Raw genomic sequence first — 71,609 nt, forward strand, 5'->3', positions numbered from 1 at the left:
GATTACAGGCTTGAGCCACCACGCCCGGCTCAGCCTAGACCACCTCTTACGGAATGGAGGAAAAAGGTGACCCCACCTGGAGAAGGGCACACTTGTGAATAACTACATCACTGGCTTTACAAACTCAGCCCGCTCTGACCATCACTGCCCAAAGTCGCCCAGCTGTCCATGTGGCCTCAACAAACATTTACTGAGGCCCTGCCATGGATCAGGCACTTTGGGGACTCAAAGATGAAGTGACATGGGCAACTCCTAAGCTGGCAGGAGATAAGGCAAGTGTAGAAGCAATCAGCAAACAGGACTGTGTGTGGGCGTGCAGGTGGAAGTGCGCTGGTCCCCAGGAGGGGAGGTGTCTCTGGCCAGGGAACTGCCTGCGGGGAGATCGTGGAATGTCTTTGACCTTTGGAGGAATCTGATAGGCAGGGGTCCCTGGGTGGGGAAGGAGGCTGGGGAGAGCTGGGGGGAGGAGGACAGAGAGAAGGGAAAAGAGGCCAAGACTCGCAGGGAGAGAGGCTGGAAGTGAGGCCAGATGCACTAACGTCTATAGAAACCGTAACGGTCTGTTCTGTGGGCACTTTTTAATTACTGAAAAATACTGCTGAGAATCCCATTACTAGATATATACCCAAAGGATTATCAATCATTCTACCATAAAGACACATGCACATGTATGTTTATTGCGGCACTGTTCACAATAGCAAAGACTTGAAACCAACCCAAATGCCCATCAGCGATAGACTGAAGAAAATGTGGCACATATACACTGTGGAATACTATGCAGCCATAAAAAAGGATGAGTTCATGTCCTTTGCAGGGACATGGATGAAGCTGGAAACCATCATTCTCTGCAAACTAACAAGGGAACAGAAAATCAAACACCGCATGTTCTCACTCGTAAGTGGGAGTTGAACAATGAGAACACATGGACACAGGGAGGGGAACATCACACACCCGGGTCTGTTGTTGGGTGGAGGGCTTCAAGAGGAATATCATTAGGAGAAATACCTAATGTAGATGATGGGTTGATGGGTGCAGCAAACCACCATGGCTCATGTATACCTATGTAACAAACCCGCATGTTCTGCACATGTATCCCAGAACTTAAAGTATAATAATAACAAATAAAAATACTGCTGAGGACATATGAATATCCTCCTCTTGAATTTACATTCTTCTCTTTACCTCTGAGCAGGGAGGAGTTGGGTGCTTCATTCTCTAGCACTCAAGGTGAGCCCAGCATATGACAGGACCCCATCAATGAATGGGGGCAGCCTCAGAATGAACACAGGCAGATCAGATGTTGAAGAGAGGCTTCAGGAGGCAGGTGCTCACCAATGGTGGTTGCCCACATCCTCAGAGCTTCAGGAGTGAGATTTGCCCTGTACCTTCCCTTGTATCTGCACCTCCAGAGTGAAGTGGGCACAAGGTCGTGCCTACCAGCTCTCCCTTCTTCTGAGCCACGGCTCTCACGCCTTCTCAGGGAGTCCATTTCCCCTCTTCTCTGGAAGCCTCCACTTCATCTCCAGGCGGTAGGGAACTGCCACTCTCTTGGGCAAGGATATGGAGCTGGTGTTTGGCCCAGATGCCCTTGCATGTTTGGAGGTAATGAAGCCTAGGGCTAGCTTTCAATGTTGATGGAAGCTTGAGGGCAGGGGATGTGCTAAGGACCGGGAGAATGAACTGCTGCTTTCAGTGGCTGAGTACCGAGCCTGCTGCCACTCTATACTGCATATGAGAGAGTGCAATGGTGTTTTGTTTTGTTGAATCTTGCTCTGTCGCACAGGCTGGAGTGCAGTGGCACGATCTCGGCTCATTACAACTTCCCCCTCGCAGGTTCAAGCGATTCTCATGCCTTGCCCTCTAAGTAGCTGGAACTACATGTGTGCGCCACCACACCTGGCTAATTTCTGTATTTTTAGTAGAGACGGGGTTTCGGCATGTTGGCCAGGCAGGTCTTGAACTCCTGATCTCAGGTGATCCACCCACCTTGGCCTCCCAAAGTGCCGGGATAACAGGAGTGAGCCACTGCACCTGGCCCTAAGAGAAGGCAACTGGGAGTCCATTTTGCTCTTGGAGAATTCAGGGTCTGGTAAAGGGACCTTATGGCAAACGTTAAGACTCCAGATGCCATGACAGGAGTGATGGGGCAACAGAATGGGCACTGGGAAGGGTGCTGAGGGGCAGCCCAGCCCTGGCACGGGCAGGGCAGGGGTCTGAGAGGCCTGCAGGGCACTGCAGAGTAACTGGCAGACAGGGTAAGAAAGGGCATTTTAGGGATGGGCAGGCAGACAATGCCTGATGCTGGCAATACCTGTGACCTGCCAGGTCCATCCGTGGATCCTCTCACTGTATCAGAGCACGGGGCTTCTGGGGACCAAAGTCTGGAAAATGGGCTGGGAAGTTGGACAGGAAAAGCCCTTGGAGGTGGTCTGGTCACCTGGGTGAGCGAGGAGCCAGTCATCACACCACGGGCATCAGAGCAAGCATGGGCGCCTAGAGGTCTGCAAACAGTGCCAGCCTCCAGGCCCTGTGCACCAAGGCGGCCTTTAATCTTGCACTCGCTCTCTAGGAAATGATGGGGCAGTATTCTGTGTTGAGAGAGGAAGAACACCCCCTCCCAGAAGCATGACATGCAGAAAGCAGAGAAGGGCCAGGACTGGCTGAGGGCAGGGAGCTGGGCCTCTGGGGTGGACACACCCTTGGGTCACACTGTGAGGGTGGCTTGGTCAGCCAGTCCCACCACTGCAATGACCACAGCTGTGTTGGGCTCACACCAGTGAACCGAAGCTCTGGATTCTGAGAGTCTGAGGATTCTGTGAAGATCTGACTTGGGCTCAAAGCAAGGATGCGTGAAATTGTCCACATTCAGATTGGCCAGTGTGGCAACCAGATCGGAGCCAAGGTGAGTAACGTCTGGTTATAATCCTAGCTTTGCCACGGTCCATAGAGGCAGACAACCAAGAGAACACCCTAAGTGAGCAGGGAGCACAATCAGTCTAGAAGATTTCATGCACTTGCTACAATGCCTTCAGGCTTTACAATAATTCTCAATTTTTTTTTTTTTTTTTTACACAGGAAAATAAGGAAATAATCTCTAATTAAAGAGATACAAGACACATTAAGGGCTTAGAATGTTAATTTTGTCCATAGATACATAAGTACAATAAATGCCAACCATTATATAGTATGTTTATCATCTTTTTTTTTTTGAGACAGGGTCTCTCTCTGTTGCCCAGGCTAGAGGGCAGTGGCACAATCACAGCTCACCATAGCCTCAACCTCCTGGGCTCAAGCTATTCTCCTGCCTCAGCCTCCTGAGTAGCTGGGATTATAGGCATGCACCACTATGCCTGGCTAATTTTTTTATTTTTTTGAGAGATGGGGAATCTCACTTTGTTGCCCAGGCTGGTCTTGAACTCATGGGCTCAAGTGATCCTCCACCTCAGCCTTTCAAAGTACTGGGTGGGATCATCTTTTTTTCCCTTTTCTGTTTTTTTCGTTTGTTTGTTTGTTTTTTGGAGACAGAGTTTTGCTCTTGTTGCCCAGGCTGGAGTGCAATAGCATGATCTTGGTTCGCCACAACCTCCGCCTCCTGGGTTCAAGTGATTCTCCTGCCTTAGTCTCCTGAGTAGCTGGGATTACAGGCATGCATCACCTGGCTACTTTTGTATTTTTAGTAGAGACAGGATTTCACCATGTTGTTCAGGCTGGTCTAGAACTCCTGACCTCAGGTGATATGCCCAGCTTGGACTCCCAAAGTGCTGGGATTATAGGTGTGAGCCACAGCACCCAGCCCACTTTTATCATCTTAATAATGAACTTTACATATCTAAAAATAGTAATTTGTCTCAAAACAGCTTTTTGAAGTTTGTTGAGGAACTTTCTATACCCTGTCACTAAGGTGTCTTTTCCCTCCCTTCTCATGTTTATTATAAAGCTTAAAAAAATCAATTACTGGCCGTGCATGATGGCTCACGCCTGTAATCCTAGCACTTTGGGAGGCTGAGGCAGGCGGGTCATGAGGTCAGGAGTTCAAACCCAGCTTGGCCAACATGGTGAAATCCTGTCTCTACTGAAAATATAAAAATCAGCCTAGTGTGGTGGCGGGTGCCTATAATCCCAGCTACTTGGGAAGCTGAGGCAGAATTGCTTGAATCTGGGAGGAGGAGGCTGCAGTGAGCTGAGGTTTTGCCACTGCACTTCAGCCTAGGTGATAAGAGCAAGACTCCATCTCAAAAACAAAACAAAACAAAACAACAAAGAAAAAATCCACCAATTACTGTTTTATTAGTATGCAATTGAAAATTTAAGAGTAGACCTAAAAAAAAGTTTTGTGTACAGTAGCAGAATTCATCAAAATATACCCTCTGGACGATAAATTATTTTTTTCTCTCTTACCTCCCCTGCTTGAGATTTTCTATGAAGTACCTAATAGGCCAACCCCAAGAACACAGGTGCCCGAACCCATGATCTCCAGTCTTGATTTTAAGATGACCAATTGCACTGTGCAAAATTTATCGTGTTCTCTTTGCTATTGTGAATTTCCTTTTACTAGTATGAGTTGCATTAAAAGTCAGGTTTTAAAACACCTACATTCATCATCCATCAATGACACCTGGGTTGTTTCTGCCTTTTGGCTACTGTGAGTAATGCTGCCAGGAAGCAACTACGGCTTTTAAACGCAGGTATTTTAAACCCGGGGCAAAGAACATTACTGCTTGAAAAGAAGTCACCATTCCTCCATGCCTCAGGGTAAGACATTCATAACTAACACACAGAGAAGTGGCAGGCATGAGCCCTGCTGCACTGAAGCTGGCAGATAATACAGAGAGGGGCCCTCGGGAGAAGGTGGCTGGCTTTAGATAGAGTCTCAGCTCTCACTCCAGAATCGCATTGTCTAGTGTTGAGAGTCCTGGCCGACTCATAAATTTGGAGCCATAAGAACTTTAAGACACATTTAGTTTGGGGTATCTTAGAACTTGAATTTGATTATTCTTCCACTCCCTGAACAGTGCCGGCAGATTACCATGAATGCCTTGTTCCTAAGACCTTGGCCTATGATTGGGGATTTTAACATACCCTCAGGGATTTTAATATATGTGAATACATTTTCATTGCATTTTAATATGTGCTTTTCAGGGTGATCAAAAGGACTCATCCCAGTAACTGTTTGCATATTAAGAGCTTGGCACATATTTATGTTAATAAGTACTATGTATGTGACTGGAAGGGCCATGTGTTTCAAATAGTTACTAGAGGACAACTATGTATAATTTTGAATTGTGTGTATACCTGGTCATAAAAAATGCATATTACTGGCCAGGTGTGGTGGCTCACACCTGTAATCCCAGCACTTTGGGAGGCTGAGACAGGTGGATCACCTGAGGTCAGGAGTTCAAGACCAGCCTGGCCAACATGGCAAAACCCCATCTCTGCTAAAAATGCAAAAAGTAGCTGGGCATGGTGGCGGATGACTACTTGGGAGGTAATCCCAGCTACTTGGGAGGCTGAGGCAGGAAACTGTTTGAACTCAGGAGGTGGAGGTTGCAGTGAGCCAAGATCATGCCATTGCACTCCAGCCTGGGCTACAAGAGTAAAACTCTGTCTCAAAAACAACAACAACAACAACAACAACAAAACAACAACATGGTGGCTTATGCCTGTAATCCCAGCACTTTGAAAGGCTGAGGTGGGCAGATCATGTGGTCAAGAGACTTTGAAAGGCTGAGGTGGGCAGGTCACGTGGTCAAGAGATGGAGACCATCCTGGCCAACATGGTAAAACCCCATCTCTACTAAAAATATAAAAATTAGCTGGGCATGGTAGCACACACCTGTAGTTCCAGCTACTCGGGAGGCCAAGGTTACAATGAGCTGAGATTGCATCACTGCACTCCAGCCTGGTGACAGAGTGAGACTCGGTCTCAAAAAAAAAAAAAAAAAGCATATTACTTAAAATCATGCATAGAGGTCCAAGTTATGGGTTGTTTGGAAAAGTTCATGAAAAGAAATCCCCAAAGTGAAGTATTGTTGTGAAATCAGATAAAAATTCAGTTTATTTTCCTTTAATGGAATCTACACTTTACTAGCTTGGAGCATTATAAAGAGAAATTAGAGACACATTGATGTTAAATTCTAAAAACAGTTTTAATGTATATAATGGCCTCAAGTTAATAGGAGCACAATCCAATTTAGTATTTTGTGACATTTTATTTAAGTTCAGGTGGGGAGAAAATGCAGCCTTCATATTACTTCAATATTGCTTAGTAGAGGCAAAAAGTAAATGATGCCATGGTTATTTATGAAAAGGCCCCAAAAGAATGGCTTGGGAAGGGTCAGGCAACCCCAGGGAAACAGGCCTGGGAGTGCTAACTTTCTCTTTGACTAACACAGCCTTTTTGGGGGGTCCCTTTACTCTGACCTTCCTCCTGCTTTCAGTTCTGGGAGATGATTGGTGAGGAGCATGGGATCGACTCAGCTGGGAGTGACCGCGGGGCCTCGGCCTTGCAGCTGGAGAGAATCAGCGTGTACTACAACGAAGCCTACGGTAGGCCCGGGGGGCTCTGGGAGCAGTGATCTGGCAACTGGAAACACAGACAAAGGAAGGGTAGAGGCCAAGGAGACAGAAATGTCAATGCAGTGATGACCAGGCTCAGGGAGGCGGCAGGCAGGGCAGCAGGATCCCCAGAGTGGTGGGTCCCCAGCCCCTGGTCAAGAGGCAGGACTGGGGAAGAAGCTGCTGGATGGGGCACACACCTTAACACAAGCAGGTGAAGTACTCACTTTCCTCTGTGGTTTCACAAATGAAACCAGAATCATTTCCAATATGAAAGAAGAGAATCTCTGTCACTGGCACTATCGCAGAGCCACGATGGAAAGTGTTTCTTGGGCATTCTACAGATTTCTGAGATTGCTGTTGGGGTCAAAAATGCGATGTTAGATACTCAAATCTCAACCTACCAAGGGCCCCTTTCTAGAATATCCATGATTTTTTTGGACCAGTATGGCAAGGTCTATTCTGATAAAACATTAACTTTTAGAAAAACAAGCATGCGGACTTTTTCCTATTTTTCTACACAGGTAGGAAATATGTGCCCCGAGCAGTCTTGGTGGACCTAGAACCTGGGATGATGGACAGCATTCGATCTAGCAAATTAGGAGCCCTCTTTCAACCCAACAGTTTTGTCCATGGTAGGTTTTTCCAGAAGCTTCCACCAGGAGGAGTGGCGGATGCCTTAATGGTGCCCTTCTCTTTTCACCTTGCTGGTTACTCTTTTTTTGCCACAGGTAACTTTGGGGCTGGCAACAACTGGGCCAAAGGCCATTACACGGAGGGAGCTGAGCTGATCGAGAATGTCCTGGAGGTGGTGAGGCACGAGAGCGAGAGCTGTGACTGCCTGCAGGGCTTCCAGATTGTCCACTCCCTGGGCGGGGGCACAGGCTCCGGGATGGGCACTCTGCTCATGAACAAGATCAGGGAGGACTACCCGGACCGGATCATGAATTCCTTCAGTGTCATGCCTTCCCCCAAGGTGTCGGACACAGTGGTGGAGCCCTACAACGCGGTCTTGTCTATCCACCAGCTGATTGAGAATGCAGATGCCTGTTTCTGCATTGACAATGAGGCCCTCTACGACATCTGCTTCCGTACCCTCAAGCTGACGACACCCACCTACAGGGATCTCAACCACCTGGTGTCCTTGACCATGAGTGGCATAACCACCTCCCTCCGGTTCCCGGGTCAGCTCAACGCAGACCTGCGCAAGCTGGCAGTGAACATGGTCCCCTTCCCCCGCCTGCACTTCTTCATGCCTGGCTTTGCCCCGCTCATGGCCCAGGGCAGCCAGCAGTACCGGGCCCTCTCCGTGGCCGAGCTCACCCAGCAGATGTTCGACGCTCGCAACACCATGGCTGCTTGTGACCCCCGCCGTGGCCGCTACCTAACAGTGGCCTGCATCTTCCGGGGCAAGATGTCCACCAAGGAAGTGGACCAGCAGCTGCTCTCCGTGCAGACCAGGAACAGCGGCTGTTTTGTGGAGTGGATTCCGAACAATGTCAAGGTGGCTGTTTGCGACATCCCGCCCCAGGGGCTGAGCATGGCCGCCACCTTCATTGGCAACAACACAGCCATCCAAGAGATCTTTAATAGGGTCTCTGAGCATTTCTCAGCCATGTTCAAAAGGAAAGCTTTTGTGCACTGGTACACCAGCGAAGGGATGGACATAAACGAGTTTGGGGAAGCTGAAAGTAACATCCATGATTTGGTATCTGAGTACCAACAATTTCAAGATGCCAAAGCAGTTCTAGAGGAAAATGAAGAGGTCACGGAGGAGGCAGAAATGGAGCCAGAAGATAAGGGACATTAACTGTGAGAGAAGCTGTGCCACGGAGCCGCTTACAGAACAGTTTCTCATTAGATTAGTGTTTCTCCTGCAGCACTCCAAAACCCATTCTGCACTGCAGCACAGTGAATGATATGCACTCATCATTAGCTTCAACACAGGGACTGCGGGAGACGGGGTGGGGAGCAGCTGATAGGCATTAGGGTCTTTGCTGACATTTACTAACTTTGACGAGTTTGACATTAAATGCGTACTTATTAACTTAAAAATACTGCAAAGTGTAAAGTGCTCCCTTTGTTTCAAAGTGTTCACTGGCTATTTATTATATGCCCCATGCCAGGCATCCAGACTACACGTGTGGATCTGCAGGAGCCACCGCAGCTGGTGTTAACTTTCTAAATTCGAGCAGCATTGATAAGCACCCTGGAATCCTCACTTGGTATCCGAGGACTACTAAGACTCTTCCCTTAGGTTCTCTCCTCTGAGCAAATGCTGCCTGGCATCCTGCCTCCCTGTGCCTGCCAGCGTTCACAAGAGCCAGGTGCCTGACTAGTACATGGAGAGCTACAGAGCCAAGGTCAGTGTAAGTCAACATCCTCTAGAAATAATCCATGTTGTGTGGACCTGTGCACACAACCTGCTAACTCGAAGAGAGGAAAAAGAAAAGCCACAGTCCTCCCTAGAAAAACACCTGGTCCCAACACGAAAAACAGAAAGACAAGCAAAACTCATCTGCAGCCCTCTGATCTTTATTTCTGAAGAGCTAGCTTTGAACATGTACGGTTATATATTTTAAATTTCTTTTTAGCGTTAGATCCCAGGAACTCATTAATAATCATCCCTGGTTTTCCTTTTAAAGGCTCTTTTGAAGTGCTCTTTTCACTTTCATTCAGCAATCACCCCCCAAAAAGCTCGGCAGCCTCTTCGAGAAAGGGCACATCATCTGATCAGCAACCATTCAAATGCAGGAATGAAGCAGCAGCGGCTGCAGCGTCCTTCTCAGTTACGGAGGAGGACGTCGTCTCATTAAGGAACTTTTACAGTTCAAATTAATTTGCAGAAGTTGCCATAAATGTTTGCATGACACAGCTTTAACCACGACATCATTTTAATCTGCTCACATTACAACAGGACCAAATACACAAGAGCGCAATCAAATCAACCATAACTTCTTAATTACAGTTTACCTATTTCTGACAGGCAGCACTGCCATCTCTTCCAGCACCATCAGGGTTTTAATGGCCCTCTAGAATTACCACTGAGATACACTATTTGATACACGGATAACTGGTAATGGGAAAATGCTCCGACCCTCACTGCAGTAAATATTTACTTGCAGGCAACTGGGTTTTCATCTCTTGATTTGCTTTTGTAATCAGCAATAAAAAAATAGCAGGTGAATGGATGACAGTTGCTCATTCTGAGAAACTTCACTCTTCTCACGTATGCATCATGAGGAAATAACTAAAGTACACATCAAGAGAAAAATAACCTTGCAATTGGGATCACCAACAAGTCTTCTATTTACAAACTTCAAAAAACACAAAACCACCATCATGTTTTCAACACTTTCTACTTGTGGTTCAAGAAGCACTAGATTTAGTAAGAAACTGCACCACTGCACCTATATACTTAGTTTGAAATTAGTAACTTCCTGAATGCTGAAGACCTACACCCTGCGATTATACAAGGATTCACACATGCTTCCTCTGGCGCTTTACTTCCCAAACCTAAAGAGGCAATGAAATAGATGTAAGGAGAGAGGGATTTAAACCTTTAGAAAACTTGTGATTTACAGTACTGTAAGGATTTGTTTGCTCAATAGTAATCATTAAAGTATAAAATAATTTGGCAAAATTGCTTTATTTCAGACTAAATCAATTCCTTTTCCTGAAGCCTAACCACCCAGACTGAGTAGTTAAAAATATTTAGAAATGCGTCTCACCATCCTACTCTTTTGTATGGTAGAAATAGATTTAAAAACAAAACACAAACTAGAAACCCAGAGAAATCTGTCCCTTCTGATTCTGAAGAGCTTATTCCTTTAGCAGTATGGTTGCTACGGTGACATTGGTCTCTCAGAGACCGAGACAGCAGAATCAGAATCTTAGAGCTTATCCGATTCCTTCACTTCACACACAAGGACTACGTGAACTAAGAGACTGACTCCCTCAAACATCACCCGATCAGTTAGTGGGATACCCACAAGTTGGTCTGAGCGAGGTCACCTCATCACTGGGCACAGCTGTCCTGCCAGCTACCCAGCAGCACTGGAAGCAGGAAGTTTATTTCATTATACTACTGGTTCAGGATTTTTTTTTTTAATCACAGAGAAAGAGCCTCTCACAATCTCTGCTGGATGGTAAACTTGTCTTTTACTCAGTTACTTCACTCCTTTCCATATCACAAGCCCTGTCCCTAAGTCTCACCTCTCAAGCATCCCATCTGCCTCCTTAATAAATAACATATCTCTAATTACTTGACTGGAAATAATTTAGCCCCTTTATTAGTTACCTTATTCAACCCGTATCAAAAAGGCCCTTCAGACCTGTGATTTATTTATTCCTATTCCCTGTAATGGAGGATGCTTCCTAGTACCTTAGTCTCGGAGACCACAGCACTGAACGGAGGTGTCCTAACTTGCAAACAGCAGGCTGACAGGTCCGAGGCAAAGGACTCCAGAGGCTCCTAACGTGCTGTTGTCCAAAGGCACTCTTTCCCACTCAAACGGCTGGGCCTCCCTGCTCACTCTGTGCTGAAAATTCAATAAAACCTACAGGTCAAGTATTGGGACAATAAGTCATTCCCAGAAGCTGGGACAAAGACTTTCTTTTCGGCTTGGCCTCAGCATGGCTGCCAGTGGCCCTGACGAATTCTTGTGAGCTTAAGTACCATAGCGAGAACGGGTCCTAGAAAGGTGTTTCAAAATTTCCAGTTCAAATTGATTTCTCCATTCTCCAAATACAGTTAAAATCAGGCAATTAACTTTGCAATGATACTTTACCTGGCCAAGTGCTTCCAAGTTTCAAAGAAACATAAAAACAGTAACTTGCAACAATTCTTCATCCCTAAATAATCAATGAATGAAATCACTATGAAAATCACCACGAAACTGCGTTGAGATCATCATGCCCCAGACCCGCAGTCAAAAACTTTAGATTGTAATTTTAGTTTGGCCATCAACTCAGCAAACAAGTTACTAAATAGCTTTGCCTCATTTCCCATGAGAAATGTTACCAGAATATAAAGATTCTTATTTACAAAACAATGTGAAAAGCACTTTGTGCTTAAAGTAATTGTTCTTATCTATAGGTTTTAAGTGCATAATACAAAAAACGTTGAGTACAATTTAGTATTTCTTCTAATAAGCACTTTTAGTATGGAATAATTATTTTCATTTAGGTTACTGATGACCAATTCATTATTCTGACAACAATTCAAAAATAAGGGACTACAAAGCCTCAATGACAGCAAATAATTCTGATCACCAATTAATGTCACGAAACAGCTATTTTGAGAGATTTTCAAAATGTTTCCTGCATCCCTTTGGTCACTAAATATTAAATCTGGCTTCCCGTGCTTTTAAGAAACTCTGGTTCATATGGCCATAATCATGCAGCTGTGCAGACAGTTCCTCTAAAGAAAATAGAAGTCTGACAGAAACTAAAAATCCAGAGTAACAGTGAACCATACTTCAATTTATTGACACTGTCAATTTATGAACAAGACACGATTTTTTTTTTTTCCATGAAATAAGATCCTTTTCAATCTGCCGTAACATGTGGCCACACATCTTCACCTTGGAAATACGGCACATCAAGTTTTAGTCAGGGTCTAGGAAGAAAAAGAAAACGCAACAGTTGCCGGCTAGTTCTAGGATGTTTTCTTAAAAATTCAACATGAATATCAGAAATAACTTCCTTATAGTGAACTGTATAACTGTGGCTATAATTCACATTGCCTTGGCTTGGATGTAAAAAGTGCCGGTTCAAGTACACAGGCTTAGTCCAGCAGGCGTTTCTCGGCTGAGTAAAAGTAAACACTCTCCGAGTAATAAAGAAACTACTTTGCTTTTAAAAGACACTCACATCTCCTGTGCTAATGAGGTGAGGTTCCTAATCCCGAAGGACATAACAGAGAGGGGCTAATGCTTTGTTTAAGGGGGTCGGACACTAATTCCCCACCCCCAGGACACCGCAAAATCTCCGCGTTTGATGCAGAGTCTGGTGGCTCTGCTGCAGAGCGGTTTAAGGCTAAACGATTTTCTGTTAGCTTATTGTTAAAACAAAACAACCCAACATAAAACCGGGTCTCATTACTCAGAATTATGAGATTAGACAGCCCCTAGAAAAAGGGCTAAATTCGAAACACTGCATCTCCAGACTTGTAATAAAATATTTACTAACTCAAAATGAAAACAAAAACTGCTTAGGGGAGACAGTTCCAATAAGTAAAATTGCTCCTAACCACCAGCTGCCAAAGGATTAATGTTTCTCACATTTCCATGCTATTGCGGGTCTGAAGCTTTTTAAAAGCAGAACAAGAAAATTAAATCTGGAAAACATCTCTGACAATTTGCTTTGCCTACCTTTGAAATAACAGTGTCAAGAAAGTAGAGATAAAACCACTTTTATAATCTGGAACACAAAAGTCTATACTTAGCAACTGTACAGAACTTTTAATTTCATGAGAATGTAACTTTACATCACCAACATCTTTGAAAAAGTAAAATGAACCAAACCCTCTGAAAGCATAATAAATTTAGCAAAACAATATTCACTGCAGGGTGTTGCAGATTTTATTGCTTGATACAACAGCAGGACCCTTCCCTGTACTTGCAGTTATTATGTTCAGGAAGTTGTGATTTGTGAAAACATTAGTTAGATGTGGGGGAAATAAAAATATAAAGAACTGCAATTTATCATGCTCTTGAACTGTTATGTTAACTCCAATAGCAATTATAAAAGTGGGGAGTTCATCCTCCAAATTATTTGATTTGTGCAGACAAATGAAACAGGTTTAATTAAAGTAAGACGGCTCTCTACCTAAGCATTGCTAAATGAACTGAAAATCAATGTGCCAATTACTTCTGCTTGTCAGGGCCTGAAAAGACTTTCTTTTTATTAGGCCACAGGACTTCTATAACCTGTATGCTTTAAATTATATTATCCCAATAACTAACTTCCAAATACACTGACTAAAAAATGATCAGAACCCAAAACTAAAATTATTTTGATCTTTATGGTGTTCCAAAAACTTCAGATGCAACTGTTCTAAATAAATCAGTAACTTACACAGATTGTTCCTTCTTTACTTTCACAATTTTTACATTGCTGCCAGCAGTCTTCTCGGCATTTGCTTTGAATTCTGTCTTCAGTGCATCTCTCACTGCTTTTGCACAGATCTGGGAATATCGGATGTAGCTGGGAGAAAACGAAGGTATATGGTTAATTATCAATATTCCAGCCAGACAGCTGTTACTGTGCTTTCGCTTTTCTTCCTGTACTTTTTATTTTGGTTTGGTTGTACCTTAGTGTACAACTGTATTTAAAAATATGACTAACGCCAAAAAGAATCTATACAAAGAAAAATAACACTAGAAAAAAATGTACCGAAGTATTAACTGGTGTTTGGATGCATGACCTCTGATTTTTCTTTTTTGTACTGTTTTCTCTTTAGAGTACATTAATTCAAAATAAAAGCTGCATAGATGTTTTAAAAAATCCCACAGCACAGAAAAAAAATAAACCAAAATGTTAACAGAGATTATAACATGATTAATCAATTCTCTCTCCTTAAAGCTTTAATTATTCTTGCAAGGTGAGGTATACCTAATTAAGAGAAAAAACTATTTTGAATTAAAACAGTTCTTCCTGTACTAAATTATTTAAAGGCTTTCCTGAGAATACTGAATTCTGCGTTACAAATCTGCCACTGAAAATACTTCCTCATCAAGATTTCTAAATTAAACTGAAAAGTGCTTAGAGAACATCATCAATGCTAGCAAAATCATAAAACCTGCTTCCTGTTTGGTAGATGGGCTCCCATCAACAACGTAGTTTCCAAAAGATGTCAGATCACCTTTCACACTTTTGAAAAACAGGAAGCGAGGAGGGGTGCTGCCTATTTTCTCACGTTTTAGAATTTATTTTGGGGACTCAGGTATGAGTTCCAATGCCTGCGTCCATTCTTACTAACTGGGTGACCTTCAGGCTGGTCAACCTTTTCACCACCTTTATTCGCCTGAAAAAACAATGGAATAAAAGGAGAATACCTGTCCTGCTGACAGCTGGGAGGAGGAAAAACAAAGTGTGAAAAGGTACGGATCACAGGAGGGTTGGCTAAATGGCATCTACTACTGGGCCTAACATCCAGTAGTCGATCATCCATCCTCCAGTTCTACAAGACTGCTTGCTTGACCTCAGCACACCGGGAAGCTTAGTTGTAGAGCGGCCACATATACCCACAAGATGGAAAGTGCAACATCATCTAGTCAACGAAAAAGGTGTGTCACCTGGAGCATGGTACTTCTGCTCATTCAGGTGCATGGGTCCGATGTGACACCTACAACCAATGGTTTGCGGTTCCACTGTGAGACACCATGTTCTCAAGCGGGTTCCATATTTGATCCTTCCAGGTACCAACTCTCACCTTTGTGAGGGGCTCTCTACAGTTTACCAATGACTTTCACCGCTTTTACACATAAGTAAACCTGAGATTGACAGGGCTTAAAAGTTTAAAAATATGTGTAACGTTGTAAAAGACTCTACCGCGATGCTGGATTAAAGACCAAAGCTGCCAACAGCGGTCACGTGGAAAGCCATCTGTTTCCCGAGGTGGCTGTGACTGTACCACCTTCACCACCTGGCTCAGCACCATTCTGGAAGAAAAGGCTTGCTGAATAAGAGCTGACCTCTCTGTCGAGAAAGCTCCCATTCGCAAAGGTGCCCACGGGCACTCTGTGGGTGCTGGGCCGCCCCGACGGGAGGCGAGGCAGGACACAGGCGCACTCCCACGCGAGGCCGAGGCCGCGCCCTCCAGAGCGCTTTGCCCATAGCGACGCCATCTTGGCGGCGGAACCCGAGGCTCGATCCAGTCCCGGTCACGCGTGGGGCAGCTGCTCCCGGCCGTCCTGCATGACCTCTGGGCACCTGGATGCGTGCGGGCCGGGCTCGCGGCGCCCTTCCCTCTGGAGGCGTGGACCTACCTTAGTCCAGCCTGTCGCCAGTAGGCCACCATGCTGTCGAGAAAACGGAGCGCGTCGGGTCGAATCGCAAAGACGCCGGCAATGTCGGCTCAGCCGGGCGGTTCAGCCGCAGGAAGTTCAGACCATAGAAGCGGAAGGGGCGGGGCATGCGGACCTGCCAATCACTGCCTCCTGTCCCGCCCCTCCCTTGCGCACGGCCCCTGTTGCCCCGCCGCGGAAGCCCCCTGGCCCGGGGAGCCAATTGGACCGCGGGTGTCAATCCCCGGGCGGGCCGGCCGGTTGCGTCCACCTATTGGCTCCGCGAGCTCCCGAGGCGTGTGTCTCCCGGGCTTCCGTATTACCCCGACGGGGGTAGGCAGGGCGGGGGCGGCCGGGGCAAGAGGGCCGGGGGGGGCCAGCCCGCTCGCGGGGGCCGAGGAACCGCGTGCTTTCGGGAGGCGAGGACGCGAGGCGGTGCGGGGACGGTCGCCCCGAGGGCCTGGCTTTGCGCCCGCTTTAGGGAAACGGCGTCGGCTTTTTAAAAATCTGTGGACAGATAAGCGTGTCCTGAGAGCTGAGATTCAGAAAAACGCTTAGGCACCCTTTTTCCCAGAGTGACAGTAAACCCTGGAAACCCGGGGGACGACCCCCTTTGGCGTTTTCTGTTCTAGGACCTGCTTCCAATGTGTGACAAGACGGAGGGTAAGGCAACAGTTGCCACTGTTGCCCGGGATGGATGGGAAGAAAAATGTGAGGAAAACCCGCTGGACGCACAGGGGAGCTGCCACGCGGCAGGGAAAATGCTCATCTCAGTGCCTGTGATTTAGAGAACCAAACTCTTAATCCAACGCGGTCAAGTCTCAGTCTAGGAATTAAAGCGTTTTCTCTCACAAAGAGGGGGAAAAAAAACCACAAACGTTTGCTCTTCACCTTAATTATTAAAAAGAATTATAATCAGGAAAAACAATACTTAAAAGAAAGTTTTTATTAACAAAAGTTTTTCTTAATCCACATTTCAAGTTTAGTATTAAATAGTCCAAGGGTTTCATTTCTGAACACTTATTCCAGTTTAGTCCTCTTAAATTCATTTGCTTGCTGTGCATTTATGATTAACAGGTAAAAGCTATCAATTACCAGCTATTTCAAAAAACGTAACCAACTGCACTGGAAAATGAAATTTTTATAGTTTTATAATTAGATCAGCGTTTAAAAAAATCAAAGGATAAGGATTTAAAAATCTCTTATTAGGGCATGAAACCTTTTTCAGAACAAGTATAATTTGCAGAAATTATACAAGGCAGATTTTCATCAAATATCAATTTAGTGGTATTTAGCTGAAATGTTATTTCACTTGTAAAACTATCTCCGGTTACAAAAAAATCAGAAACCTTATTAAATTTAATCTGCTTTTACAAATGTCCTAAAAAGTATTAAGCTATACAATTTTTATGTAGGAAAACGAGAATTTAAAAATAGTTTGATTATACTATTTCTGTGGTTATGTACATAACTGGTCTCTCTGATAGGAAACATGACTAGAAGTTTATCATGCTAAGCACTGTAAAATAAAGGCAAGAGCTAATCATCTTGTAGCAAAAATACTCTATGCAACAACTGCAAATGTCAAAGCTATTATTTAGTGGTTACTAATTGGCTGCTACAAAATATAAAACAAAGTACATTTATTGGACTTTCAGTTTGCAAGCTGCCCTCTGACAATTCCCATCAGTAAAAGCTGCAGTGCAATTCACTCATTGGTTACTTTCAGGCCAAGCCTCCCCGCCACCATTATCCTTGTTCCTTCCCACCACCCCAAATCCTGCAGTGGCACCGTATTATTAAAAACATTCAGTACCTGGGGTTTATGCTTCAGAGGAAGACATCACTTGAGTAATTTCAAATGATGTACAGCTCCTTAATGTAAAAAAAATGTTTTGTGGTCACAATTACTTCAAAAAGTAATTATATTCAAATAACCTGACATATCTTGCCTTAGCAATTACAAAACCATTATTTTGACACATGGCAATTTTTAAGTTAGGCAAATGTGAAATGCTAAAAGATGTGAACAGCCGTTCTTCTGTTTAAGTTAGAGTGCTGCAAAACTCAGGTAATGACTTTATTTTTTTCAGTTAACATAACCAGCCCACGGTACAGCATACTAAATCATAAAGTACAAATCCAAGGAAGTTAATACCTTTACTAAGTTACAAAACTTTGGCAAATCAATACAGTACTCTTTAATATAATGAAACCATACTTCTGTTGGAGTCATGTTACTTTAGTGATAATTTTCACTCCAAAAATATTAAGTACCAAATCAAAACATTGGTTTTTAATGGTGGTTTATAGCAGAGCAAGTTATTTTACACAAAATATATTTTAAAACTACACAATTTCTCCTTTTAGGTGAGTTCCCTTGTGCAAGCTGTTCAAGGCAGGGCACTGGGCTCTGCTTTGTTCTGGGGTTGGTCCAAAGTCACGTGGAGTTCCAGTGTATGAAAAACTTGAAAATCCTACCTTAAGAAGATTCAATATCAATACTCATTTCCAAGGAATTCTTGTTGAATTTTCACAGAAATACTGGAACCCTCAAAATGAGACAGTTAATTTCAAACAACATTAATTTCAGATGATTCCTTTTATTTACAGGCCCTGCATCTGTTTTGATCAAGTCATAGCCTTATACCAACTTAAAAAAAAATTACCTAAAATATAGTTGAATTTTTTAAATAACAAATAAATATATAGTCAGCTTGGAGAGAACTGGAGTACCCGACGTTGCCTACCAACTTTCACTATCACTTCTCTGCAAATGCTGCTGCAGCCATTGGAGTCCGTATGCTTCCTCTTGCTGAGGCTGTAAGTTCTTCAATCTCAGCATTTAATTTGTGTATTACCCATTCCATTGCTTCTCGGCCCTTAAAAAAATCCAATACATTTATTGTTAGTGAGAGCAAAGGCATATATCGAATTAATGACACACCAGGAAGTAACAAGGAGTGTGACAAGTTTAACTAAATCTGAGATGACATATCGTTTTTGTCCTGGCTTTTTCTTTTCTAATGTTATTTAGCAAACATCAACTGAGCAACTGGCTTGATCCATAAACTGACTTTTATTTTGTATGCAAAAGTTGTTCTCAAAATAATCTACAATTAAATAAAAGGATGTCTTATTTATTTCATGATTACAGTGGTCCCCTTTTTAGGGGCAAGAAGGTAAAATCCCTTTGCTTTATATTTTAAACCAAAAGCCTATACAAGCTCCTACAGGATCTGGTCCCCAACTCCCTCCTCACCCCTTCTCTCCTGGTCTTCTGTGCAGTTCCTTGAAAAACAAATAGCAATTGCCACTTCCTGTCTCAGGGCCTTCATACATGCAGCTTCTCCACCTAGAACACTCTTCTTGGCATATCCCTTGCAATCAACCTGTCCCCATTACGTGCTCAGCAGAAACATCAGTTCCTCAGCACTCATTAAACATTCTCATACCTTTCTGCACCTTTTCTTTCCTAATGACATGCTGTGTGATTAACGTCACCTGCCTTTTCATTCCACGAGGGCAGAGACCACACTTGTTTTGCTCCCTGCTGGATTCCCTGTCTAGCCTAGCACTCTGCCTGACACAGAGGAGGCATCCGTGAGTATCTCTTGAGTACTGAATGACCGAATTAACCATGTGCCATGAAACAGTGCATTAGGCATCTTTCTCTAAACTTAATGTTCTCAATAAACAAAAATTGGTTCTTGGAGGGATGGAAAAATCTTTCTCTTTTATGTATAAAGTCCATACTTATGTATACATGATATGATATAACTTAATGGAGGTGGCAATAAGGCAAAAAATGTCTAAAACAGGTTGAGGGGAGACAATAGTGAAAACAGGTTGAGAAACAGTGCTTTAAATGACACACAGCTACACATCACTGAGCACTTCCTAAGTGCTGGGCCCCAGGCTACGTACTTGCAGTGTTATCTCATTTACTCCATGCCAACCCTGCAAAATGGGTAATCTCCACTTCAAAAATGGGAAACTGAGGCACAGAAAGGTTAACTTAATTGCTCAAGGTTGAAAGGCTAAAAGCTAGAGATTGGATGCGAACCCAGAGCCTGTGTAAGTGACTGCTCAAGGTGCTGCAGTTTCCTAGGGTAGAGTGGGTAAGGGTCAGCTTACAGGAACACACACCCAGTCAGCACCCCATTTGTCTAGGAAATGAACCAGGGAATAATAACCAAGCAGCAGCCTCACTTACTTTACTAGCATTGGAGGATATCGTACTTGCCATCAATCCTTCAAGGTAACTGCTGAGGCTAACTCCTTTCACAGTGATTATAGCTTCTTGAGTCAAAACAGTTCTGGAACAAAACATACTCATGCTGGTTCAGATGACCCAACTTTCATTTTCAAAAAATTTGACAAAAAAAAAAAAAAAAAAAAAAAAAATTTCAACACCCTTTACAATACATTTGTTAAAATACTTTTTACTCACTTTTCTGGGTCCTGAGGATGTGGTTTGTATATAAGTCTCTCATCTACTGAAACCATATTTGTAAATGAAATCTACAGAATGAAAAAAAAAAGCAAATAATTTTGGAACTGAAGATTCAAAATGTTTCCAAAATCAACACACAAGCCAAAATCTTAGTAGCTAAACATAACAAAACAACAAATAAACCACTGCTATTATTGCATAAACTATTCACTGCCTACTTTTTATTTAAAAAACAAAGTTGAGGAAAGAAAGTATAATGATAATACACATAATCCCAAAGTCATTTTATTGAGTGCTATCCCCTTAGAGACAGGCAGGATCATCAGAGCAGGAAGGGTAAGGAAGCGACACACAGGGCCGAGTCTGGCCTGCGCATGCGCAGGGAGTCTCTAAACCACCCCGTGAACATGCACTCACTTGTATGTCAACTAGAAGAGACACAAAGAACTCAGTCAGACAGTTCAAAATGAAACAAAAGGGGGCCAAGACTTACATTAGTAGATTTAAGTTCCATTGTTTTCTGTACAGGATCAACTACAGAATGTTCTTGCACATACGTTTTTGTTCTTGCTGCACCAATAAGCTAAGTAAAACATTCAGAATTAGTAATCAGAAGAGGGAGAATTTCTTACCAAGTGCATCAATATTTCATTTGCAGAAAAAAATGTCAATATCTTGAACGAAAAACCTGTTTCTTAAAAACCAGAAGAAACAAGCAAAGGTCAGAAAAAAGGCCTACTGACAAAACATGGATGAGATGAGACTGTCAAAAGACACAAAACCTTTTCCCACAGGCAATTTGAAACCAGCCCACTGAGATGTCTGCAACATGAGGCACCACGATGAATCTGCTGAGACACAACGGTGGAGCACTGAGGCTGAACTATGGAAATCAGGCTTGGGGCAACATTGCTGCTAGAAAAAAGGAGAACTCGAAAGCATCTGTATTTTCCCAGAACAGTCCGAGGGAGGTGGCACCTCAGCTTCATTCTCCAGACAGAAAAACAGCTTTCTCATGATGGAGGATCACACATCAGTGTCCACAGTCACTCCCTGTGCTAAGACCCCAAGCCCATCCCCTGACCTTGCTCATTTCTAAGTCCATACTAGCTAATGCCATGGTTTGCATAAAGGAGGCAGTAAGTACATTCCTAATGAAATGTAAACTTTTGTTTTCCTAGTGAACCTACTTTCCTTAAAGAGACCCTCTACAGAAACCTGAATCTACTATTACACCAGTTTTCTCACATTATGGTAAACTGGCATTCAGTGTCTTCCTGGTTAACTCTGCTCACTAAAGCCAGCTTATTCTTAAGGGAATAGAATTATTTCTAAAGGTACAGGAAGGAGGTTCCAGACCTTGGAACAAATGTGGCAAGAACAAGTCCGAGAACATACTCCTTACTTAATGTACCCAACACACCACTGATCACAGAACTGTCACCTAACAATCATGACCAGACCATTACTTCCAAACCTTAAGATTGGTCTCAAGTTGTTGGCAAAAGCAGAAAAAGCAGAATGTAAGTCTATTCAGCTTACACAGAATTAGCTGACTTCCTTCAGAAGATTCTATCGGGTGCCTTCATGAAGACTGTAATAATATTTCCAATTCATTATACACTCATAACTCAAGTTTATTATAATACAACTTGAACTGATGCAAAAATGACATTCAGAATTGGCTCCCACAACCTATTTGAAATTGTAATGCAGTTTAGAAAACTTCTCTACAGCAGTCACATTTCTCCGGGAATAAAGACACACTTACAGACTTCACGATGGAAGGCAGTCCCCACTCTGTGCTGAGAAGTCTGTGGCTGTGCAACTTTCCAGAGGGATCTATATGTCTGTCCAACACATCAACTCCAACCACACTTGGGTTCATAGGGTTTGGGTATTTCTGCATTGCAGCTGTTGTAACAGTTTCCCATGGGTGGCTGCCGATGTGAACCAAAACAAAACAAATCAAAACACCCAAACATTTAAAAATATGCATATGAGTTAAACAGTTTTTATAATCCATCAAATCATTCTTTATAATGTAAGTTTAATGAGTTTTCCAAGGAAAAATTATCTTCTGAAACAATGATGATTATGGGAAATCGATCTACATTTTTAACAGGCTTCAGTATTTTTCCACAATACAGGCTATGTAAATAAAACTCATATCTATAAAGATCAAAGTAGCCTGCAAAGCATTACAGTATAGTTTCTTAAACCATCTTTCCTACTTACCATTATCCTCGTTCACATGCAAATTATTTCTAGGAAGAACCAGTGATTCAAGAAAATGTATTTAAAATTGTGTTCTACTGAAACAAAGAGCCAAAAGTACCATTATGCTATTTGTTATTTTGTCTGACCCCAATTCTATCAGGTTATAAGGAAGTAACAAAAGTAAAAGAATTTATGGGCACTATAAACTCTTACGGGGATCACAAAAAAGATCCAAAGCTTTGATTTAATTATTGAACTTTTCCTTCATATTAATGTAATAAATAACATTCCCTCCAGTCAATCTTTATTCATTGTTTTTCTCAAAGGAGTGATTCTGATTTCTGTTTTGAAAAGGTCACTCAATACAATAAAATGTCCTTAAGGCACTCCTAATATGCTACTTTCTAATATTCTCTTTGAATATTGTAAGCACTTGCTTATCACCTCGTATTGAAGTGGTGAGAATATTACATCACTTGAGAACTTGCAGTATCTTCTTTTCTTGAAAAAGCACAGTGCTTGGGTGATTCAAAATGTGATGCACCTTTGTTCACTTCACAACTTCTGTGAATAAGACACTTGAACAAAAGACATCATTTTCAAAAGGACCCCTTATTAAGTACAATCAGTATTAAGGGTGATTTAGTCCACCTGCAGTCTGATTCTAGCCCCTTCTACACCACTTATCTGTGCTCTCATCTTCATTTGAAGGAAAAAGACAAGACCTGGGGATGATGTTTCAAGCTACAATGACTGATAAGTCACACAGCATTACTTTTTATTTGTCTAAAAATGAAATTATTCCAACTTTTTAGAGACCTCAGATTGACAACTACATCTTGTCAACAAAAGGAAAATCTCTACTACATTAATTTCCCAGAACCCTGGATAACCAGTGACATTATTTTTAATGTTTTCATTATAATATTGTTTTCTCTATAATATTATACAGATGAACCTCATTATGTCTTTGTCTCCAGCCTTATCCAGCAATCAATGCAGATACACAAGCAGAGTTGCTTCATCAATCCCAACAGTCCCCACAAATAGAAGCACACAGGCCAAGCACTCTGATTCTTACCAAGGCAACTATCTAAAATGAAAATCAGATAAACCCTCCACAGGTCTCCATCCAGTCTTATACCATGGTTAGCTGGCTTCCATGCCCTTATCTCTTCCCCCAACCCTCTCTAAAAAATTAATAATCGCATGGCCTCAGGGTGGTCATGCATTATTTGTAATGGAGTCCATCTCCTCTTTTTGAACCAACTTAAAACCACTGATGTTGACTTAGCGTGGCTCAAGATTATTTTATGAACCATAACGAGCTCAAACATTACAAACAATCCTTATTACGATTAATAATCTTCCAGCAATTAATATGCACTATATTAACATAATTATGTGAAAAGGATCTCATAATGGAAGACATTGAAAGACCGTACCAAAGTAGAATCAGGAGGACCGGGCTATGGCTCACTGACCTGTCCCACTTCTTCACCCTTGAAATCAGGTGAGGACATTGTTAACTTCACTGGGGCAGCAACAATGTCTTCATTTACTTAATAAAATGTAATCAATCCAAAGAACAGTGCCTGACACATACTGGGCATCTCTGTATGTTGAAGGAGTCAATGAATGATTTCACCTGGTTGCCAACTGCAGGCCTCAGAAGAGGCCTTGGAAGCAAGTGCTGGAAAATCAGTAGATAAGATGTAGAATGATGACTTAGATATTGTTGTTAGACAGTAACATCCTAAAGATGAGAAACAACATTCAGATTTGTGAGGGGAGATTATGACTTCAACTTCAGGTAGGCTGAGTTTGAAGGGCCTGTGGGACAGGAGGGTAGCAATACCTAACAGGCACCTGAAAATAGAGAGTGAAGCTGGAGAGGCTGGAGCTCAAGGTACAGATCTGGGTGCCATAAATGTGTACTTATCATTTGGGACTTTGACCAAACAGCCCGGTTTATATGGGGAGAAAGCACGGATCAGGGCTTCTTCTCCCAGGATAAAAAAAGTCTGTGACAAAAAGAGAAAAAAAAAAAAAAAGAAATTAAGATCATAGATGAAATCCATCATAGGAAGGCCAACAACAGAATCCCACTGAACATTTACACTGAATGGGAAAAAGACAAGGAAGCGCTGAAGACTAAGGCAGAAAGAATACAGAGGGAAGCAGGGGACTGGTCAGGACGGAGCAGTAGGAAAGGTAAGGGAGAAGAAAATGCTTTATTTTTTGAGACAGAGTTTCGCTTTTGTCCAGGCTGGAGTGCACTGGCATGATCCCAGCTCACTGCAACCTTCACCTCCTGGGTTCAAGTGATTCTCCTGCCTCAGCCTCCCGAGTAGCTGTGATTACAGGCATGTGCCACCATGCCCGGCTAATTTTGTATTTTTAGTAGAGATGGGGTTTCTCCATGTTGGTCAGGCTGGTCTCAAACTCCCCACCTCGGCCTCCCAAAGTGCTGGGATTACAGGCGTGAGCCACCCAGCCTGGCAAGGGAGGACAAAGTTCTAAAGAGACTCAGTGCCAAGAATTTCTGAAGCATGCAAACCTGGAAGAGGAATGAAATTAAGCCTCCCCACAGCTGAACTGGACTAGTGATGAATGTGACTAGGTTAATGAACATTAGAATGACTACAACTTTCAGGCCTTCTTCCTCCCACAAAGACTGTAAACAGTAGGAAGGAAAAAAAAAGCTCCCTTCTGATTCTAATATTCTACACTTTGCAGGATACAGCAGGTCTTAGGATGTGTCCTGCTAAGTACAAATGCTGACAATGTTTTAAAAGTTGCCTTCAGAGGCTGGGCGCGGTGGCTCACACCTGTAATCCCAGCACTTTGGGAGGCCGAGGTGGGTGGATCACTTGAGGTCAGGAGTTGGAGACCAGCATGGCCAACATGGTGAAACAGCATCTCTACTAAAAACACAAAAATTAGCAGGGCGTGGTGGTGGGCGCCTGTAACCCCATATACTTGGAAGGCTGAGGCAGGAGAATCACTGGAACATGGGAGGCAGAGGTTGCAGTGAGCCTAGACGGTGCCACTGCACTCCAGCCTGGACGACAGAGCGAGACTCTGCCTCAAAAATAAAAAAAATAAAAGTTACCTTCAGAGACACATTTTAAAACAGAAATGGCTTTGTAGTATATTTATTTATAAGGCTATACTGATTAAAACTGTGGCAAGGACATTAAGATCAGCGGATGAGAGCAGGTAACTCAGGGAAAAAAAAAATTTGCTGCTTTAAGTTTGTGGCCTTTTTTGTTCACGGAATTATGGACCTGGAAGAGAATTTAATTCTCCACATCCAACTGGTTCAAGGCCTATTTTCATTCATAAACATTTCACCCTATCCAGAAAGACGTTCCTGAACATGACCTCAAAGAGTTTCAGCACGGGTAGGCCGGGACGACCGTCCTCTTCCGTGTCTCAGACGAAAATGGGAAACCCAAGGTCACATGCTCGTTGCCGCCAGAGCTAGACCGTGAATTCCAAATCCAGCGCTCTGCGGCCTGGCTGGGCAGGTTGGGAAAAGGTCGCACATCCTGGTGGCCCGAGTTCACCCACAACTCACGATCGGAGGTAGGAACTCCACCCCGACGGCGGCCAACACCTGCCTCTGAAGATTCTCGGGTCCACGTCCCAGAGGGGTTCGGCGGGGCAGGACGTGGCAACCCGAAGTGCAGTCACGGACCTCGTGCTCCGCGACGCCCCCAGGACCTCGGGAGGCCGCTGGCCCGAGGCCGCCTCCTGGCGGGGGACAGGCCGGAAGTGGCTTCGGCGGCCCTCCCAGTCGCAAGGCCGCCTGGGCCCGGAGGTCGGAGCCGTCCCCTCGGCTCGGGCGCCTCGGGGTCGTGACCTTGGCCAGCCCTCAGTGTCCCCGGGGCCCGCAGGCTTCAGGGTTCGCTCCTCTCGCTAGGCCCGACGCCTGGCAGCCTCCTGAGGGCCGCCTCCGCCTCGCCTGGACTCCAGAGCCGGCGTGCCCACCCTCCCCGGAGCCGTCCCCGCGCCCCAAACTTACTCAAAGACGTGCTCCGATGTCCAGATCTTCATGGCGCCGGCGACCTGCGCGATGACCCGGCGGCGCCAGGGGCACAACTAGGTACAGAGGCTACACCGGCCCCCGCCCCGCCCCCAGCACACCAGCCGGCCGCGCAGCGCGCAGGCGCCGACAGGCCCGACGCGAGGGACGTCCCCACGCGCGGCCCCACGCCCTATCCCGGTCCGGGTTTTGCCCCAGCCTTGCGCGCGGCGCAAGGAAACCACGCCCCTTAGCGCTCGGCGCAACGCGCCGGCGCAGTGCCGTAGACGGCACCTGGAGGCGCCGGCGCGGGAGCTGTGCTGCGCAGGCGCGGCGGGCGGGGGCGGGAGCCCTGACCTCTGGGCAGCGTTGGGTCGGGTCCAGGAGGTGCCTGAGCTCCCGCCCGGCCCTCCTTGTCGTTCTGGCCCAGCACGGCCTCGCCTGGCGTTTCGGGGCGTGTGGACGCATCCGGTCAGCCTGCTGACATGGATGTTCCTTGTGGTGCTCACTTGTGCAAAATTTCCTGGTACCCTATAGAGTTCCTGCCACCTCCTGGGGTCAGCCCGATCTATTGTCCCAAATCCACCAGCCAGCCAGCCGGTCGGCTGTGCCCCTCCCACCTGCCCTCCAGGAGCTTGCAGCCCTCAGAAGGGATAAGTAAGGCGTGATGCGGAGAAGCTAACATCAGACATGCCATGAATACCCCAACCAGGGGTGCAGTCCGGAAGCACAGCGAAGGGGCGGGTGGAAAGCTTCCTGGCCTGGCAGACCTTGCCCTAGGTGCGTAGGATGATTGAGCTGAGATGTCTCTCCCAGAGAGGGTTCCCTCGTCACCCTTTCTTAGCAGATCCTCCGACCTTTGTTGTTCTGCTCCAACACAACATCCTGTTGCATTTTTCTTAGCGCTTACCCCTCTGACATCACCTTGTTCATTTATTTGTTGTAACTCCTACTCGAACTGAGCCCTTGAAGTCAAGGACCCTGCCTGTCTTGTTCCAAAATAAATCTCAGTGTCTCCTATATAGTCAAGGCTCAATGATTATTGAAAAATGAAAAAAATTAATAGCTATTTGTGGGATGAATGAATTAATGGAATCATCTAGTTTATTTGTTGTAACTTCCACTAGATTTTTTTTTTTTTTAGAGACAGGGTCTCGCTATGTTGCCCAGGCTGGAGTGCAGTGGCTATTCACAGGCGCGATCCCACTACTGATCAGCACGGGCCCACGTCGGAAACGGAGCAGGTCAAAACTTTCACTAGATTGTAAGCCCCTGAGGACGAGGCTCTTGCCAGACTTGTTCAGCGATTTCCCCATTCCTACATGACAATTATTTGTTTCATCAATGGACGAAAGAATGACTAAGAAGTGCAGGGGCAGGAGGGTGACATGTGGTTTCATTCAGAGATGAGCCTTGTCCAGGGGACAAACTGCCTGGCTTAGCTTTCAGAACAGGGCTTCCCACCCTGCTCTCCCACACTCTCCACAGACGTCTACCTTCTAACAGAACAATTTGCCATTTTAAATGATGGTTATGGAGGAAAATCTTTACATCTAGTTACTTAGAAGCTAGTTAGAAGGACCTCTTCATTCTTGTTCGTAGCTTGTTTGATTGTTAAAAACAAATAAAAAGCCAGGCTACTTTAGGAGGGAGGATCATTGTTCAAAATAGCATAGGTCTTTTATATAAGAAAACAGAAAAATTAGACAGGAAGGAAATAATATGGTTGGGCAGTTGCTAAGTGCAATTTGTGGTACCTGAGATTTTCTTTTTTTAAACCTATGGTACTTAGAGTGATTTCTTAGGGAGGTAATGCTTTAAGGACTGCTGAGAGTGCCTCAGCCTTGACTAAGATGCGAAGTTAATGTCGCTGGGTGTTAAAAACACTAGTTCAGGAACTGTAAGCACAGAACAGCCTGTCCCTGCTATTCCTGGAGTTCAATTAGGCTGTTCACCATCCAGCATTCCTGTTCTGTTTATTTTAGAGAACATTATTCTACCCTCGAGTTCAAAATTTCTGTGTTTTAGTCATGAAAATTAAATAACACCTATCTCCTCTGTCCCCAACACACACACACTCTATCAGTCTAAATTTACTTACTAGATCTACAGTGATGGGATGGGCCATGGAAAGATGGAGATCCAGGACCCTGCTGTCTTTTCTGTGTGTCTCCCCATGGTGGAAATAATACCATCTCTTACTTGGATTTGGAGGGCAAGACTTTCACTACGAATGTTTCCTGGAGACTCTCTTAGGAGACACAGAGGAAGCAAATTAATGGTTTTTAGATACTTAAGCATTGTATAACTTGACAATGCCTTTCACAGAAACAGGTAAGTCATTAACAGATCATTAATTTGATTTGAAATTAACTAGGTGACTGGCAGTTGTGGCCCTTGCCCCAGGAATGACACACATCTCCACACCCTTCCTGTTGGGATCTTCTGTTGGGCTCTTGTCGAGCTCCATGCCTGGGTCAAGAATGAAGATGTGACTCATACCTACAAGGAACTTTAAAACTGGCCAGGAACCAAAACACAAGTCGAGAATCAACTAGAGGAAATTTATTTATTTAGAGACAGAGTCTCACTCTGTCACCCAGGCCTAGGCTGGAGTGCAATGACACGATCTTGGCTCACTGCAACCTTCGCCACCCAGGTTCAAGCAATTCTCCTGCCTCAGCCTCCCAGGTAGCTGGGATTACAGGCATACACCACCATGCCCAGCTTAATTTTGTATTTTTAGTAGAGATGGGGTTTCACCATATTGACCAGGCTGGTCTAGAATACCTGACCTCAAGTGATCTGCTTGCCTCTGCTTCCCAAAGTGTTGAGATTATAGGCATGAGCCACTGCACCTGGCAAGAATCAACTAGAGGATATTTAAAGGGAGGGTTGGGCGTTCACTGCCAAGAGACCCAGAACTGTGAAGTGCAGCCTTTGGGTCCTTACGGAAGGTGGTGGGCAGAAAAGGGTTTGGCTGAGAGGCTGGGATCAGGGGCTGGTATGGGAAGAGGCAGATGGCGGCACCGACATGCATGGCCCCATGTTAACCGGCTCCAGAGACAGGCCTGGCAGGAGAAGCACTTCATCTTCAGCTGGGCCTCCGCTACTGTTATTTCCAAACTGCCCTCACCTGCATACCATCCCAACAATTGTTGCCCTATCTTCATTCCACCTGTCCCATTGTTCGCGGAACAAACCGAGGGTCCAGCTGCTTATTCTCAAGGCCCAATAACCAGATGCAGATGACCTGGGAGAGAAGGGAGTTAACCGGTTACAGGAAGAAGGCCTGGAAATTGTCACTAGACTAACTCAAAATTATAAAGTTTTCCAGAGCTTGTATACCTTCTAAGCTATATGTCTATGTAAAGTGTGCATTAATCTAAAAACATAAGTGATTAACTTCTTCTAATCTATACCTAAGATCTGAGTCCTGAAGACCTTCCTCTGGAGCCTCAGTAAATTTACTTAATCTAAATGGGTCCAGGTGCTGGGGGTGATGACCCTAATCTTGTCTCCCGCTAAATCATGGATGTTTAGACCCCCCAATAAACTTGTTGGTGGAAGCCTAGGGAGTTTCTTCAGACCCCCAATAAAAATCCTAAACAGGTTCTGAATTCCTTCGCCATCTTGTCATGCTTCAAGGCCCAGGAAAGGCCTTGGCAAAGCTCTTGGTGGGCTTTTGTTACAGTCTTTGTATAAGGACACTGGCTCTTTCGGGTTTTCCTATTTACCCATTCAGTCAGTACTGAAACAGCGGTTATGGAGGCCTGCATTCGCACCGTTGCTACTTGATTTGTTTATATCAATGTGGTCTAAGAGGAAACGTACTTGGTCTTTGTCCCCAGTTCCGTCAGAGAGCTCCTCAAACCCTTGGGATTTCCTGAATGATAGGGCTGTCTTTGATTATTCATACCAAGCTGCTTTAGATACTATCTCCAGGTAGATGGTGTTGAAATTGTAATGGCTGCTGGAGAATTGTGTGGGTGGGGGAGGGAACTCCCACACATCTGGAGTCAGAGCGTGTCTGTGTCGACAGTCTAGTACTGGGAGAAACAGTGTGTTTTTGTCAGAATCAACTTCCTTGCAAATACACTTGAAAGGAAACTTTATATAGCTATTTTCAATAGAAAACCATTATTTTTCTCCTTCCTTCCTTCCTTCCCTCCTTCCTTCCTTCTTTTCCTTCCTTCTCTCCCTCCTTCCCTCCCTCCTTCTTTCCTTCCTTCTTTCTCCCATCCGCTTTCTCTCTTTCTTCCTTTCTTTCAACAGTCTTGCTCTGTCTCCCAGGCTGGAGTGCAGTGGCCTGATCTCGGCTCACTGCGGCCATGCCGAGCCAAGAGAATGTGTCCTTTCTCCTGCCCAGTCTTTTTGTCTGTGCTCCCCTCATTTCGTCATTGCACAAATAACCACTGATCATCTATTCTAGATCATCTCTATCATGCTACAACAGCAGGCGACAATTTCCCCAGGGACAGTTTTCCCCAGGAGGCATTGGCAATGTCTGGAGACATGCTCAGTTGTCCCAGCTGGTGGTGAGGGTGCCACTGGCATCCGTGGGTAAAGGCCAGAGATGCTGCTGAACATCCTGCCGTGCACAAGATGGCAACTGTTTCCCCGCCCCCTCCCCCCAACAAAGAGGGATCTGGCTCCAGATGTTGACAATGTCAGTGTTGAAACCATGGGGTTCATCTAACAGGCTCTTATCTCTGTTCCAGTCTACCTGTCTGGCTTTGATATTTTGTCCTTCCACTCTCCAACTCAGCTGAACCCACAGCCACCTCCATCCTTCACTGTCCCTACAGGCCATGCACTTCCACACCCTTGAACTCGGTACTCAGTGTTCTCTCCACCTAGAATGCACTTTCTTCTGATTTGTCCTGGAGAGTCTTACTCACGTCTTGAGATTCTGGGCAGATACTCTACTCTTCAAGTGCCTCACTGATATGCCTCTCCCCACTAGCTGAGCACAGCACCTTGTTCCAGCTTCGGTGCTCCTGCTGGCATTTGATATAGGCCTTATTATGAAACATCACTGTGTAAGTACTGTGTGTGTATGTCCACACTACAATTTAAAGTACAAAGCGATGGCTTCTGTGTTAGAAGGATGGGGGTAGGAGCATGGCTCCTCAACCTCTTCATCATTTGATTTATAGTCGTTATTATAAATGTGGCCACACAGTAAAACAAGATTCATCATAACAAGAAAGGATTTGCCACTGAACCAAATCTGTACATATGAATTTGGTGCCTTCTGAAAGCATGAGCATAGCTCCTCATCTCTTGAGACTATGCGTTTGCTGGTTAGTATCCTACTGGTTGTCCAAGGCTAAAAATGTACCACGAGTGGTTGGAAAGTGAAACCAAAACTCTTGGAAAAGCTGCAGAATTTCATCAAGATGAGAATGATGTTCAAGAACGCCTTCATGATACACTAACCCACCAGTAGATGACTTCGTGTAGAATTAAAACAGGTGCCATTTGAGCAGAGAAAATTGGAAACGGATGGTTCACCAAGAAAAAGATATGAACGGCTAAAAGCTGGGAAAGACCCTTGAGAAAAATATTCGAGTCCTTGAATATTTCTGCAAAGATGTCCATCTCTGCAATTGAACTGTGAAATTCAAACATATTTTGTAGTGCTATTTTCCAGTTTGGTGAGGAAAATCATTGCAAAAACCAGCACCTGGTTCATTCTATGTGACGAAAATTTGATAGCGTTACAATTTTAATCTAACATATGTGTATATATCTATCTCATATAAATATTATTATATATATCACTACATATATGCATATGTATATATGTGTACATATATAAAATTGCTGTCTTTATTTTGTTTATTTATTTTTGAGATGGAGCCTCACTCTGTTGCCCCAGCTGGAGTGCAGTGGCACGATCTTAGCTCACTGTAACCTCTGCCTCCTGGGTTCAAGTCATTCTCATGTCTCAGCCTCCCGAGTAGCTGGGATGGCAGATGCCTACCACCACACCCAGCTAATTTTTGTATTTTTAGTAGACATAGGGTTTCACCATGTTGGCCAGACTGGTCTCAAACTCCTGACCTCAAGTGATCCGTCACCTTGGCCTCCCAAAATGCTGGGATTATAGGTGTGAGCCACCTCGCCCAGTCACTATCATCATTTTATATTTCATTTTTCAGGCTAAAGTATCGGTTGCACTTTTTGTTTTTCACCATTTATTATAAAATGCTGGTGTTGGTTTTAAGTGGATTCACTTTCAATGAGTTTGTTGGGGGCCAACTGCATACCAAAAATGACAGCTTTCTTCAAACTCCAACAGCTAGGACTACACAGGGCGGTCGGTGAGGAGAGAGAGACAATCAGTACTTAGAGTTAGAAACGGTAAGGGCAGCGGTGAAAGGAGAAGAGGAGGAAATTGGAGCCATGTTCAGGAAGCTACTGGCATAGCCCTGGACGCACTCTCACCTTTTCACTTGCGGCCCAGGTGGCCCTGATGGAATGGAGAGCCAGAGTCTGCGTGGCCATAGAGGAAGCCAGAGAGAAGTGACCAGCACAGCTCAAGCCTGAGATTTCAACATCCCTATCATCCAAACTGGGGAGTGTAACTGGCTTAGAAGGAGAGACCAGAACACAGGAGGGGCTCAGGGGCCTGCCGAGCCCTCAGACGTGGCATCTACCCTTTGTCTCTGCAAAGGCTAACTCCCCATCTTAGGAATCACATTTCTCCTACTTCAATAAGAATCTTTTTTTTTTTTTTTTTTTTTAAGAGATGGGGTCTCACTATATTGCCCAGGCTGGTCAAACTCCTGGCCTCAAGTGATCTTCCTGCCTCAGCTTCCCAAAGTGCTGGGATTATAGGCACAAGCCACCCCATGTGGCCTAGAATCTAGAGTCAAATTCAATTTTGTTTCCATTAATGACTGAAGATTTCAGGTAGCCTTACAGAACTTCCTGTCTATATGATTTCCCCCATCTTTTATTTGCTTAAATGTAGAAATAACTTATTCTTGAATCCCTGTCCTAAGAAATGAATCTCTTCTGGAGAGCTCTGACTATCACAGGAATTCCTCATCCTGAGAAATTGAAGGCCATTTCTTAATGCTAAATCAGTCTGTCTAATTAGCAGTTTTCCCATAACCAGGTCCATGCCCAAACTAGCTTTCCTCTCTTTCTATGCTAAAAGCTTTTATACTGAAAAGATGCTTATATACTCACAGACATGATGGCATAAAACCAGGCCATGGGATGATGCACATGTCATCATTGCCTGCGTGCCCTGCGATGAACAGTTCTTGCAGTGTTTTCTTTACATTCGTTTGATCGATATTGCTTGTTTCCTATTACAACATCAGGAGCTGTAAGCCACTGCCCAGCTGCCAACCTGTGAAGACCACAGGCTCATAGTTTCTCTTTTTTCTTTTCTCTTATGTGAGCTTTAAAAAAATTCTTTTTAAGTTTGTTTTTTTTTTTTTTTTTTTTTCGAGATGGAGTCTTGCTCTGTCACCCAGGCTAGAGTGCAATGAATGGTGTGATCTTGGCTCACTGCAATCTCCTCCTCTTGGGTTCAAGCGATTCTTCTGCCTCAGCCTCCCAAGTAACTGGGATTACAGGTATGTGCCACCATGCTCAGTTAATTTTTGTATTTTTAGTGGAGATAGGGTTTCACCATGTTGGCCAGGTGAAACCTGGCCAATTTCTAGACTTATTCCTAGCCAATTCCCGTCCCATTCCTAGCCTCATTCTCTCATCACTAGTTGATGGTGTGGGGTGTTAGAGGTGACACCATGTCAACACACAGGTGAAACAGGCCAACCTCCTGACTTCAGGTGATCCACCCACCTCAGCCTCCCAAAGTGCTGTGATTACAGGCATGAGCCACCATACCTGGTCATTATGTGAGACAGCTTTTATTTGCAGTCACCAGACAGACACCTGCTGCCTGGTGACTGTGGCCAACACCATGAGTCCACGCACGTCTTTCACATTATCAAGGGGGAAGGGGGACAAGCAATCCCCTCTCATATGTCAAGATTCATCCTCTTCATGAGCCGCATAATTAGGTTTACAGAAGGGAACAGAACCTGGCTCTTGTCATGGAGCTTGGTGGTTTTCGTCACCTTGCTGAAGGAAATTAGTTATCTGTCTTTGCTAGAAGGAAATGGATCAATCCTGAAACAGACCTAGGCCTTGAAGGGGCCCCATTCCAAGTTCTCTCATCCACAAGGGGCCTTGGAGACAGGAAAAGACATATGCATCTGCATACTGGCCTGGGTTGGATCCAGACAGCTGCTTTTGTGTGGCCCAGTCTTGCTTGGCTTTATCTTGGTGACCTTTTGGAGATAACATTTCAGTGGCCAGCAGCATAAACACCAAGGGAGGGAACAATGACAGCCACAATCTCCTTCCTGAAAGCAGTTCAGCTGCCTATGGTTGCATAGGATCAATCTATCACCTCCTTCAAGCCCCCAGGGCCCAAGCCATTCAATAATGAGGGCCTGGGCAGTATTTTGGGATTAGTAAATACTTTTCTTTCTGGGATCCCAGAGCATGCCACATCTATTCTGTCATTTGCCAGTGTGACATCTTGTAAATAAAGGGAAGCAGGGCTGGGCATGGTGGCTCATGCCTGTAATCCCAGCACTTTGGGAGGCCCAGGTGGGAGGATTGCTTGAGGCCAGTAGTTTGAGACCAGCCTGTGCAACATAGTGAGCCCCAGTCCCCCCATCTCTATAAACAAACAAACAAACAGACAAACACCAGCCAGGCATAGTGGTGTGTGCCTGTATTCCCAGCCACTTGGGAGGCTGAGGCAGAAGGATTGCTTGAGCCCAGGAGGTTGAGGCTGCAGTGAGCTATGATTGCCTCACTGCAGCCTTGGCAAGAGAGTGAGACCTTGTTTCAAAAAAGAAAGAAAAGGAAGGGAGAGCAGGACGATTATTTCAGTTTTACAGATGGAAAATGGAGGCGAAGAGATGTTGGTGCCTCTCCCATCCAATTCCTAGCCTCATCCTCTCATCACTAGTTCATGGTGTGGGGTGTTAGAGGTGACACCATGTCAACACACAGCTTAGGCAATGGGCTTCCCTTGGCTCCCAGCTTCAGACTGCAACCAACAGAGCACAGCTGTTCATCCGAGTGGGAACTGCCGGGTCACCCCTGTTCATTCTGTAAGAAAGTGAGTGTATTACAATGTTCCAAACATAAGTGGATGTGCAGTAGATACCTGCTGGATTCTATTCCCAGAATTTGGGATAGAGTCAGTGTTTTGCTTTTTCATGGTCTTTCTGAGAAGTCAGTTCTGCAGAAGTGTGACATCTTATGTATGTTTTAAAAATTGCATTAAAATCAAGCAGGAAAGGGTGGAAGAGTAGAAGGAAAGTCAGTTGTTTGTCACGCATCATCTTGTAAGGACCGAGCTGGTCCTTTTAAAAAATATTGATTGTTTCGACATCAAGACTCTGAACCTCCAGTGCCGAAGGGCAGCATGAAGCCCTGGAGTAGAGGGAGGAGCCTAACATTGTAGGTGGGGGGTTTGGAGTATGGCCCCAAGAGTAATATACTCAGTGGGTCTCTTCTGAAGCTCCAGGGGTCAACAAGTACCAGACCACAGGTACCTGCAGGCCTGGAAGCAATCCCCCTCCTACTCACCTGAGTCATTGCTTGTTCTGTTGTCATACACTCAAACTCGTTGACTCAGTCATTTCCGTGAACAAAAGACTAAGCCAGATTATTGGCATCCAAGATGGAAACCTGGATATGGGATGACTAGCCTCTCTAGCCATGTGCAGGTACAGTCTTTGCACATCTGAGTCATGTCAGATAACTATTTTTTTCTTGAGATGGAGTCTTGCTCTAGTCACCCAGGCTGGAGTGTAGTGGGGTGATCTGGGCTCACTGCAACCTCCACCTCCTGGGTTCAAGCAATTCTCCTGCCTCAGCCTCCCGAGTAGCTGGGATTACAGGCATGCGCCACTATGCCTGGCTAACTTTTGTAGTTTTTTAAATAGAGACAAGGTTTCACTATGCTGGCCAGGCTGGTCTCAAATTCCTGATCTCAAGTGATCCATCCGCCTCGGCCTCCCAAAGTGCTCATGGAGGATATCTTTTAGGAAGAGATGATAGGGATTTCAGCTTCTGTTCTCATTGTATTCTCATTCCATTCTCATTCTTGTACCTTCCATCAAAACAAAACAAAACAAAACAAAGGAATGTGTCCTTTCTAGCTTTATGCGTGCTTGTCCTCCGAGGAAAGGCAGTCCTCTTCATATTTAGATGTTCCAAAATGATGTCAAAAATTTTCCAATAGGCTTTCCCCAGTTTATAAAGTAAAATGAAGCCTTCTAGACTATGAGGCAAACCAAGCAGGATCAAAAGGCCTGCAAGAATCCAGGGTTGTGATGTTCTCAGTTCTGGTGAGAAGCAGCAGTTGGAGAGAAAGAGGTGGCGAGACGGTCTGTCTCATTCACAGGTATATCCATGATGCCAGGTACATAGTAACTGCTCAGTAAGCATCTGTTGGGTGACTAAAGGCATCAACAGAAAGCAAGTGAAGTCATGGTGTTAGGTCATGCCATGCCTTATTTATCAATGGGATCAGCAATAGTGTGTATGAGCCTTGACATTGACCAGACATTGACCGGTTTATGAGCCTTGACATTGACCAGAATTTGGGACTTGCAAGGCATAACATGAAGGCCTCAATCCAGTAAGAACACAAGAGTATGGGGATAGAATCAGCAGGTGCCCAAATCTGGGCAGTGCCCCTGCCAGCTCTATGGGCCCCAAAGCCATGTCTGGGGAGACCAGGGCACCTAGAAGCAGGGATTGTTCCCCAGCTGGCTGTGCAGAGCAGGTCTGGAGGGAGGCAGGTGCCCATAGCCCAAACGGCCTTCATTGGAGAGAACAGCTGTTTGCTTGGGCCTTAGGCCAAGGAAAAAAATGCTGAGCCATATGTCCTTAGTAAATCAGTTCATGGCCCTATTAGAAAAAGCGCCTGAATGATTGATTAGAAAGCACCCAGGCAGCCTTGCATACTGCTTTACTTGTGTGCTGCAAGTTTGTTTAATGTCAGAATGTACCAAAATCCACTCTGCTCCTTCTACTTCCATTTTTCAACTAAGAAATATTTGACAAATGCATGCACTGTAACCACTGGGGGAGAGAGGAAAGTAAGACATTTTCTTAAGAGCAGGGACGGCAAAGTGAGGCAGAAGCTCCAACAGAAAACATCCCCTTTCATGGGCCATGTGTGATGTTAAACAACGATGGAAGTGTTTCTGAGTACTTGCAGGCTAATAGATCATAAAGGAATGTTAAATTCACATAGACCTTTTTTCTTCAATTACTTCAGATGCTTACCAGATGGGGAAACAGAGGCACCATAACCCATATGTTGAGAATCTTAGGAATACAGTGAGTTAAGACCATGATCTATGTCTCTAGTCTTTTTCCTTTGCTGACTCATCTATTCATTCATAGTAATGATGTAAAAAAAGTCTACCTTAAGGAGTAGTTTCAACGGTTTCTCATTTCTTCAAATGGTATTGAATATAATTCCAAATAAGATGAGATCCTCAAATATCATTAGTCATTTACATCAGCCAACTGGTACCTTCTGCAAAAATACATTCAGGCATTTACATTTTTAACAAGATTAATCAGCACATAGCATTGGTTGTATATTTATTAAAATTCTACTTTGGGTAATTGTGATTTATTGGAAAAACTAATATCAGAATCTAAAATTTAATCAAACTTAATTGAAACATGAAAAAATCAGCACTGTTCTTTTAAACCAGCAGTCATTATGTGTAAACAATAGAAAAATTCTATCAAAAATAACTTAAGGCCAGGTGCAGTGGCTCCTGCCTGTAATCCCAGTACTTTGGGAGGCCGAGGTAGGCAGATCACTTGAGGTCAAGCATTCGAGACCTACCTGGCCAACATGGTGAAACCCTCTCTCTACTAAAAATACAAAAATTAGCTGGGCATGGTGGTGCATGCCTGTAATTCCAGCTACTCAGGAGGCTGAGGGAGGAGAATTGCCTGAACCTGGGAGACAGAGGTTGCGGTGAGCCGAGACTGCACCATTGCACTCCAGCCTGGGTAAACAATCAATCAAGACTCTCAAAAAAAAAAAAAAAAAAAAAAAAAACCGAAAAGAAAAGGACCTAAAAATATGAAACATCCAGCAAGAAACCTTCACAACAGGTGTGTAGGATCTAAATGAAAAAATAAATTTTTTTCAGAACATAACAGGAAATTTGAATAAAGGAAGATATATTATGCTCCTGGGAGGGAAGATTCAGTGTTTTGATGTTGTCAATTCTCCCTAAATTGGCTGAATGAAATTCCAACTGAAATCTCAATAGGACACTTGTAGAACCTGACAGAGTGATCCTAATGTTTATTTGGAAGAATAAGGAGGTGAGGATGGCCAGGAAAGTTTTGAAAAGGTATAGAGGGGAATTCAGTCTACCAGATATTACAACATATTAGGTAGCTATAGTACCTAATATGGTAAAATAGTGTGAAACTGAGCAAAAATACATAGAAAGAAATGGATACCCTTAAAATCAACCTTAATATGTATGAAACTTTAGCATGTACTTTAAATGGGCATTTCAAACCCAAGAGGAAAGGACAGATTAGTAAGTAAATGGTGCTGGAACAGCCACTTAAGTATTTGGAAAAGACAGAAAGTAGGATTATCTCAAGTTACGCATCTAAATCAATCAGAGATTTCCTAAAGAGAGAAATACTAAAAATAGAGTTATTTCTACAGGTTCAATTGCCTAAATAGGACAGAGTCACAAACAGAGAAAACATCAAAAACATTAAAAGGAAAATATAGTATGAAAATATTTACCACAAATATAATGGACTAAGAGTTAATGTTCTTAAAATATAGGCTGGGTGTGGTGGCTTACCCCTGTAATCTCAGCACTTTGGGAGGCCGAGGTGGGCTGATCACTTGAGGTTAGGAGTTGAAGACCAGCCTGGCCAACATGGTGAAACCCCATCTCTACTAAAATACAAAAGTTGTCCAGGCGCAGTGGTGTAAGCCTGTAATCCTAGCTACTTGGGAGGCTGAGGCAAGGGAATTGCTTGAACTGGTGAGGCAGAGGTTACAGTGAACTGAGATCATACCATTGCATTCCAGCCTGGCGACAGAATGAGACTCTGTCCAAATAAATAAATAAATAAACAAACAAACAAACCCTAAAACTGCAAGTGATTAGCGACAGAATGAGACTCTGTCTAAAAAATAAATAACACATAAACTCTAAAACTGCAAGTGATTAATGTGAAAAAGTGTTCCACTGCATAGGTGATCAAATATCAAATAAATGCCCATTAAAATTGTATACCATTTTTTGGCCTATCAGCTTAGCAAATCAAAAATATAGCTCTTATTTGAAGTTAGTGAATATGAAATGCAATAGGTACTTTCATACACTACTATTGAAAGTATCAATTGGTGCAGTCTTTCTGGAGACCAATTTAGCAATAGCTATGAAGTCTTAAACATTCCTGTTTGTCCTTGTGATTCTCAATGCAGGAATTTAAGAAAATTTAGAAATTTGGGCCAACATCTAAGTCACAGAATTGTTTGTGTTTTGAGACGGAGTCATGCTCTGTTGCCCAGGTTGGAGTGCAGTGGCACGATCTAGGCTCACTGCAGCCTCTGCCTTCCTGGTTCCAGGGATTCTCCTGCCTCAGTCTTCTGGGTAGTTGGAATTACAAGTACACACTACCACACTAGGATAAATTTTGTATTATTATTATTATTTTTTTTAGTAGAAACGGGGTTTCACCATGTTGGCCAGGCTGTTCTCAAACTCCTGACGTCAGGTGATCCGCCCACCTCCGCCTACCAAAGTGTTGGGATTACAGGCGTGAGCCACCGTGCCCAGCCAGAATTGTTTGTAATAATACAAAGTTGGAAAACCTTTAAATGTTCAGGAAAAGATTTGCTAGTTGGATCATGAAGAAATAGAAGTTGTGTTTCAAGGGGAGGGAAGAGGAGTGGGAGAATTCCAGGGAGAAAGAACAGCAAGGGTGATAGGAAGGGTGCGTCAAAGTGCGTTCTAAGTTTGATTTGGAAACTGGAGTGTGCTCTGGCAGGCCGAGTGCGGGACAGACAGGAGGGGTAAGAAGAGGTGAGGCTCAGAGGCTTGTGTAGTGGTCTATCTTCTGCATGAGAACTTAAGATGCAAGGGCTCTGGGTTGCTTATCTATACTTCCAGGTTCCTAACAGGTGCTTAACAAATGTCTGCTCAATAATCAAGAGATTTCTTTCAGTGTTGAGCGGCTTTGAGTTCTGTGTTATAAAGTCGTAGTTTTCCTCTATAGCTAGTAAAGATCCAGCAAAATTTCTTAGGAAGAAAATTAATAAAGACCCTCCCTAAGTAACATGATTGATTTATTTTTATAATGTGCGTTAAATGATATTTTAAAACAACCTTATTTGGACTTCAGTCAGTAGGGGGTGCACCAAAGCTGGAAATTCTGATAATAATAAAGAATAGTACTTAACTTGCTAATCTTATGGTCCTTTGTCCTGCTTACCATTTGTCTCTTCTTTGCCCCTCTTCCCACTCTCTATCTCCACGTTTAAAAATTTATCATTGCTACACATACCACCAGTTATAAAACTGGATTTTAATGAGATTTAATTTAATGTTGCTGTTTATTAAATTGTTACAAGTAATTGTGACATTTTTGAGAAATTGTTGCTGTATGGAGAATAGTTTAAATTGTGCCTATTTATTCATGACAAACTTTTTATTATAATAGGTGAGAAAGCATTAATACTAGAAAAAAATAGAGGTGATATTTAATAGTTCATGTGGACACTAATTCTATAATTAAGAGTAAAGTGACCTTCAGAAAAAGGATATTTCATGAAGTGTTCATTAAAAAGAAAGAGTTCACTTTTGGAAATTTATTTTCTCAAAGTTCTCTTTATAAAATAGAATTAATAAAATGTCATGGTTTATTGAAATTTTAAAGAGTACAGTGAGCTGTGGCGTTGTGTAGAGAAACTGAGGGGGAAATAAAACTAGGTTTGTATATGGTATTTTCAGAACAAAAAGGAATCTGATTGGCGTACTTAAAATTTGAAGAATATAGCTAAAAATATTGTACCAGAATAATAAGCCTTGGGATCAAAACATATGAAATGTGAATTAGCATTTCTTGAGAGAAAATGAACAACTATAGAATTCAAGAAAGCACCATCTGAATAGGAAAAGAGCCATTTGTGGTAGGGTGGAGTTTGGAAACTGCGAGGTGCCTACATTTTGTTAGATGATGCTATGCTTTTTTTGAAATGATGACATAGGGAGTACCAATGATCTTCTTCTCCCTTTCCATTCCTTAAAACTGCTTGTAAAGTGGCTTAAAACAGAGGAAAATATTAGCTATGAAAATGATTACTAAAGTGAATTATATTCAATCAAAAGTTTAAAAACTTTTGTAGAGAAGAACTAAAAAAAAAAAAAAAAGCACCATGTGGAAGACCCATTAAAAGGCACATATGCTCAAAAGAATCCCTAAAAGATATTTCAACATTGCACTTTCTATGAATAACATACTTATAAAAAAATCACACAGGTAACCTAAAATTAAAAGTTTATACAAAGATCGAACAATGATAATAAATATAGGAAAGCAAAAGCTCCAATAATAATATCAAATAATTCAAGATAAAACATATTACGTGAAATGGGTGTTATACAAAGATAAATACAGTACATACTTAACACATAATAATTGTGAATTTATATGCACCAAATAACACAGCAGCAAAACACAAAAAGTGAGGAATATAAGAACTTCAAGTAGAAGCTAACAAAAATTTTGTTACAAAGCAGCATTAAATTTCTTATAATCAAGACAACAACAGGTAAAGTAAACAAAATCCTGCAGTCTAGAACAGGCGTCCCCAAACTATGGCCCACGGGCCGCATGCGGCCCCCTGAGGCCATTTATCCAGCCCCCTGCCGCACTTCAGGAAGGGGCACCTCTTTCATTGGTGGTCAGTGAGAGGAGCACAGTATGTGATGGCCCTCCAGTGGTCTGAGGGACAGTGAACTGGCCCCCTGTGTAAAAACTTTGGGGACACCTGGTCTAGAAGTGAGATATACTTTCTTTAGAAGTATTCAAAGAATATTAATTATTCTTATCACTTGCTAGTTTACATAAAATCAAATGAATAAATATCACCAGATGTTTTACAGGCTGAATTGTGACCAAAATACACCCAAAAATTGAAAGTAAGTGCCTTAAGAATAAACAAGCCTGGGCAAGATGTCTCATGCCTGAAATCTCAGCACTTTGGGAGGCTGAGGCAGGAGAATTGCCTGAACTGGGACCCAGGAGGCAGAGGATGCAGTGAGCTGAGATCAAGCTACTGTACTCCAGCCTGGGCTACAGAGCAAGACTCTGTCTCAAAAACAAACAAACAAACAAACAAACAAACAAACAAAATAGAAAATTATTGCAATAGTTTAAAGTATTCCTTCAAAGAACAACTGGGATAATGGGAAAATAAAGAAGTCACTAAAGATAATTTAGGAAACAATAACAATATACCACATATCAAAATCTACAAAAGTCAATGCCTAGAGAACAAGTTAATGAGAGCTTTAAATGTTTTTATTGTTAAAATGAAAAAGAAAAAGTAAATTTATTATTCAATATTACATCTTAAGGGAAAAAGAACACAATTTTAAAAAGATAAAGTCATAGATTGGAAAGCAAGAAAATAAACAGTAAACTAAGGCAAGAGCTGAGTCCTTGAAACTTTGATAATAGACAAACCTGTGATAAATCTAATCTAGAAAAACAAAAGCCACATAAAAAGTAGAAATTAGAAATGAAACAGAAACTCTATAGACATAAAAATTATAAGAAATCAATGTTTATAATTATGCTACAGTATTTGTAGTTCTCAAGGTAATGGCTAATTTCACACAAAAATGGAATTTTCTAAAGTTGATGTGAGATGAAGAAAATCTTTACACATTGATAAGAGAGGAATACATTCAGAAAATCATCAAAGAACTATTAAGATTTCAAGAAAAAGTGCTCTGAATCTGATAGATGATTTAAAAAATATTTTAAGTAAATAAACAATACTATGTTACAATGAGTATTCCTGACAGAGAAACACTTATTACACTACTGATAAGGATAAGCACCTCAAACAACTAGCCAAGGTCATAAACACAGATGGGGAAATCTTAAATGAAACTTATTAAAAACACATTGGATTATGAAGTAAAATGTATCCCTGAAATGCAAGGATGGTTCAATGACAAAATCTAATACTATTATCACTGAATTAAATGAAAATCCTTTTACAGTTACTTCCGTAGACATTGACAAGTAATTTGACAAAATTCAGCACACATTCTAACTACACATTAAAAAAAAAGAAAGACTAGAGGCATATTTTCTTAATATATTAATAGTTTCTGTTTGTTTGTTTTGAGGTAGGGTCTCCCTCTGTCACTCAGGCTGGAGTGCAGTGGCATGATCTCAGCTCACTGCAATCTCCACCTCCTGGGTTCAAGAGATTCTCCTGACTCAGCCCCCTGAGTAGTTGGGATTACAGGTGCCTGCCACAATGCCTGGCTAATTTTTGCATTGTTAGTAGAGATGAGGTTTCATAATGTAGGCCAGGCTGGTCTGGAACTCCTGAACTCCAGTGATCTGCCTGCCTTGGCCTCCCAAATTACAGTGCTGGGATTACAGGCATGAGCCACTACACCTGGCCAATTTTTTTTTTTTTTTTAATTCAAGGCCAGGCATGATGGTTCACGCCTGTAATCTCAGCACTTTGGACAGCCAAAGTGGGAGGATTGCCTGAGCCCAAGAGTTCGAGAGCAGCCTGGGCAACATGGCAAAAACCTGTCTCTACAAAACACACAAAAATTAGCCAAGTGTGATGGTGTGTGCCTGAAGTTCCAGCCTGGGACTCAGGAGGCTGAGGCAGGAGGATCACTTGAGCCTGGGAGGTCAAGGCTGCAGTGAGCTATGATCACACCACTGCACTCCAGCCTGAGTAACAGAAGGAGACCCTGTCTCTAAACAAAAAAACAAACAAACAAACAAACAAACAAATAAATAAATAAATACCAAGTAACATTATGGTCAATGGACAACCTTAGAGCTATTTCTCTAAAAGCAAAATGAAATTAAGGTGCTGCTACGTGGGGCCAGGGAACTGAACTTTAGATCTATACCCTAGCCTATGCTAAGCTCCAGGTGGATTGGCACATTAAATTTAAGATACTCCTCACACTTGTAGTCCCAACACTTCGGGAGGCTGAAGTGGGCAGATCACTGGAGGTCAGGAGTTTGAGACCAACCCCCATCTCTACCAAAAATACAAAAATTAGCTGGGTGTCGTTGTGGGCACCTGTAATCTAGCTACTCAGGAGGCTGAGGCAAGAGAATCTCTTGAACTCAGGAGACAGAGGTTGCAGTGAGCCGAGATCGTGCCACTGCACTCCAGCCTGGGCACAGAGCGAGATTCCATCTCAAGAAAAGAAAAAAATTTAAAATACTCGATTCTAAACTAGACTTTCTAAGAATAGAAGCAATAAAACAAGCCAAACATTTCAATACTTAGAATGTAGAGCATTTTTATAAAATGAAAATTCACAAAAATCAAAAAGGAAACTGTTTGGGAAAAAATGTGAGCATCAAATATGGCAAGGGGTTAATATTTAAAGAAGCCACTTTAATATACACCAGTAACACAACGGGTCTGATGAACAAAGAAACAGAGGTCATAAGTAGACGATTTACACAAGAGCAAGGAGTGGACAAATCTACGGAGAGGTGGGGGGCTTCTAGACTGGTAAAGACATGCTACCTAAGGTAACCATGGAGTGCCATTTAAACTGTTCACATGAGTGACATTGCGTTTAAAAAGACGCATATTGTTGCCAAAGCTGCAAATGCCCTTGGAACTTGCATGGCATAGTTCAAATTATTTTACTTGTTTATTATTCCATTCAAATAATTTTCTCTTGAACAGAAATAAGAGAAATACATACTGGCAATATAAAGGTAGAATAATAAAAATGGTTTTGCCTTTTTACCCCATAATCTTGTATTTGAGAAAAAGCATGGCATGGGGAAGACAGCATGGAATTTTGAGTTGGAAATTCTAGGTTTGAATCCAGGTTTGCAAATTTGCAAGCTGGGCAATCCCAGGAAAGTTGCTTAATTTTTCTCTCTGATCCTTAGTTTTCTGTTTTGCAAAGTCATGATTATCGTATGTCCCTCAGAGAGTTTGACTGAAGGTTAAATGCCATAGCCTGGGTGTAAATGGAAAAGCTTCACGTTTCTATAGCATTTCGTTCCTTTGTCCAGGAACCTCAGTTTCCTTGTCTGTAACATGGGATAATAATATCTATCTCACAATCTTGTTGGAATAGTCAAAGGAGATAATGTATTCATTCATCCAACCGTGAGCGTTAAGGTGCTGAGCTAGGTGCTGGCCATACGGAGGCAGATGAAGCAAACCCAGTCAGCCATTCCCTTTCCAGCTGGAGCTGAGTCCAGGGATGAGCTTGTCATGCGGCCATCATGCTGCAGGCCTCAACAAACACAAACATGCTGTAATTAGTTAGGATGACTCTGCCATCCAGGGCACATTCAGTTCTCCTCAAAGGAGAGTCCACAGTTGTGTTCCTTTTTGTGTCCTCGGTATAGAACAGAGGCTCAAATTAATATTCCATTTATTGGGTGCATGCACGCATAAATGTCTAAGGAAGGGTCATTGGTTTTAATGAATAATCTGAAGTTACCTAAATGTCCAGTATAAGAGGAGTGGCTAAGCCAGCGGGATTGTAATCACACAGCAGAAGAGTTTGCAGTCATTAAAATGGAAAATTATGAGTATCATGAAAAGACAGAAAAATATTTGATATAATATTACACAGGGAACAAAAGTAGAATACAAAATGATGTAAACTTCATGATTATAAATATAGTCCAGAATCAGAGGGAATATTGAAAAGCAAACATTTTTATTACAGCAGTGAGATTCTGGGTGAATTTTAAAATTTCCTTTAATGATGTGAAAATACCATGTTAGAAACAAAATAACAACTACCAGAAGGAAAATGGCTGCTGTGCAGAGAGAAAAATAGATGATTTTATTAAAATTTTTTTGGTTGAAGTATAACTTACAAACAGTAAAGTGCACCTAAATGTACACTCAATGAGTTTTTCCATATGTATACACCTGCCTAAACGTACACTCAATGAGTTTTTACATATATATATACACCTGCCTAACCTCCACTCAAATCGAGTTATAGAGCATTAAAAATGGGTGATTTTAAGTGGGAGAAAATAGTTTTGGTGTATGTTGTGAGGGTGAACGTAAAATCAATAGATAGTATTATTTTGCAAAAGTATCACGGTTTTCCTAATGTGAAGATAAAATATTAGAATGCATTAAAACAGCAGAGAATGTAGAGCCCATGTTTAGATGGAGTTCAGAAATTGATAGATTTCCCAAGGCAAACAAAGTGAACAGACTTTTTTCCCCGTTTTATACTAAATAGCCCAAATGGGGGAAAATCACTTTCAAATGATTACATACAATATGCATAACTACAAATCTGACGCTGCCAAAATCATACGCACAACCTGTTTTCCAGCAAGATAAACAAAGCAACACCAGCAAATCCAACTAGAAATAGGGCTGTCAAATGCATCTTCCCAGTTTGGGATTAGAGACAAGGGGAAGGTCAAAGAAGTCATTTGGCACAAGGCAGGCTGTGCCTGTCCTTGTGTCTCTGCTTCATCCTCCACTGCGCTTTCCTCCAATATGTGAATACCTGTTTATATATTCCTCTCACAGCCCTCTTAATTCCCAAACCACAAACACCGAGGCCTTATATAATTTCACTGTGTTTTCTTTTCGGTTGGTGATTTATCTGGAGTGTTGCTTGACTGCTTTATCTTTCTCGACACGGCCTCTTAAATTGCTTCAGCAGATCTAACCTCTCCAGAGACAGGAGACAGGCACGAAGCTTTATGCCGGACATCACCAGGCCCCACGTCCGTGTGGGCGTTGAATGGATGGTACATGATGGCAGAATGAGTCACTGAGATTTAGGGGGAGAGTTTGGAGGAAGGTGCTAATGAAAAGGGCCCTGGTGCTGCAGGAGACATACGCAGGTCAGGAATCATGACGTCAGCCCAGATCCAGTGTTTAAAAATAGTGAAACTCTTCTATGAATCAAAATGATTCTATGGGGAAAAAAACAAATTGGTGATGGAAGGTGAAATTGCTTTGCAAAAGGAAAAGTAATTTATGCTTGGCCTCAAGAAAAGCAAAAGTTACAAATCAAAACAAACTCAGAAGTACTTGAAGTAGGCAGAAACTCATCAAAAAAGTTGGAGTGAACTTATCATGTTCTGCCCAATAACGAAGAAAATTGCTAGAGGATAGTGAATAGCAAAGACGCCTAGGATCCTTCCCTATTGCAGTAACCTCTGCAGGTAGGATTACCAGCTTCTGCTTTGCAACAGCTTTTGCTGTTTCTGATGGGTCCTTACTAGAAATAATTCAGGATCATGCATCACAGGGTACAGTCGACAGAGCATTTACTGCTGAAGCTGTCAGAACTAACCCCAAAGAAAAATGGAGCTGAATGCGTTTTATGATTACATAACATGCCCAGACTTGGCCAGGCCAGGCTGTTTGTCTATGTATGCCTAGCATGCCGGATTTGGCCTGACTTAAATGGTACCTGCTTTAATTAAATTGGTTTTCTTCTCTGGATGGAAAATACAAAGATATTAGTTAACTACTCTAAAATCTCTCCCCTACCCCAAGAAAGCCTTTGTAAATTCTATTTGATGAGGTGATTATTCAGTGAATGATTCTATACAAGCCCATACTCACAAAAATAATATTTAAACCATACTGTTTATAGCTGACATGGAATAAATACCAAATAACTAGTCAGACCACATCTGTTCTTCTACACTTGATCTTAGCCAAAGGCTAAGAAGCAATGCACATCTGTACTTCCAAATGCAAAATCAATTCTGCAACATGAAAACAATCACCTATGGGAATTGGGATTTTGGCTTTCTTTTTGTGATTTGTAAGCTTGCAGTAATAAGTGTAAAAATAGGATTTACCAACTGAGTAAAATTTTTTCTATTTATAAAAACTAAGCAAAGCCAGTAATTAAATACTGTATTTTTGAAAGTATAGTTTTGAAATTTTAGTCTTTTTATTAAATTCATGGTGCTATATATTTTTAAATGGATAAATAGTACAGTAAGCTAGAGATCCTTTTTTTAAAAAATTTCCATATACTGTATTTGTGTCTGCCTTGCTTTTTACATATAAACTCTTTGTGTGATAACATTCATTATTATTATTATTTTTTTCATTGCATTTTCGGTTTTGGGGTACATGTGAAGGACATGCAAGATTGTTGCATAGGTACACACATGACGGTGTGGTTTGCTGCCTTCCTTCCCCTCACCTGTATCTGGCATTTCTCCCCATGCTATCTCTTCCCACCTCCCCACCCCGCCGTCCCTCCCCCATTTCCCCCCCAACGGACCCCAGTGTGTAGTGCTCCCCTCCCTGTGTCCATGTGTTCTCATTGTTCAACACCCGCCTATGAGTGAGAACATGCGGTGTTTGATTTTCTGCTCTTGTGTCAGTTTGCTGAGAATGATGGTTTCCAGTTTGGAGGCAGAGTCTAACTCTGTTGCCCAGGCTGAAGTGCAGTGGTACAATCCAGGTTCACTGCAACCTCTACCTCCCGAGTTCAAGCGATTGTCTTGCCTCAGCCTCCCGAGTAGCTGGGATTGCAGGAGCCCGCCACCATGCCTGGCTAATTTTTTTGTATTTTTAGTAGAGATGGGGTTTCACTATGTTGGCCAGGCTGGTTTCCAACTCCTGACCTCAAGTGATCTGCCTGCCTCAGCCTCCCAAAATGCTGGCATTACAGGGATGAGCTACCATGCCCAGACAAGATCCTATTTTTTTTTTTAATTAAATAACCTGGAGGAACTTAAAAACAAACAAGTTAATTTTAGTTCCTGTTGTTTGCTCTATACATTCTCAAGCTATTGCCATAAAACATGAGATGAAGATGGAAACGGTTTTAATGAGGCACTCTTGATTTTTCCTAGTTTGTTTCATGTATATTTCATCTGTATGACAAAGTATCAATGCGTAATTAAATATTATACAAAGAGGATATAGAAAGCATGCATATTTTATTTTAGCTTTTATTCTTTCCCGTTGCACTCAGTACTCTCAGTGAGTTGCAAATGAGGTACAGCTACAAGTATGAAATTGTGTTGTTTGGTACATTTCTCATAATTTATATCAATAAAACATAGTTACGGCTGCATGGAAAATCTGACTCCATCTACACAGACGGCAGCACCAGTAGATAAAGGAAATCTGAGTTGGGATTATATAACGATAATTATGCAACATAAAATACTGTGGGTTGCATTAAACTTTTTAAAGAAAATTATGTGGATATCAAGAAAGGTAAAGAATTTGACTGCATAACTGGAAGTTACAACTACAATTCTCTATCACCAACCTAATATATAATGGAATAGCAGGATGAGAAAGATAACTGTGTCTTCAAATGAAGTCTCATGATTTCTTGGGGGTGAGTTACATTCTATGTCACACTGGAGAAGAGACAGTCATTGCCCTTTTCTTCTAAAAGGATTTAGACACATAGAACACATTTGTTTTCTATTTGTTCTCTAATAATTGCATACCCCAACTGCTTCAATCCTAAATAAATAGCTGCTTGTTTATTTAGGATTGAAGCAATTTGGGCTATGCAGTGATTTAGAATGGTCTAAAAAATCAAATAGTCTTAAGAACAACCTCGCATCCTTTCCAAGCTATTCTGAACAATTGAGTCTATGTATTAGATGCAATTTTTCAACCTTTTATGTTGCTAAAGATGTTCGTTTGGCTCAGAATAAATAACAAGCATCCTGCCTGTATGACAGAGTAATACTTTTACCTTCATGATTATGAAAGATTAAACAGAAATATTTTAAAAGACATATTTTAGAAGATAACATAATCCAGAAACCCTGCAATTTATTATCCATGTCTGACATAAAATAAAAATTTATCTGACATAAGAAGAAAGAAGAAACATGACTGGCAATTAAGATCAAAGAGTCAACAGAAGCGGACTAAGAGATTATCCAGATATTGCAGTTAGCAAACAAATACTTCAAAATACCTATAATTAAGATGCTAAGAATATAGAGACAGCTGTAGACAAAATAGATAAAAGATGAGGTATTTTAAAATGAATTAGAATTATCAAAGAGCTTGTAGTATGGGTTATGATCCCCAATAAAATGTTGACTAGAAGTGGGAATGGTGGTTCTTCCTACCTTGCTCCTGAGCTCAGAAATGATGTTAGCTAAAAGGTTTTTGTAGCTCTACCTTTAAGGTCTGGGCATTGTGCTACCTGTGGGTTATACTTCCATACAAATAAAAACAAATCTTAGGAGATATTTTTCATTTATAAGTTAAATTGTTCCAAGGGGACAACCTCTGTCCCTTTTACTTAAAAAATGCAAATATGCTCAATCTAATCTCTTCAGTTTCTGAAATTGCAGTTTCAGGATCCTGATGGTCTCCTGAAATTATTACTGACATCAGCTACAAGTAAAACAAGAAAACAATTGTTTAGAAACCTCAAAATTGATATAAAATGATTCAGGTCAAGACATTTTAATTAAAATATTGTTTTAAAATTTGGCAGTTGATTTCTGGTCTTATCATGATGCAAAAATTGATTAACTAGATTCAATGAGCTCTTTAGATGGACCAAATAACAGATTTGTTAAAGTCCCCAGTACATGTTTAGACTGTGACATTTGTCAATAGCCAGAATAGTAATAGCTGTGAATGACAATTTGGGGAAGAGGCTGGGCTGAGGGCATCGGTTCCCATCACGTGGCTCAGTCTCCATTCCCTCTCGGCTAGACTGAAACATGAAGGAAGCAAAGGGCCTTCCATTCTGTATAGGAAGGTGTCTTCTTCTCTTACCTGGATCCAAAGAAGTGATGAAAATCTTCATTTATTACTTTTGTCAGAGACTCAAAAACAGGCTACCAAATGTGCAAAAACACTTTTTTTTCACATAAAAGATTTCTGATGGCCATATCACTTGTTTCAATTTCCTGTTTATTCTAGATACTGCTGTCTGGGAGTGGCACTTAAATGGACGATATCTTGCATTTCTCCCAAAACATTCAGCTATCTGACATGAAATATGATGGGACATTTTTTGAATTTGTTTATTTCTTTTTATTTTTATTTTTTAACATTATCTTCAGTGTTTCAATTTTCTTAGCAGCCACAGGCTTCTACTGGGTGTCCCTTCTGAGTAAAGGTGGTCAGGGCTGCTGCAGGCTCAGACCACATTCTGTCTGTAGATGGCTTTGCAGGCATGCAATAGACATGGATTTGATTCTTGCTTCCTGATTTCCTGCAGGCACATTTTGGAGCTAATATACCTCCATGTACAGAGGCTGCAGGGAAGAACATGTACTGATGCTCTTGAGCAGGGTGCACACGTCATGGCCCAAGGGCTAAATCTGACCAGCTGTCTGTTTTTATACAGCTCCCAGACTAAGAATCATCATATGTTTGAATGGTAGGAAAAAATCAAAAGGAGAATAATGCTTTGTGACACATGAAAATTATATGAAAGTCAAATTTCACTGTCTATAAATAACTGGAATGGAGTCATGTACGCTCATTCATACTGTCCATGGTGGCTTTTGTACCACAATGGCAAAGTCGAGTAACTTTGTCAGAGAACTTTGGTCTGCAAAGCCTAAAGCATTTACTACGTGGCCATTTACAGAAGAAGTCTGCCCATTGTTACGGATTAAACTATGCCCCACAACAGATGTCCTAACCACCAGTGCTTGTGAATATGACTTTAGTTGGAAATAGGGTCTTTGCAGATGATAAAATTAAGTTGAGGTCATTAGGGTGAACCCTAAACCAATATATATCCTTATAAAAACAGAAAATCTAGAAACACACACAAACACACACACACATAGGGAGAGAATGCTATGTGAAGATGAAGGCAGAGATAGAGCTGATGCTTCTATTATACAAGCCAAAGAAAGCTAAATGTTGCCAGCAAAACACCAGAATCTTCCAAAGAGGTCTGGAACAGATTCTCTCTTGCAACTCTCAGAAGGAGCCAACCCTGCTGACACCTTGCTCTTGGCCTTCCAGCCTGCAGAACTGTGAGACAATATACTTCTGTTGCTCAAGCCCTCCATCTGTGGTGCTTTGTTATGGAAGCTGGAGCAGCAGGTACCAGCTCCTGATGGAAACACACACGTTATCCACTGAAAGGTACTAATGCCCTTTTCACTCAGTTTTTAAGAGCGTCTGCTTTGAACAAATGCCACAGATACCACCTTTGTTTCTTCCTGTTACCACCTGCAGAAAGGCCATCAGGAGTGGCTTGGACGCTATCTCCGTGATGAGGCTCTCTGAGGGATGCTGACTCTCTTCTGTGCACTCCGAAACTCTCAAGTGACAAGCACTTTATTTTTCTCAATAACAAATGAATCAAGAGCTGTCAGTTAAACTCCCACCTGAACCAACTTCTCATAGTCTCCTATTCAAAAATTATATAAATTTTAAAAAGCTTTCTTTTAAAAGATAAAACAAGGATGCTGCATGTGATTTTCTCTTTACCAATGTTTTCAAGAACGTACACCAGTGGAAGTGCCCAGTAGGACCCCAGAATTCAGGGAAAGTTTCAGTGTTTCATAAAATGAGAAAATTAAATGTTTTGGTTCCTTTTAGAACCTGTGAAGGAACCAAACATTGCTTTCAAATGAGGACTCAGTTAAAATATCAGATGGAAGCAAAGATGATTTAGAATCAACAATAAATTCTCCTGATTTACATTTTACAATTAGTCACTTACAGTTTAAAAAAATGCCAAAATCATTTCTAGAAGTCATTTTAATATAGGTATAAGTTGTTAATGTAATGCAATTTGAATACCTAAATACGCATAAAAAGACAAACAAGGGGTTGCTTATTCACCTTAATAACAGGGCTTTGGGGATTCTTTTGTAAATATTCATTTTATAAATGTTTGGTGGTTGTATATTGTTCTAGAACACATCTATGGCAAAACAAAAACAAAAACAAAAAAAACCAAAAACCTCCAATTTCCAATCAAACAAAAGACTTCCTGAGAAACTTTGTGAGGCCCAGTTCTACTTCTGGTGCAATGGGAACAAAATTATGCTGAGACATAAACTTTGACCTCAGTGAATTTATGGAATTCATTTTTAGCCTCCTTGCAACTATTAGAAAATTATATATAGTCAAAGACTAAATGCATGGAAAGACTTGTATGTACAGTTGGTATTCCAAGCAGATAAAAATCCTTGTAATGCTCATGAAACCACGGTGGAGGAGATGGATGAGAATTCAGCTGATGCCTGATGGCGGGGTATGACCCAGAGAGACACAAAGTGGGGAGAGGAAGGATTTTGTGTGGTGCCCACCAGACTTAGAACCCACTGTACTTGGCATGGTGAGTGTAGTGGTCCTCTTTAGGCAGTGAGCTTCCTGAGGGCAGGAGTTGTGTTCTGTTCCTTTTTTTGTTGTTGTTGCTAGTTCCTGGCACAGGACTGCACACACAAATGAGGCTCGATGCTGACTGATTGAATTAATGATAGTGAGACCACCAACAAAATAGAAATAAATGAAGGAGCTAGAATGTTGGGAGTCCCCAAAAACATAAATAGGCTTTATCTGCAAATGTTACTTGTTAGGGTTTTGGACGTGGAATTCATTTATTACCAAAAAAATCCTGCAAACACAGATCACCTTCCTGCAATAAATTTTGGCCTGTGCGCAAAATTAAAAGGAGTATGAAAAGCCTCAGTAATCAAGGTAAATAATATTTTAAAGGAACGTATGTTTTAAAATAATGAGTATTTTAAAAATACTCATTATTTAATTGCCAAAACTTCATGATACACAAAATATCACCATTTTAAAGAAAAACATGATTGGAATTATTGGCTTTTCTTGTTGCTGGAGGGTGAAATATGCTCTGTACTGTTACCCTGCAGCTGAGGCTGGTTGGATGAAGGCCAGAATTGCCAGTGACCATTTTTGTCATGATGTGGAGAGCTCAGATTAAGAATGAAACCACAGAGATTCCATTAAAGATATTCTAAGGAATAATATAAATAATGCAAAAGGGTTATGTATTGATAATCACAAAGGAAGCAACAGAAACGATGTCATTGCAATTAAACTAAATTTAATGACTTCATGATTCTCAAAGAATTGTTGGCCATTCTAGGGGTCTCCTAGGCTCTGTGCATAGAGAAACATGTTCCATTCTTTTAGGAAGAGAGAATGAAGAAGAAAACGGATAAAGCTCAGAAGAGCTTGAGGAAAGCAAGGCAGTTAAAAGGAATGTCCCGCCGGGCGCGGTGGCTCACGCCTGTAATCCCAGCACTTTGGGAGGCCGAGGCGGGCGGATCACAAGGTCAACAGATCGAGACCATCCTGGTCAACATGGTGAAACCCCGTCTCTACTAAAAATACAAAAAATTAGCTGGGCATGGTGGCGTGTGCCTGTAATCCCAGCTACTCAGGAGGCTGAGGCAGGAGAATTGCCTGAACCCAGGAGGCGGAGGTTGCGGTGAGCCGAGATCGCGCCATTGCACTCCAGCCTGGGTAACAAGAGCGAAACTCCATCTCAAAAAAAAAAAAAAAAAAAAAAAAGGAATGTCCCGCTTGTTGACACAACAAGGGCAAGTCAGAGTACGACTGGTTTCCTACTCAGCTCTCCTTAGCCATTTGATCTGAAAGGACCAAAATCCAATTCAAACGAGCTTAAACAAAAAGTGAGGCTCCCAACACAAAAAGCCCAGTAGAAAGCCTTCCTCTCAGGCATGCATAGGCCCAGGGCCTCAAACATGGCAGCAGAGCTTGGTTTCTCTTTGCTTCTTGCTTCTGCTTTCATCTCTGTGGTTTCATTCTCAATCTGTGCTCTCCACATCATGGGCAAAGTGGCCTCTGACAATTCTGGCTTTTATCTTACCAGCCTCAGCTGCGTGGGAACAGCAGAGAGCATATTTCATCCACTGGCAACAAGAAAAGTCAGTAACACTAATCCTGTCTTTATTTAAAATGGTGATATTGTGTTTATCATGAGCTTTTTGGTATTGACTTTTATTTTAAAACATACATTTCATTGGCTGGGCACAGTGGCTCATGCCTGTAATTCCAGCACTTGGGAGGCTGAGGGCGGGTGGGTCACCTGAGATCAGGAGTTCGAGACCAGCCTGGCCAACTTGGTGAAACCCTGTCTCTACAAAAAATACAAAAATTAGCTGGGTGTGATGGCATCCACCTGTAATCTTAGCTACTTGGAAGGCTGAGGCAGGAGAATTGCTTGAACCTGGGAGGCGGAGGTTGCAGTGACCTGAGATTGAGCCATCACACTCCAGCCTGGGAGATAGAATGAGAATCCACCTCAAAAACAAACAAACAAACAAACAAACAAACAAAGAAATCACACATTTCATTAAAATATTATTTACCTCGATTACTGAAATTTTTGGCACTTTAAATTTTGTGCACAGGCCAATGCCTTACTGTCTGTCCAGCCTGTCCCAGCCATACCTATGACATTACTCTGACCTTCCACGGCCTCCAGATCCTAAACTATACATTTTGCCCCAAGGTACCTGCTATGGTTGAATTGTGCATCCCGAAAGATATGCTGAAGTCCTAACAGCCTGTACCTAGGAACGTGATCTTATTTGGAATAGGGTCTTTGCAAGTATTATCCAGCTAAGATAAAGTCAGTGTCGGGGTGGGGGGTGGTCCTCATGCAATATGACTGGAATCCTCAACAGAATAGGAAAACACAGAGACAGAGGGAGAAAATGGCCATGACAATGGAGGCAGAGGCTGGAGGGACATGTCCACAAGCCAAAGGCTGAGGATTCTTGGCAGCACTGGAAGCCAGAAGAGGCAAGGGAAGATTCTGCCCCGAAGGTTTCAGAGGGAGTGTGACCTTGCCTACACCTCAACTTCCCGCCTCCAAAACTAGAGGAGAGACCATCTCTGTTGTTTGGGGACCCCTGCCCGCTCTCTTTTAGTGCTTTATCACTGCAGTCCTAGGGAACAAATACAGTCCCCAATCTAGGGCCTTCTCTTTGGCTTTATCCTTGAGATCCAGAGACTCTAGAATCATATGTGAGCTTCTCTGTATCTTCTTCACAATTTTCTCTCCCGCTGCCCTCTGCTTAAATGTTGAGGTACCCTTGGGTTCCCCTGTAAAGTCTTCGGTGGGACTCTTCTAGACAATCTCCCTCTTTACTATCTTAGAAGAAGAAGAAAAAAAAAAAACTCGCTTCCAAGAACTGGCAGCAAGAGGGGCCACTAATCAACCAAGAATTGCTGGATGGGGAGTTTCAGAGTAAATTGAAGCAGCCAGTAGGCTGTGGGGTGGATTACTGCAACATCCTAGAGGACAGGGCTATGGAGATGGCAGTGGGTCAGCCTGGGTTGGGGAGTGCAGAGCACCATTGAGACATGCAACTTCAAAGTCACCTTTTACTCTACCTTAGCTAGTTACCCAGGTATACACCCAGGTTCTTCCTTCAAAACATGTATTGCCACTAGTCACCCAGACTGGAAACCTCAGCCCCCACAACAGTTCCTCTCCATTTTCATGCACCTTTTTCTATTCAGTGGTTGAGCTTTAACTTTCAGTTATTGTCACTGCTGTGGCCACTGTTCAAGTTCAGAGACCTTAAACAAAAATGTGGCCAAAGTCACATGCTAATAACTTCAAGGTCCTCTGGCCTCAAGCTCCATCCTTCTCCCCTAATGACACAAGATCTCAAGTTTTGTCCTTGGACAGTCAAGCCTCCCATCAGTGCTGGTACAGAGCAAGGCTTCATGAATGTTTCCTGACTGAGTGAAGATCATGCATTTTCCTCTCATTTTACTTACTAGCATCTTCCAAACAGGATGCTTTTTAGACTTGTGGGACTTCCTTATGATTTGGTCACATAGAGCCTGATCTTCTACACTGTTTCATCCTGCTACCTTTAAGAAAAAATGGGGCATAAACTGAATTTGAATTTAAAACAGGGCACACATTGAATTTAATTTATGCCCTGTTTAAGAAATACAGGGCATAAATTGAATTTCACAGCAAGCTGCTGAGTACATGGAATGGCCATTTGGGGTTCCTAACCCTCTCTTTAGGGGAGGTGAGTAGGCGGGAGAGGTAACGGCAGGGAAAGATGAGCATAGGAAACACAATTCTTAGGTCAAAGAGTAAGCATGTGTTCCAAAAGGGAACACAGGAGGGCCCCATAAATAATCGCTAAAGCTATGGCCGCTAAGAGGAATAGCAAGGATCTCACCAGCTAGAAATGACAGTGATGAAAAGAACAAACACCAGATAAAAACAAACCACCAGTAATACAGATTACATGAAAGCCATGCATGGTTATTTCTATCTCCCAGAAACAAATAAGGGACAACTAAGACCAGTTCAGAAACGCCACTAAAAAAGTGGAATTGTTTTCCTCATGCACTTTGCCAAGGAGTTATTTGCATCTATTATTATTTACTTTGGCTTCGTTATTTGATCCTATGAATTCTTACAAAATGAGAATAAAAATCAAGCCAGTTTCAGTGCAGCAGAGCAGTAGCATATTGTATTAGGAAGCTTGAAATGCATTCAAATGAAGGGTCACATAATGCTCATCACATCACTGAACAGACACACCATCTGCATGTTAGCTAATGCGAGTCCTCTACAGATGCACTCGTATGCTTAAAATTCAGTATATGTTTATTCTATATGCTTTATTCTGATCAACTCAGTAGCGCTTCTAAGATAGAAAAATTTGCCAGGTATCCCCCCAGCTTTTCAGCACCAAGTTGGGGAAAAACAGCTTTCAGAATTACCACTCTGAACTTCGATGCTACTCTGAGGAAGTTACTGCCTAATTCTCCATCTCTTATGCAAACTGGGTGGCCCACGATTTCATTTCAACTTATTAAGTCAATTACCTGAAAAACAGACACCAAATTACAATGTATACTGTTTTTTTCCCCCACTCTATAGAGAATCGAAATGTCACAGGTAGGTGGGATACAACAGAATTTAAAAAGTTTTCTGCTTATGAATGATACATAATTTCAAATGACTCATGGCACTTGTTGAAATAAAGCATCCAACCTGGCTGACTCATAACAGTGACGCTGGAGTTTCAAACAGAGTTTCCATAATAACAAAAATTGACCCAATGTATGCATTGCACAGAGTTATCCTGACCATAACAAATTACTAATGACCAGGCTATCAATCATTTAAACAAGCAATATTATCACAAGATAATACACTCAATTACCTAACCCCATCTGCGAGTTCCATAGGAACTACTTTCGTAACTTGAACAGAATGCTCTGGGATACATTTTAAAACCTTTTATATTCAGGCTCCATTGTCAAGCTCTGATGAAAAAGTATGGCTCCTTATTCTCCTGCAATTTTGGAAAATGGCTTCATTTCTTCTCCAAGTACATGCAAGACATTTTGGATAGTTTAAGAATACTGTTTTTCTTAAAAATGCTCTGTGAGAAATGTGGATGTCTGGAAATGAAAAAACCCAGACGGCTTTGTTTCACCTCCTTTTGTACCTACAGAGCCTGAAGAGATCATACAATACGTTCTTCACTTTGGTGTCCTTTCAACGAGGATTGAAGAGAAAAATAGAACCCGAAATAATTAAGACTGACTCTCACTTATCACAGCAATGTTCTACTCACTAGCTTAGAACACCTTTATGAAAAGTCAGATCCACTACCTTTCAGTTTTCTATTCCAATACAGAAGATGGACATTTTATTTTAACAGCAAGACTTCAAAGGGGGAAACTTCAGACACAGACGGAGTGCACTTTGCATTCTGTCTTTGTTTACAAAAGAGAGAGACACTAATGGATTTAAGTAAGGAAGGTGAGTGGGCTAGCTTTTATTCAAGTCCTGCATCTGTATTATTCAGTGTTGCTCTCATTACAAACACCTTTTCTATGTGAAGAGGGCACCCATTAATTTTTTTTCCCTAAAAGAAAACTTTTCTGGAGGGATTTCAAAGTTCTCAGGAAGTAGTAGTTTTTTAATGTTCTCATACAAAAACGATCTAGTCTTCCAATCAGTATTTCCTTAGTGTTACTACATGAAAAGTGAAATAGCACTGGGCCTCATGAAGTTTACTCTCTCGTAGGAGAGAAAGAATCTTAACCGGCAAACCCTTTGTGAATAATAAAGCATGATAGGTCACGAGAGATATAAGCATGGCAGAGAGACAGGAGGCTAGGTGGGAATAGGGATGGAGGGAAGGCGCTTTCCTACTTAAGACAGTTTATTCAGCTACCCAAGGAGGGGACACCTAACCTGGAGTCTGAAGGATGGAAAGAATCCAGCCACCTGGTGAGCAGGAAGAACAGTTTCAGGAAAGGAAATGGGGATGCTGGACTTCCTGAGGTCTGAATGGCTGGGGATGGGGTGGCAGGTGCTGGCAGAGGAAGGAGCAGCAGCATTCATACTTCTTAGCCTCATTTCCCAGCCCCCATTTCCCCCTTCCCCAAAGAAGGAGTCAATTCAGATTCAGTCAGGTGAGGATGTGGGGACTGGAGCCCAGCAGGGGTGAGAGCTGTGGGGTTCAGTATTTGCATGTGTATGTTCTTCACGGAGTGCACAGCTGTGTGCACAGGTGTGGGCTTACCCAGGAGGGGCCGCTCCCAACTGTACCAAGACTTGTCTGGGAGGTCAGAGTCTCTGTGCCATCTGTGTGTTCTTATGTAAGTCAGTTTATAATGTGAATGGCAGCCTTTTAGATGTGGTGCAGTGCACACCCTCAACACCTGTACAAAGCTACCCTGGGGATGAAGAAAACATCAAAGGTGATGCAGAGTCTTGGCCTGTGCCACTGGCAGTGCCATTACTGAGCAAGGGAGTGTCAGAAGCGCACACTGAGAGGAGACACCTGGGTGGGGACCTGGATCTCTGTGCCTCCCAGGCACTTGCTCTCTGTAGTTCTGCCCTTTTGAAAACCTCTTTCGTGTCTTCTGTGTGTGTGGATTTTCACCCTCATATTCTCCTTTGGGAGGGTGTTTCTTTAATCAAACGTTTCAAATTTGCATTTTGTAATTCATACAAAAGAAACAAAAGGCTTTCCAAGCAAGTAAATTTTAAATACAGAATATCAAGTTTTAAAATACAGTATCTCAAATACCTTCTCTTGGTCTATGAAACATATGGTAACAATTCGAAAATCATTTCAAAAACATTTCTATCCTTTGCCACAGGAAACCTGAGTTGAGAAATGGCTTCATTTTCACCATCTCAAATATATCACGGTCTGTTGAAGTGAGAGGTACACGATCTGGGAGCACAGCACGGTCATAAACTCCAGTTCTCATGCATTATTTTTCTCAGTCTTTCATTTACGTCTGTAATCTTACTTTGGAGCCAGCACAGCACGATTAAAGAGTATTTAGATTTTTGAGGATTCTGAGAACTCTGGAAAGAATGTCAATGCTATTAAAAGGAGTTAATGGCACAAGAATGGGCCACTCAACCTTAAGCCCATCCGGCCAGTGATCTTCTACGTTCAAATCAACTACATATTTTAAGTTTTATTTTCAGAGATAGGGTCTCACTCTGTTGCCCAGGCTGGAGTGCTGTGATGTGATCACAGCTCACTGAAGCCTTGACCTCCTGGGCTCAAGCGGTCCTCCTGCCTCAGTCACCCAAGTAGCTGGGACTACAGGCACAAGCCCCACTGTGCCCAGCAACTGCATATTTTTAAGTGAAACCACTGACATTTTTAAAACTTCACTTTAACTTCTAGTGAAAAGAAGGTTTCATTCTTCACACAGTGACACCAGGTGCCTGGTGTAAACCTTGACACCTCTGCTTTCAGCTCAGGAAGAGAACAGAACTGGGAGCTGGGGTGCTTCTGGGAAAAAAAGGAGTGATGCCAGACAGTGGCACCCACCATGTGGCAGTTATTATTCTGTTTCTAGAAACTTCCAAGTGAGATTGGTAATGTTAGCTCCAGCATTCCCTGATTTACTAGGGTTTTGTTTATTTGTTTTTGTTTTGTTTTTTAAGATGGGGGTTTCCAGTTTTCACCCAGACTGGAGAGCGGTGGTGCGATCATGGTACACTGTGGACTCCAAGTCCTTGGGCTCAAGTGATCCTCCTGCCTCAGCCTCCCAAGTAGCTAAGCCTACAGGCATGTACCACCATGCCCAGCTATAACTTTTAAATTCTTTGTAGAGATGGGGGCGGGGGAGACTTTTTGTGTTGCCTAGGCTGGTCTTGAACTCTTGGACTCAAAAGATCCTCCCGCTTTGGCCTCCCAAAGTGCTGGGATTACAGGCATGAGCCACCGTGCCAGGCCTGATCTATCATTTCCAGAAAGTGTTTCTTTTTTGCACTCTCCATGAGCTCTCAGCACGTCACTGTCCTAGACAAGAAAATGAGGTGATATTTCTGACAAACTTAGAGTGATGTGGCCGACTCAAGCCTCGTCTTGTGAACAGAGCCTTTCTGGGTCAGTCAAGTGTGAACAGCTTTTTTCCTTTGTTACAGGCTCGATAGTTCTTGGCCTCATTTGTAAGACTGTGTAATCTGCCTTGTAGTGTGTTTACATGTATATGTGCTGTCACTAGATTTTGAATACATAGAAGAAAAAATTTACATCTTTATCCTTGCTCTATTCCTCAGAAAAATCCCTTAAACAACAATTCCTCAATACATATTTATTGAATTTGAATTTCAAATGTATTCTCTATTAACAGATACAATCCGTGCCAAACCCAAGATGTGTGTTTCAAGTTTAAGCCAGGATATATATTATAGCAGTCAGGGGTTCTGATTACCAGCAACGGAAATGAATTCTGATTAACTTAAGAGGATAGAAATTTTTTGGAAGGCCACCAACAGTTGACAGAACCAATGGAAAGGCCTGGAAAATCTCTTCGGAAAGTGAGCAAGCCCTGTGAGAACAGAAGCCAAGAGCATCAAGGGTCCGGGGGTCTCCCCACTGGCAGCCACCTGTCTATGCACCTGCCACTGCTGCCCCTGGGCTCCTAACCTTTATTCCACCATGTTGAATAGACTTCAGGTGTGTCTATTTCTTGGGGGCACACCCTAACATTTCAGAACCATGAACAGTGGAGCATGCAATCGGTTGAGCATAGAGATGCACACATACCCTGGCTGCCAGAAAATGAGGAGGTGACCTATCTGCACCCTGTCTCAGGGTAGAATGGCATCCTAGACAGGTTCCCCAAGCTATGATGGAATTATCAGGTTGGAGAGGGAGAGAAGAGGAGGAAGGAGAAAGGAGAAGGAGGACTAAGAGGAGGAGGAGGAAAAAGAAGGAGAAGAAGAAAAAGGAGAAGTAGAGGAAAAGGCAAAAGAGAAAGGAGAAGGAGAAGGAGAAAAAGAAGGTGGCGAGGAGAGGGAGAAAGAGAAAGGGAAGAAGGAGGAAGAGGAATGGGGTGTGTGGGGGGAGGAGGAAGAGGGAGGGAAGGAGAAGAGGAGGAAGGGGAAAGGGAAGAAGGAGAAAATCAGGTGGGCAGAAGAGGAGAAAGAACAGCAGTGTCTACTAGGTTAGGGAAAATTTTTGATTTTTATTAACTATGATTTTTTAAAGCAGTTAACTATGATTTTGTTAACTATGATTTTTTAAAGCAGCACAAAAAAATTGCTTTTAGATCAACCTTTCTGAGCAAGTTTCCCTAAACATTGAAGTGGCTTGCATAAGTAGAAACAGATTCAGTAACTAACTATGTAATCTAAGTGACAAAGTCTGTGTTAATAACACAAACATCTAATGAAATCAAGTGTAAAGAACAAACACTTTTCATGTCAATACCAAGAAAGAGGAAATTTTCAGAATAGAAACCAGCAAATAAGAGAGTGAGTAATCAGGTCCCAGAGGTTGAAAGGGAAGAACAATGTAATAGATATTCTCTCATTTAGCACTACACGGCGTCTCTACCTGTCTCCCATTCGGAGATAAAGACCGGTAATGACACTAACAAGTAGGTATGCACCCAAAGCATGTTACTAGCCTAAGAATATGAATGACAAATCATGTTGTTTTCCCACACGGAATAAAAGTGCTCTTCCTAGGGCAGAAATGATTTGTTCATAATGACCATAGTGATCATCTGTACCATGTGTCCAGGCTAGGACTCTGCCTCCCACAAACCTTCCACTGACTCCTAATTTTCATGAATTAGTTATTTCCAAGCTCCTCAAACAGTGTAGTTGACTATAAACCTTTTCATACTCCTTAAGCTGCAATAACCCTTGATTTTAAAAATAGGGCCTTATGCCAGGCGCAGTGGCTCATGCCTGTAATCTCAGCATTTTGGGAGGCCAAGGCAGGTGGATCATGAGGTCAGGAGTTCAAGACAAACCTGGCCAACATGGTGAAACCCTATCTCTACTAAAAATACAAAAGTTAGCTAGGCATGGTGGCGGGCACCTGTAATTCCAGCTACTCGGGAGGCTGAGGCAGAGAATTGCTTGAACCCGAGAGGCAGAGGTTGCAGTGAGCTGAGATCATGCCACTACACTTCACCCTGGGTGACAGAGTGAGACTCCATCTCAAAAAAAAAAAAAAAAAAAAAGGCCTTACATTGCTAATGATATACTAATTTTTAAACATCAATGCTCTGAAAAAATAAAAGCCTGTTACTATAAGTTTTATATGAACTTTTTCTGGAAGTGGGTACATACAAATCCCTGCTGTGCAATTTAGATGTACTAGGAATAAAAAAAAGTACTTAAAAATGTTATTCATCTTGCCCATAGAGTATTTTTTCTTCTATTACTAATTACACCTAGGACTTCCGAGGTGCAGAAAATGGGCACTTCTTTGTTAAGCAGTGACACGTATCATCAACTCTACAGTTTTACTTTAGGTTCCATGAAGGGAAATGTGGACTGCCAGCAAAGAGGGGGTCTTTCTTGCCTTGATAATGGCAACTACATAAACTATCATCTTCTTAACAAAAGGTTAAAGAAACCCAAAGCCCAACACTATGATGACCACACAGCAGAGAGAACAGACACTGTCTCTAACAAACAGAAATGATGAATTTTCAAGGGTGGCATCGGATTGTACAAAAAAACTACCTAGTTTTAGGATTGAATCAAAGTAATGAGTTATTCCTTAAACCCAAATTATTTTTGTAAATTTTTGTTATTTATTTATTTATTTATCTTTTGAGACAAGGTCTCACTGTCACCTACACTGGAGTGCAGTGGAGCAATCTTGGCTCACTGAAACTTCTGCTTCCTGGGTTCAAGGTATTCTCCAGCCCCAGGTTCCTGTATAGCTGGGACTATAGGCATAAGCTACCAATGTCCAGCTGATTTTTGTATTTTTTAGTAGAGACAAGGTTTTGCCATGTTGGCTAGGCTGGTCTTGAACTCCTGGCCTCAACTGATCCACCTGCCTCGGCCTACCAAAGTACTGTGATTAGGTGGGAGCCACCACATCTGGCCCTTAAACCCAAATTACTGAACCTGAACAACCCAATGGTTATATTTGACTGCTTATAAATTAAGCTGTCTCCAATAAAAAGGTTTTCATGTAAATTTAAGAAAGTGTCATATCTTGTGGATAAGTTTAATGTACAGTACTGGTTACATACTAAAATATAGGGGAAAATCTTTATGTGCAAATAAATAACAAAGGTTTCCACAGGTTTAGTACCAGCAGGTTTTAAGGCAGGGAGGGTTTTTTTTTTTCTTTTTCTGGAGATATTTTGGAAAGAATGAGTAACTTATAAACAAACAAGGAGTCAGGAATGACAGGAATATGAGAGGAGATAGAAATTGGATTCATTATTTCTTTTTCTTTTCTTTTTTTTTGAGGCGGAGCCTCGTTGTGTCACCCAGGCTGGAGTGCAGTGGCTCAATCTCAGCTCACTGCAACTTCTGCCTCCTGGATTCAAGTGATTCTCCTGCCTCAGTCTCCCAAGTAGCTGGGATTATAGGCGCCCACCACCATGCCTAGCTAATTTTTGATATTTTAGTCAAGATGGGGTTTCGAAACTCCTGATCTCAAGTGATCAACCCACCTCAGCCTCCCAAAGTGCTGGGATTATAGGCAAGAGCCACCATGCCTGGCCTGGATCAGTATTTCTTGAAGGCAATTTGTCAATACATGTCTGAAGTCTTAGCTTTCCTTTTTTCTCCAACAAATGTACTTTTAGGGATATATATTAAAGATACAATAATAAATTTGTGTAAGATCGTGCTAGGAGCATGTTCGCCACAGCATTGCTTATCAAAACAGAAAATTCCTACTTTCAATGTCCACCCTCAGAGCACTAGGTGAAAAAAATCAGATGTCCACACCATGGCATGCCATACAGGCATTAAAAATGAGGCAGGAAGGGAAATGTAAATACAAACCATGATGAGATACAATTTCATACACACTACGTTGGCCATCATAAAAAACTGGAACAGAAGTGTTGGTGAGGATTGGAGAAAGTAGAATCCTCCTGCGTTGCCAATAAGAATATAAAACAGTTCAGCAATTGTGGAAACAGCTTGACAGTTCTTCAAAAATTAAACATAGAATTATCCTACAATCCAACAATTCCACTCCTACCTGTATACCCAAAGAATTGAAAACAGCAGCTGAAACAAATACAGGTACACGCATGTTTATAGTAGCTCTATTCACAATAGCCAGAATGTGGAAACGACCCAAGTGTCAATCAGGCACAGAAAGGATAAACAGACGGTGCTGTAGACATGCAGAGCAATGCTATTCTGCTAAAAAGGAAGGAAGTTCTGATGTTTGCTGCAATGCGAATATGAACCTTGAAAAAATTCTGCTAAGTAAAAGAGGCCAGACACAAAAGGTAACATACTGTGTGATTCCATTTATGTGAAACGTCCAGAAAAAGGCAGATCCATAGAGACAGAAAGATTCATGGTTGCCAGGGGGCTGGGAGGAGTAGTGAAGTGGGGAGTGACTGCCTAATTGTATAGGTTTTCCTTTCGGGGTGATGCAAATGTTTTGGACCTAGGTAGAGTGGGTGGTTGTACCACGTTGTGAATGTACTAAGTGACACTGAATTATTAATTTAAAAATGGTTAATGGTTAATGGCACATTATTTTTTCTCTCAGTATAATGACATGATGGAGAAGAATCTTTCGTGATTAGGGAAGATGTTTACCACATATTTAGTGGGGAAAAGTGTAAAAGCAGGGAAATAAAAGTGGACATATGAACTGATTATTGTACTTGCTAAAAATAATTTTATAAACACTGTATATAAAAATATAAACACATATGAATATATACTTTATAACATATAAATAATATATAAACAGACAGAAAGGCTTTACACCAAAAAAATCCCTAGTGGTGATTGTTGGGTAGAGGGTTATGTGGTAGGATTATGGTTGATTTAATTCTTTTCTTATCTGTACTTCCAAATATCTCATAAGAGCATATAATACTTTGTATTAAGAAAAAATTATATAGGTGATAAAATAGGAATATAAATAATACAATAAAAATAAGAATGTAAAATCAGGATGTGTGTTGACTCATAAATGCCTCTATAGAATCCAGTAATAACATGGATTGCTTTTCTATGAGCTCATCTGTATTATCAGGCAAAATGATGTCCTGTGAAACACGATCACACAGTTAAAAGCCAGATATACCATACTGAACAAACAAGTCAGACTCCCTAAAGTGGTGCTACTTCTATTCAAAGACTTCAACCTCTTAGTTGAAATAATATTGAGGTAATTATAGCAACATAATTAAGATACATGACTTTAGAATGCACTCAAAAGAAATATACTTACAAGAAATACCATGTCAAGAAAATAAGCCAACCGATTGCATTTAAACAATCCTTTAACAAAATGTAATTTGCTTAAAATCATTAAGGGTTCATTCTTTTATTCATAAAGTATATCAACATGTGATCAATTTTACTATAATGAAAGAAAATCATATTTGTATACTATTTTTCTACTATTTTTCAAATTGCTGTTAAAAGAAAGCTACCCAAATGAAAATGTCTATATTGTCATGCTTTAAGAAAACTTGGTAAAAATGAAAAATTTCAAAGCAGGGAATGATGTGATTATAAATTGCACGACTTAAAAGCAGACTGAATTATTCTATGAAAGAATGAGCTTTCAGTACACATCAAAAATTTTCAGTTTTCCTGCTTCTATAGAGTTACTTTCTTTCAGGTTCTCTCTGTAAATACAATTGCTTGTCTAGATGTTACTAATTGTTATTATGAAGGTTCCCCTCTGATCTCACTTAACTTTCTTTTTTATTAGCAGAGGCTGACATTCATTCATCCGAAAGGTGTTTGAGGAGTGTCTACCACATTCCAGGCTGTATGCTCAGAGCCCAGAGGACTGAGCATCACTGACCATAAGTGGGCTGTCCAGTGCCAAGAACAGCAGTACCACACAGGCACTGCTGTTGAATACATATGTATTGAATACTGGCCTTAGGAGGACGGATCGGGGTGAACCTGTGTGTGCACATTACAACCTCTCCCAGGGTTGTGTGTTGTCCATGTGAACCTGGGTATTACATCGTGGCAGGTGGATAAGGGCTAACATTTATTGGGCAGTCACTGAATTCTGGGGAGAACACTGAGCACTTTACCTGCACTAGGTGATTCACAGCCCATTGATTTATGGACTATCATTACCACACTTTACAGATACGAAAACCAGGGCCCAAGGCAGTTAAATAACTTGCCTGGGGTCATAACGTAGTGAAACCTGGAGATTGCTTCTTCTTGCCAAGGGCATGGAGAAAGAGGAAAGTGATGAAGACCAGAGGTGTATTCTTGGGAATGCCCTACATCCAGGGGAAGAGGGGCCGGCAGAGCGGCAGAAGAAAGAGCCCGGAGGGACTTCCTAAATGCTCAGTGAACTCCGAGGATGCTTCGAGAAAAACTGGCTCACAGGAAGGGCTGCAGAGAAGTTTGGGGTGGATGGGAAGGAAGGTCCAGAGGCACCTGGTATCTAGAATCTGGGGGCCTTTCAAGGAGCACCTTCAGGTACATGGGTAGGGTACAGCTGAGTTCCTGCGCCTAAGAAGGCTGCCGAGCTATGGAGGCAAGGTGTTTTTCCCAAAAGGCTTGGGATGGCAGGCAGGAATGTGCTTAGAGGGATGTCTTGAATTGGGAGAGAATCCAGGCAAGAATTATTTCAGGCCAGGATGAGTTAGCAGAGAGGCTGAAGACATTTGAGAGCTGAAGGCTGAAGAAAGCTTCTCGAGGAGCTGAGGGGCAGGGCACAGTGAGCCTTAGCTCAGCAGAGGGCAAAGGAAGGAGACTTCTGGCTCCATGGGAAACTGAAGAAGATAGCCGAGTAAAACATTCGGCAGTGTGATGCAGGGCGAGGCGGGAGACAAGGCGAGCAGGAAGGATTCAGCATGGTTGGATGGGCGGCTTGATGGGCCCAGCACCTGCTGGCTCCTCTGTCATTTCAGAGGGTGACTTTCTGTTCCAGGCTAGTGATGCCATTTCTTTTCCATTCGTGGTAGTTTCATAAAGTTCCCTTTTAAAATAAATCTATTTAGATAAAATAAATAAGCCCATTAAGGGAAGAAGAAAGCAAATAATGGTACAGATGGTACAGGGATGTGGCAGGAATCATGAAAGAGTGTGGGTGAGTGAAGACTGGACGACAGTGCACACAGCAGCACGTTTCCCAGTTAAAAATCAGTTAAAGTGTCATTTTAAAAAATGTACAGTTAATTTCCACCTGCACCGCTGGAAACTGTCTAGGTGGGACCGAATCTCAGCCAAAACCAACACCCGCCCTGGGAGAAGAGGGAGCTGAGTCCTTGGCTGGGGTTGTGGGCTGGTCGTGGCAGAGACTGTGGCCTGGAGAAGCTGTCCAGCTGGCTTGAACATGTGGATTTGCAGCTGCACACTCAAACCAGGCTCTATACTTTTTTTTTTTTTTTTTTTTTTTTTAATGACATAGTTACCCTATTTCACTGCCCCATTAAAATGTTTTTGGGCTGGGTATGGTGGCTTATGTCTTTAATCCCAACATTTTGGGAGGCTGAGACAGGAGAATCGCTTGAGCCCAGGAGGTCAAGGCAGCAGTGAATCTTAATCACACTGCTGCACTCCAGCCTGGGCGATAGAGTGAGACCCTGTCTCAAAAAAAAAAAAAAAAAAATCAGGTTTATGAAATGCTTTTCATTATGAGGGTCAGAAATAGTTGGGTTTTTTTTTCTGTAATGAGAATTATGGAACCAGTTGGGCCACTCACCCTCTCTAGCCTGGGCGACAGAGCAAGACCCTGTCTCAAAAATATATATATTTTTGGCTCACGCCTGTAATCCCAGCACTTTGGGAGGCAGACGGCGGATCATGAGGTCAAGGGATTGAGACCATCCTGGCCAACATGGTGAAACCCCATCTCTACCAAAAATACAAAAATTAGCTGAGTATGGTGGTGCACAACTGTAGTCCAGCTACTAGGGAGGCTGAGGCAGGAGAATTGCTTGAACCTAAGAGGCAGAGATTGCAGTGAGCTGAGATCCTGCCACTGTACTCCAACCTGGCAACAGAGCAAGACTCCATCTTAAACAAGCAAGCAACCAAGCAACCAACCAGAAAAAAAAAAAAAAAACAAAAAAAAACCAAAAAAAAAAAAACCCAAAACTTTAAAAAATGCTACTGTTCAGGCAATATTTTATTTCATCTTACTCTGTAACTTCAAGACATTTCAAAATAAAACGGAAAATCTTTGCTTTAAGGGCTAAGAAGCAGGGGAAATGAACTGAGAAGGTTTGATCTGACTGTGTCCTCTATGGCAGACATCATCGCATCCCTGCTGAGAACTCACAGCCTTTGCTGGCTACGAAATTGATTCTGGGCACTGAGACATAAACAAGACCTAAAGACAAATGCCAACTTCTTATTAGATTTTAACCTTTCCTTCAGATTTCCCTTGGAATACTGAATTCACTAATCAATTTTCCTATTTTCATTATAGAAACTCAAATAATACTTGCCAGGTAGAGATGAAAAGACAGTAGGTTCCAGAACCCTTGCCTTCTAGGACATAGATGGGGCATACAAACAGTTTTATAAGTTATAAGCATATGCAGAAAGTAAAATTTTTACAAAAAAGCAAAGTGTGGAAATGCCTCAGAACATTCACTTTTATGCATGTACAGAGAAAATCACTATTTCCCCGTATTTACTTCATTTAAAAATTTCCTCCAGTGAAATATAATTAGTTATTGAAAAAAGACATCCCTAGGGACAGAACGCTATGCACCACCTCTGTCTTCTAGACTTGCAGTGGTGCTGCTGTGCCACAATCAGTTGTCAGGTCAAGATTAGTTAGGATGAAACTTTTCTGACGCAGAATGAATACATAATTGCATTTAAAAATGAATCTGCCTGATACTCAAGATGCCTCGCCTGCTCTATCTGTAAGATTCATGAAGAAATTAGGTCACTCAGTAGGACATAAGTTCAAAATGAAGACATTCCAATTTATCAGGAGGACAAAGTACAGTTTCAAACAGAATCTTCTACATCAATGAAGATTCCGCTAAATATCCATTAACCTAAAAATTAACAAAGGAAAACCTCAAAGACACAACTCTTGATTTTGGGCGGTCTTATTTTCTAGACAAGTTTTGAAAACATCCCAATATGGTTACATAAACTGCTTTCAAAGATAAGACCCTTGATTACTGGTGCTGCAAAAATAGAGGAAACAAATATCAAATCATATAAAAACACCAAATTTGATTTTACAGCACTTTCTTCAAAACTCCAATTAAATTAAATGCAAATAATGTAACCATATATCAGCCAGAAAGCTTAAAATCCATCTAATAAAACCCATATGGTTTTAAAGGAGGTTTTACATAGAAAGAGACAGACTTTAGGAAGAAAATATGAAAAATATGTACTGGTCTAAAACTTTGAAATAACAACCAGACTGTATGCCTGAGAAAGAGCAAATTACTGTCAGGAGAGAATCCTGTGTATATTTATTTTAGTGTCTGTTTAGGAGGTGAGGCAGATAATAATTTAAAAAAATGGGCTGGTAGAGTTCTGCTATTGATTTGTAAAGGTGACTCATGTACCATGTGACAAGGTACGTAACTTCTATG

The 71,609-nt window shown here is 42.1% G+C and overlaps 3 protein-coding genes across 13 annotated transcripts; 1 reads left to right on the forward strand and 2 right to left on the reverse strand.

Moving 5' to 3' along the window:
• Positions 1-2,641: 2,641 nt before the first annotated feature.
• Positions 2,642-10,198, forward strand: TUBB1 (tubulin beta 1 class VI). Its single transcript, XM_003932634.3, has 4 exons — positions 2,642-2,902; positions 6,438-6,546; positions 7,080-7,190; positions 7,287-10,198. The coding sequence occupies exons 1-4, from the start codon at positions 2,846-2,848 to the stop codon at positions 8,363-8,365; spliced, it is 1,356 nt and encodes a 451-aa protein (XP_003932683.1). The 5' UTR covers positions 2,642-2,845; the 3' UTR covers positions 8,366-10,198.
• A 1,820-nt stretch (positions 10,199-12,018) lies between these two features.
• Positions 12,019-15,687, reverse strand: ATP5F1E (ATP synthase F1 subunit epsilon). Its single transcript, XM_003932640.3, has 3 exons — positions 15,549-15,687; positions 13,636-13,764; positions 12,019-12,175 (listed from the first exon to the last, which is right to left on the reverse strand). Exons 1-3 carry the CDS (start codon positions 15,578-15,580, stop codon positions 12,169-12,171), a joined length of 168 nt encoding a protein of 55 aa, XP_003932689.1. The 5' UTR covers positions 15,581-15,687; the 3' UTR covers positions 12,019-12,168.
• Positions 15,688-17,633: 1,946 nt separating this feature from the next.
• Positions 17,634-26,524, reverse strand: PRELID3B (PRELI domain containing 3B). Of its 11 annotated transcripts, none has more exons than XM_074406718.1 (9): positions 26,273-26,519; positions 24,112-24,266; positions 23,688-23,998; positions 22,687-22,820; positions 21,794-21,962; positions 20,516-20,605; positions 20,020-20,090; positions 19,783-19,885; positions 17,634-18,448 (listed from the first exon to the last, which is right to left on the reverse strand). In XM_074406718.1, the coding sequence occupies exons 5-9, from the start codon at positions 21,929-21,931 to the stop codon at positions 18,329-18,331; spliced, it is 522 nt and encodes a 173-aa protein (XP_074262819.1). In that variant the 5' UTR covers positions 21,932-21,962; positions 22,687-22,820; positions 23,688-23,998; positions 24,112-24,266; positions 26,273-26,519; the 3' UTR covers positions 17,634-18,328. The 11 variants fall into 11 exon arrangements, with proteins under 11 accessions (XP_074262819.1, XP_074262817.1, XP_074262818.1 ...); XM_074406716.1 differs by having other exon boundaries at positions 23,688-23,744; positions 23,849-24,266; XM_074406717.1 differs by lacking the exon at positions 22,687-22,820 and having other exon boundaries at positions 23,688-23,744; positions 23,849-24,266.
• Positions 26,525-71,609: the final 45,085 nt, after the last annotated feature.

Source organism: Saimiri boliviensis, chromosome 9 (assembly GCF_048565385.1).
Source record: "Saimiri boliviensis isolate mSaiBol1 chromosome 9, mSaiBol1.pri, whole genome shotgun sequence".
Lineage (NCBI taxonomy): Eukaryota > Metazoa > Chordata > Mammalia > Primates > Cebidae > Saimiri > Saimiri boliviensis.

Coding starts and splice junctions, on each gene's coding strand:
- TUBB1 (XM_003932634.3), top strand. CDS start 2,846: ATGCGTGAAATTGTCCACATTCAGATTGGCCAGTGTGGCAACCAGATC. Junction 6,547..7,079: donor GTACTACAACGAAGCCTACG/GTAGGCCCGGGG, acceptor TTTTCTACACAG/GTAGGAAATATGTGCCCCGA. Junction 7,191..7,286: donor ACCCAACAGTTTTGTCCATG/GTAGGTTTTTCC, acceptor TTTTTGCCACAG/GTAACTTTGGGGCTGGCAAC.
- ATP5F1E (XM_003932640.3), bottom strand. CDS start 15,580: ATGGTGGCCTACTGGCGACAGGCTGGACTAAG. Junction 13,765..15,548: donor TGGCGACAGGCTGGACTAAG/GTAGGTCCACGC, acceptor GTTTTCTCCCAG/CTACATCCGATATTCCCAGA.
- PRELID3B (XM_010343160.3), bottom strand. CDS start 26,304: ATGAAGATCTGGACATCGGAGCACGTCTTTGA. Junction 21,963..23,687: donor GTCCTCCTGATTCTACTTTG/GTACGGTCTTTC, acceptor TCACATCGGCAG/CCACCCATGGGAAACTGTTA. Junction 20,091..20,515: donor TGGAACTTAAATCTACTAAT/GTAAGTCTTGGC, acceptor TTCATTCTGTAG/ATTTCATTTACAAATATGGT.